The following is a 72,089-nucleotide window of genomic DNA, read 5'->3' as shown; positions in this document are numbered from 1 at the left end:
GTGGATGGTGAAACACACCCTTGTAGAGTAGATAGAATACAGAGAAAAGTAGTGTCCCCAGAGATACTTACAGGTAAGTGGCATTTCTGAATACCTGTCGATACTGTACCGTCCATACATTTTCTTTGCTTCATCCTTTTAAAAAACTGCACTCCCTGATCTGACTCTGCTACTAATACCTGATTCTGCCTTTCTGACTTCATCTTATATCCTTTATACTTTTTTCATACCCATTCCCAAAGCTTCCCTTGCTTTTCTTAAAAAAAAAAAAAGAAAAGAAAAAGAAAAAAAAAAGTCCAGCCGGCGCAGTGGCTCACTCCTGTAATCCCCGCACTTTGGGAGGCCGAGGTGGGCGGATCACGAGTTCAAGAGATGGAGACCATCCTGGCCAACATGGTGAAACCCTGTCTCTACTAAAAATACGAAAATTAGCTGAGCGTGCTGGTGCGCGCCTGTAGTCCCAGCTACTTGGGAAGCTGAGGCAGGAGAATTGCTTGAACCCGGAAGGCGGAGCTTGCAGTGAGCCGAGATTGCGCCACTGCACTCCAGCCTGGCGACAGAGCGACTCTCCATCTCAAAAAAAAAAAATCCAGTATGTACCTGCCTCAGAGTCTGTGCTTGGAATTCCCTTTCAGATACCCACATAGCTTGGTCCCTTCCTGCTTAAATGTCATCAGCGAGCATTACCTAACATATTATATAAAGTAATAACCTCCCCTCTGTATTCCCCATAACTCTTACCCTGCTCCATCTTTCTCCATAGTACATATCATCATCTGGCTTATTCCTTATTTGCTTATTTGTTTAGTCTTTCTACCCCATTAGGATGTTTTTAAGGAACCATATCTGAGTTTTTCACTGCTGTATCTACCCCATTGAAGCAGTGCCTGGCACATAGTGGGCACCCAATAAATATTTATTAAATTAAATGACTAGCAGAATATTAATCTCTTGTATGAAGGCAGTTAGATGACTGTTCTAAAAACCACTTACGTGGCTTACACTGTGCCTCATGCAGAGTGTAATGAGTGATGCTTGATGAAATGATTTGTTGGAGTTTCCTCCTCCCCTACCTTGTACTTCAAACCCTATGTCATGGGGGAAAATATAGGGATTCCCTGGCCTAAATAAACTGTTCAAAAATACCCAAACTGAGTGTTTCAACAAGCAGATAGTAGTATTGGAAGGAATGCAGACTCAGTTTGGGCAAAATCTGTGTATGGAGAGGTTTTTCATGGTGTGTGTGTGTGTGTGCATGCATATGTGAATGTATGAGGTAGAAGGAAGGTATCAAAAAAGAAATGTAAAAATGAAGTCATATGGCCAGAAACATTTTAGGAGTCAAAACTTGTATTGAAAACAATCTACTTTGTACTTGAAAATGAGAAATAGTTGTGTGAGGTAGGCTTTTCCGTCACTCTAAGAGCCTTTGAAAGGCATAAAAATGTTGAGTAAGACATTCCTTAAATGCACTAACCAGCAATTTTAGGAAAAAAAAGAATTGCTCTTGGACGATAGAGAAAAATACATGGCAATAAAAATCTGATTTTATATTAAGAAGTTTCCTGATGTCAGAAACAATGCCAGGAAAAAGAATTGCAGTGATTGGAGCTGAAGTCAGTGGATTAAGGGCTATTAAGAGCTGTCTGGAAGAGGGACTGGAGCCCACCTGTTTTGAAGGAGGCAGTGACATTGGCGGAGTATGGAGATACGAGTTAAGTTTGAATGGTCTTATGTTTTTATGTATATGTGACTTCCACACCTGGGAAATAGAAATATAAGCATTGCAACACTACTTTATCCTTCAATTATCAGCATAATAATAAATATTTTTACTAATGTCTGCACCTGTGTGTTGAATCTCATTCTCTTCTTTTCCTCAAGGTTAATATTCAGTCAATCCTTCTTCCTTTGGGAGTCCAGCTTCTTGAAGGAAGAATGTATGCTTGCTCTCAGCACTTTCTCACCTCCCGCCGCATTTCAACCATTGCTACATGATGGACATCCCCAGCACTTCCTGAAAACTGTTCTCATTGCTGTTTCCAAAGGTGTCAAATCAAGTGGACCTTCTGGCCTAATTTTTTTTGCTTTCTCAAGGAGAGCTAATAATGTTAAAACCCAACCAACCTTCTTAAAAAACATTCGTCCCTAGCTTCTACAATTTCACTCTCTTTTCTTCTCTGCTTTTCCTTGTCAATATTTTTCCACTTCGCCTCTAGATGTGGCTGGTTGTAGCTTTATTATCAGTCTTCTGTTCTTTCAACTTTTTGCTCATTCCTTAGGCTATCTCCTTGTCTCTTCTTGACTTCAGCTGCCATATATGCTAATATATAATCTTTAGATCTTTATCTTCAGCCTAACAACATATGTATACTAGAGCAACTAACACTAAGGGTCCCACAGACAAATTCTGAAACCTTAAGAGGTTAGCATAATAACAATAGCAGATATGATTAAGTAGCCTTTCTCCAACTTTAACTTATACCCCTGGATCATATAACCTCCAAGGGTGCCACAGAAGGGAAAAGAGAGAAGGTGGAAGGCTACTGACCCATAACTGCCTAGGGCTAGCCTAGAGGTGGGGTGGCTACCTGATTTTGCTAATCTCTAGGATGTTCCACCAACACCTCATTAGCTTTTGAGGTTTTTCATTATCTGTGAGATCAGTTCCCTGCATTACCTTCCCTGTCTCAAGTTGAGTAGTTTCCATGTTCCTAGTTGATCCCTGACTGATACAGACACATCTCCAGGAAGGCTTTCCCAACACCACCTGCCTCCAGGTCCAAAGCACCCTATGGACACACCACTATTACATCTATCACACTGCATGTGATTGCTGATCTCCTGTGTTAGGTTTTCAAAGCATTTTATGTGAATTATTTTGTCCTCATAACAATACTGTGACTGCAAGCACAATGCAAAGACTTATTTACAGACGGAGAAATAGATTCAGAGAAATGATTTGATGTCAGGTTCTTTTTCCAAGCCACACAATGATATATATCAAGAATCACATCAAAATACCACCTCATGTCATTTAACTTCACTAGGGATGCCCATATGTTAGGCTGTTACTTATTAAACTGCTGGTCATATTTTCAGAGACTAACCTTATTAGGAGGGGGTATTTTTGTATACAGGTACATCAATAAAGTGAGTTTTATTAATAAACAGTGCTCTCCAGTTTGAAGAAGAAAACATATAGTTTGATTTTTCCTAAAGCTGATATACTTTAGCAGGAATTAGATTCCATATTTCATGGCTTGAAATATTACACATGATACAAAACATTATTAAAACCCCCAAAATTGTGTTTTATGTATTCACATATTAAAATAATGTAGTTAGGATTACAATAAATTTTTCTAGGAGAAAACAACATAGTTTCAGTGGTGGTATGTTTTACCTTAGCTTCAAATTACTTAGATATGTAGCCATAATTTAAAAAAAAAAATCAATAATGGCTGTTAATGTACACAACAGATACTGTATGTTCTATGGACTCCTATTATATCTTGGAAAATGAGAATAACGTGCTTCATAGAATTGAATTATAAGTTATTGTATGTTGAAAACTCTTCAAAACCATAAGTACAGTAGTGCTAAAACATTATATATGCATCTGTATGTGTATAGATAAATAAATAATATATGTAGCAAGAGATCTTGAAAGATAGACTGTGATTGGAAGGGTATACATCAAGATATTTAAGGGGATCATCATGAACAATAGTCTTCACCATAATTTTCTATAAAATAATACTAATAATAAACATGTGCTGCTCTTGTAATTAGAAAAAATTGCCAATATAAAAAATAAAGGATAAAAGAAAATCTAAGTATGATCACTACTATTTTCTATGAGTCACTACAAACAGCCCAGGGCTTCCTGGATGCCCTCTGCCCAGTACTCTCCAGTTGCCCCTCAGTCTAGAACCCCTACAAAGCTCTGCAGGCAGAGAAGCAGCCCTTATCTTCCTCGGCTTATTTTCACTTTCCAGTGTACTATACACATTTTTCTTTTCCTGTCCTTCTGTCTGTTCCCCATTAAAATTTTTTTTTGCTCTTCTTAACTACTTGCCAGAAAATATCTTATCTCTTAGTAAAGGTAATGGGAAATTGCTTTCTTTGAAAGAATTTAGTCCAGGAGCCTCATAATTCCACATATGAAGAGATTTCTTCTTTAACTTGTTACTCTCGTATTCTAAAAGATGGTGAGTGTCTTCTTCTCTTGTAGGAGAAGGCTGAAGTTGGCAGGGCAAACATCTATAAATGTGTCACCAGCAATACTTCAAAGGAAATATCAGCCTATAGTGATTACCCTTCCCCTGCCCATGTTCCCAACTATTTGCACAATTCCAAACTGATGGAGTACCTCAGGATGTACGTCAAACACTTGCATCTTCTGAAGCACATCCAGTTTATGGAAAATGAGGTAGAGGGCACTTAGCACATGTGGAACCGTCTCGGGAGGGTGGAAAGCCAGGCCAGAACAAAGTACAGCAAGGCCTCCGTTCAGTTCGGGGGGGTGACCCCAGCATGACAGGGTTCACCTTACATACATCTCCAGTGAAATCAGCAGGAGCTTCTCTCTTCTCTTCAGGAAAAAAAAATACGGTGGATTGGCTGAAACAAACATCAGACTGGACCCCTTTTGTAGACTTACCCCTAACTATGATCCGAACCACGATTGGGAGCAAACCAGACTAAATAAGGCTCTACTTAAAGAGACCTTGGTAGCCAAATCAATTCTGAAGGAATCCTAGAGGAGAGTGGCTATAACCAACCTTATTCATTAAGGCCAAGAGTTCTTTGGAAGGAGGGCAAGTGGGAGGAGTGGTAATGAGTCTGAGTTTGTCTCATTCCCAGTCAAAGCTGTGCAGTGTGAAGAAGTACTCCAACTTCTCGTGCACAAGGCAATGGGATGTTGTGGTTGAGACTGGAGGGAAGCAGAAATCCTATGTCTTTGATGGGATTATGGTGTGTAGTGGCCTTCGTAGCCATCCCGTATTACCACTCCAGGACTTTCCAAGTATGTCATATAGAATGCTAAGGCACTGCTTTTATGGGGTTCTATCATTGTCGTTATTGATTTTTTTTAAAGTTTTCAACTCTGAAAGTCACCTTATTTTTACAATAAATATTACCTTTTCTGACTGTGAAATCATGCATGCTCTTTGAAAGTCCATTCAATAATACATAATGTTTTAAAATTGAAAATAAAAATTACTAGTATCTCATCAGCACCTGGTCTATTTAAGAGGAAAGTCCTACATTTTACCACAATTGGAAGCTTATTTTGTGTTGGTAATAATTTGGAGTAAATAGGAAAATCAAAGCTACAGAAAATATTTTGAGATTTAGCCTTATTTCATGTGTAGGTATATGCATAGCATGACAAATATAAATACCTATTTGCTGGTGTTACCGTGCATCTTAAAATAGACTGCAATGTTATTGTTCTACAATTTGGAAGCTCAAGCACCCTGAATACTAGGAATGGTGCAGGAATGATTTCCCTGCACAAGCTCTCTCTGTTCATCTCTAGAAATATGATAAGTATTTAGTCTTCTTGAAGAGGGCTGAACCTTAGGCTCCTTCATGGTTCCCAGGAGACTCTGGATTTGTTCATATCCATTGTTTCTTTCCCAGCGTATAAAAAGATGAGAAGGTCATAATTGGCCAAGACAGGTCTATTTTTTGTTTAGTTAATTAATTACAGATTTAAACATTCCTGTATTTATGCATTCAATAATAATTCAAGAAATGCCTATTGAGCACCAACTTACCAGAGGCTCAGCAGAGAGCAAAACAGACCAAACCTCCAACCTCAAGGAGCGTGCATGGTAGTTGATGGAGACAGACACAAATGGGATAAATATGTTGGAGGCAATAATTGTTGAAGGAAGGGGAAGCAGGGAAGGAGGAGGAGTTTTAGCAATAGGGGATTGTCTTACAACATTAAATAAGGTGTCAAGGCAAGCCTCAGTTAGAAAGGGACATTTGAGTAAATACCCAAAGGAGTTGAGGAAGTGATGCAGGTATCTGGGGAAAGTATACTGTTTTGAAGGAACAGCGTGTGCATAGGCCTTGAGGTAGGAGTGTACCTGAGAATTCCAGTGTGGCTGGACCAGAAGAAAGAGTGGGAAAAAGATGATGACAGAAAGTGAAAGAGAGACCAGATCAAGAAGGGCCTTTAAATCTTTTGTTTGGACTCTGACTTTGGACTCTGAGCCTCAGGAGTGGCATGCTCCCGCCACTTTGGCTGCTGTGTTAAGAATAGCTGGGAGAAGATGGTAGTGGTGGAAGCCAGGAGACCAGTGTGGATGTTCTTGCACTAACCCAGGTGAGAGATGATGGGGACATACATTGATATAGAGATGATGGGGACATGTATCGAGGTGGTAGCAATGGAGATATATAGAGATGTGCTTGGATCCCACATGTAGTTTAATGGTAGAGATGACAGGATTTAGTGATGAATTAGAAATGGGATGTGGCAAAAAGAGAGGGGTCCAAGATAATGCCAATGTTGTTGGCCTGCATGAGGGAGAGAGATTGAGGAGGCCACAGCATGACCAGGTTCCAAAGATGCTCCTTGAGAGTGGGACAGAATGGAATAAGATTGAAAACATTCAAAGGAGAGAGCTAAATTTATTTTCTAAGCACTTACTATGTCATAGGAGCATACCAAGGGATCATTATACCATTCCTATGCAATAGGTAAAATAATTTCCACTTTACACATTACAAATTTAACTACTAAGAGATTCATGCCTAGGTTTGTTTGACCTCAAAGTCACACTGACTCCAAGGGCAAAGGGTTCATTTTGGAATAAAAGAGAAACATTTTCTCCTGGGGAAAAGAAGACAGAGGAAAGACAGATGAAAACACACTAACTTCTAGGTGTTGAGGAACTCACCTAAGAACTTTGTTGTTTTCATACAAATGAGAAGAAAGATTATTTTCAGGGAATGAGAGGGATGACATTGGCACGAAGGAGAGGGAAAATAATTGAAGTAGCTGCAGTAAGACAATTGATAGGGAGTCTATCCTATCCAATGGGCAATTGAATGGGCAATTGAATGGGCAATTGAACTTGCCAAACACAGAGTTTAGGAACAATTGGATCCATGCCAGGAGTTCACCATGTGAGAATCAAATAACTGTTTCCAAGGGAAAGCTAAAGTTTTGGAGCAAATTCTGTAAGGAAAAGGGGACACAGCAAAGACTGAACCACCATCAGGAATGACTAGGGCTATGCAGTGTCACAGGAGGAGCAAATGAAGCCCATATGTGCAGACCCCAATATTGTTTAAAAGATGAAATGCTGCAAAATCAATCAGCTTTTCTGGCTTTGCTATATAATGTTTCTCTTTAAGTCAAAGTAAAAAACTTACTTTTTAGGAAAAAAATAAGTTCTTACCTCCTCTTAGTTGCAAATTTTGTGGGTGATGTTGGAGCGTTTGGCCCCAGTAGGAGAACAGAGTGATAGTGCTGGTATGAAGGGTGTACTTGGCCCAGGAAGCAAAGGAAACAGCTATACAAGGATGAAGCTTGGACAGGGAAGACAAGACAGAGGAAAATGAGTCCAGAGCAGTAGTTGTAAATAACATGAGTGATGGATGAGGAAAATATATTACTTAAATAAGAGCTGAGCTCCTTCTTGAAGGCTTTGCAGAATACAGATAAGTAAAAAGGAGTCAGAGGTGAGATATCTGAGTTTCTCAGAAGTCTGGGGGTCTGTTCTGGCTTGGAATTTACAGTCTAGAACAAATCTGTAGGAGGATTCATTCTGCCTGATGATGCTGGGTTGGCAGGGTCCATGATACTGGCATCGTAGACCAGCAAATGATATGCATTAGTAGGATGACCTTTGAGTTCAGTAATAAGCTTTGGAGTATGCCAGCAGTTAAAATAAATGGAATAATGACCAATGCTTTAGTAATTCTGTTCTCTCCCACAGGGATCGAGAGATTCAAAGGCCAATATATTCACAGTTGGGAATACAAGAGGCCAGATAAATTTTGGGAGAAGAAAATCATTGTTACTCGCTTTGGAAATTCCAGAGTTGATTTGGCCGTTGAGCTCAGCCATGTAGCTGCACAGGTTTGGCCCCTAAAATTCTCTGCCCCTCAGTGCAACCTGCCCACTTCTCTGAGCATTGCATGAAATGTGTATAGCATCAACCCCATCACACACACAGTCTTGATTGTTAATTACCTCTTCACACCTGTTTTCTTTGTGAGCCATCATGGTAATCCATTTTAAAAATTTGAAAATGGATTAAAAGTAAATACTTCAAACTTTAATGACTGCCATATTGTTTATATTTACTAAAGCATCTGGAGTCTTCATTAGCTCAGCCAAGGATTTCAAAAATCAACATACCAGAAAACCATTTTTTAAATTTCTTTATTTTCCATTGACATGACATTTGACACCATCTCCCAACTCTGATTCCTCCATACTTAGATTCTAGGGACATGATCAACAAAGTGCTCTAGATACTATAATACTATGATTAGTTGATAGATGGGATTTACATGTCAATTTGTTAATTTCTAATCGCCTTGCATTATTTAGTTTTTCTGGAATTTGGAACCTGAGTGATTGTATATATGAAACACTGCTTTGAAGAAGGTTCAAAGGGCCAGTGGCTGAGATCCAGAGGGAGGCCTGGGCAGATTTCTGGAGCTACAAGCAATGTTAGATGTGTCTGTATGTGTGAGTATATGTGTGACTGTATCTAACTGAGTTTGAGAAGAGAGGAACACTTCAGGCTAAAAAGGCAAGAGAGTTCTTATCCACTTATCCTCTTGAGCCAAATAAGAGATATATGAAGAACTGAGAAAAGCATCTTATGAAAGGAAATACATTGTGAGGCAGTTATTTTTCATATGTTTGTCTTCTCTCCTAGGTGTTTCTCAGCACAAGATGGGGGGCATGGATATGGAGCCGGGTCTTAGATTATGGGATGCCCATGGACACTGCCCTCTTTACTCATTTTAAATCTGTCCTCAACAAATTTCACCCTGCATTCTTAATCAACAGATGGACAGAGAATAAATTAAATACTCGATTTAACCACGAAATCTATGGTTTATAATCCCCACATAGGTATGTTTTGGGATTTTTAAAAAATAATGTGGGGTCTTTTGGGGTCAGCAGCTGAGACTTGAAACATAGAAGTGGTTTAGAGTCCATGTTTACCATCTTGAAAAAAACTTCAACTATCTTAGGAGAATGTTAATCATCGTTCCCTTTATCATGCTTCTTTGAACCATTCTACTTACTTATCTTACAGGAAAATATTGAGTTCCAGGATTATGGTGGCAGCTTCATCTGTCATTTGACACCATCTTCCAACTCTGACTCCTTCCATACTTAGAGTCTAGGGACACGATTAACAAAGTGCTCTAGATACTGTAATATTAATACTATAATTAGCTGATGGATGGGATTTATGTGTCAATTTGTTAATTTCTAGTCTTCTTGAATTATTTAGTTTTTCTGGAATTTGGAACCTAATTGGGGCATGAAAGTGGATGGGCCCACTCATTTAACTCACATACTCGCTACTTATATAATAAGGAACACACAGAAGATACTCAGATAATAGTTATTCATTTACTATACTTGGTGTTTGACCATTTCCTTCATGGTTCTCTGGCTTCTGAAATTCACTCCTTCTTTAGACTCTGAGACCTGCATAAGATGACAGGCAGTAGATGGTGTATTGTGTTATAAAGCATCACCTCCATTTTCCCAAGCCAAAAGAATCAGGAATCTGGCAATATAAGGGAAGCAATAAAAGGGGAGACTTGGGGCAAGGAGAATCCTTTGAAATGCAGCAAATGCTTTCTTTGCCTTGAGTAGAATTCTGGATCCGGACAGCTGTCTGAATCCTTGCTTCACCATTTACTAGCTATGTGATATCACCAAATTTACTTAACTACTTACTTATGCCTAATTTTTATTTTATATAAAATGGAGACAACATTAGCACCAACTCAGAAAATTGTTTTGAGCATTTAACAGGAAAGCACATGTATAGCTTATACTAGCACCTAATGCACAGTAAATGCTCAACAAATTTGTGTTGTTTTATATTATTAATTTTCTGACTATAGTAAAATTATACCTATGGAATTTTAACTTATGGAGGTGACTGACTGACAACATGAAGAAGTCAATGCCATTGAAAGAACTTACCTTTACTTACATTTCCCAAGCAACGTGGGTGTGCCATACCACGCAGGGCCGTAGAGGAGCACCATGTTTGGTCAGGCAGAAGCCAGAGCAAGGCAGAGAAGTAGAAGAATCAATAGTAAGGGTGGAAAAATAGAAAGAAGAAAATTTCAAGAAGGGAATGGCCAAATGTAAAGTGTAGTAAATCAATAAATATTCTCTGAGCACCTTCTGTGTGTTCCTTATTGTATCAGTAGCCAGTATGTGAGTCAAAAGAGTGAACTCATCCACTTCCATGCCCCAAAACTCAAAAAGGGAAGTTTGCTGGAAACAAATGAGGAAATATTGCTCAACTGTTGTATGAAAACAGTTTTTGTCTGCATCTGAAGCATACAATTGTGTATTCTGAACACTGAATCTAAAAAAAAAATACATAATGGAGCTAGAAAAATCTTCTCAGAAAGACAATGAAAATGATGAAGGTAGACTGATGGCCTGCCGCATGAAGACACAGTAGAAATCTGCAGATATGGTGGGGTTGAGGAAAGATGGAATGTGGACTCCACTCGATGCTGACTACAGACTAACAGCAAATATTCACAAGGTTGAAGAGTAAAATTTGGGATAAGTATAAACTTACACATTGTATGATTAATTCAAATATGGTGTCAATAGAATGAAACTTTACTTGCAAATATAGCTAGAGTACTAGGGAAAGAGAAGTAGTAGAAAGTGGAAGAGGTAGGCAGGGACAGACCACATAGGGCTTTGTAGGACTAGAGCATGGTGGGGATTTGGGTTTTTATTTTCAGTGAAATAGAAAACCACTGAAGAACATTTTTGTATATTAAAAGGATCATTCAGGCTGCTAAGTGTAAGAGAAAATGTAAGAAGTCGAGGGTGGAAGCAGGAAGACCACTAATGGTATTGAAATTAGATAGTGCTAGTAAATTTATTAAAATGGCATGTATATTCTCAATATAAAGTAAAAATAAAAATATGGTATGATTTTCCTGTTCCAATGCAAACACCTTGGCAACTATTTTTTTAAACTTTCTAATGAATGAAATTATTTAAAAGAAGTTAGATAGTAATGTATTACCAGTATAAGCTTTTATACGACATTTCAAAATCTTTCCTTTGCATATAGTAAGCATTAATAAATATCATTGGCATTCTGATAAATACAGAAAGTTTCTTCAGTAAGTAATTCAGAAAAAGAATTGAGGAAAAGAAATATTTCTGTAAAAAAAAGTGGCTCTTTCATTAAGCATTGAGTCACTAATGGTAAGCAAATAGTAATTAATAGTAAGCAAAATGACTTACTATTAATTTTCCTGTACTTCAATTTGTATTATTCCAACTCCTGAGCCATCAAATTACTATGAGTGATGATCTACCCAACCACATAATTTGTGGAAGAGTTGTGATGAAACCGAATGTGACAGAGTTCACTGAGAAAACTACCATCTTTGAAGATGACACAGAAGAGGAGATTGATGCCATCATCTTTGCCACAGGCTACACCTTGTCTTTCCCTTTCTTGAAGGATGACTCATCAATCCTGGACAGCCATGTTCCATGTTTAAATATGTGTTCCCTCCTCAGCTGGAGAAGCCAACACTAGCTTTCATTGGCATCCTTCGGACAGTGGGAGCCACCATTTCCACTTCAGAAGTCCAGAGCTGATGGGCTGTATGTGTATTTAAAGGTATGTGCTGACTTTAGGAATATTTAGAAAAGGTTGCCATCAGGTGGTGTGATTTCAGAGACATTGCAAAAGTCCTTTGCCGTAAAACATCTCTGAAGTTAAAACCTTTACAATATCTGAAATTCTGCCACTTGAGATCTGTTACTTCAGTGTTTGATGGCTACTTATTTAATCTTCATGATCCCTGTGTGAATATGAAAAATAAAAAGTACTCTCTTAAGTAATTAATGACAACTTATTGGCAAGTAATTCTTTAGAGCACTACGGGGATGTATGTAGCATAGAAAATGAGAGCAGCAGGAAAAAAAGAGATCTCAACATGAAGTAGAGGTGGGAAATAACAGCGCTCTTATTTCCCAATGTTGCTAGGGTCATTCTGGAATAAGTGAAAATTAAAGGAAGCATTTTTTCCTATCTTTCAAGAGTCCCTTCAAAATATAAAGAAAACAAGCAGGTAAATTTGGCAGAGTCACAGAGCCACTGGAGTAACACTACAGCACAATTCAAAGAGCAAGGGCTTTATAATCAAATAAACCTGGGATTAAAAACTAGTTCTACCATGTACTGGCTGCACGATCTTGACCTGCTACTTGACCTCAATTTCCTCATTTGTAAAAATAGGAAGATTTATATCTACTTTGCAGGATGGTAAGAATTAACGATTAACACCTTGACTTTAGTAGGCATTCAATAAATATTGATCGAATAAATAGAGATTAGCCATTGTTGTAATCCGTTATTATTATTCTTTACTTTACCATTAATTCTAAGCTCAAGAATGAATCAGTGATGACAAATTCAAAACCTACCTTTACAAAATGGTGCCAATCATATTGTAGTAATTCTGTTTATTCGTCTCTTTCTCTTTTAAAAACTTTTCCATATTTCCTGGAACATTCTGTGTTTTTCAAAATGTAGGTTGTCACCAATTTTAGGAATGAAACAGAATTGTAGGAAGGTGACTTCCATCCATTAAGATGGAAAATTAGTAGGAAACTTTGGTGTAAAGAAAACAATCAGAAGACTTTGAATTACCATTAATAGCTACAATCCATATTTGTAAACTAAGTAGTAATAGAAATGAGCAAGTGTAACTCCCTATTTAAAGGAGAACCAGAGTATATATTCTGATAATGGAACTACAAACATGCTTATTTGTGCCTTGTCAGTTGGGTGAGACTCAACCTTTTAGTCCATCCTTCTTCATGGGCTTTGAGGGCTTTGAGGTCTGCTAATCAAGATGTGAACTCATCAGGCATGTGACAAAGACATATGTTTGCATCTGGCAGGCATGTGCACTGTTAAAACAATGAGTGGAGGGCATTCCAGAGCTGTCCCTGGATTCATCTTCCCCACGCCTGTGTTACTTCACTCATGATGTTCTTTACCAAACTGACCTTCGGGGTGTCTATATTTTCCTGAAACTGAATCTTCTCAATAAGAAAGCCATGTTGAAATCCAGAATTTCTTTCCTAGGATTGAACAAACTTCTTTCAGTGAGTGACATGATGGCTGACATAAGAAAGGAGAGAAAAAAGTTGGAAAAGGTATAAGAAACATGTTTTTTGGTAAAAGTAAATTGAAAGGGTTTAGGTGGAGCTGTTTGCCTACCAAATATTCTTTTTATTTTACTCATCATAATGTCTTGATCTATTTATCTAGATGAGATCTCAAATTATCAACTTTTAAATTTCCTCTTAACCAAGCATAGTATCATGTATGGAATGTTTAGGGGTGAAATGGATACAGAATGGTCCCTTATGAAAACTTCAGAAATTTGTTTAAAGTTCATGGAACGGCAGCCACAGCATACAGTTTTAAATTTATGATAGCCTTATAAATGTAAGGCATAGAAAAATGTAATATGAATTGAAAGATTATTTTATTTCCTAGGATCCCTTTAAGGGTTTAAGGAGTTATTTCCTTTAAGGACTTGGGAAGATAAAGCAATGTGAGAAATGAGTTGGTGAATCACCATAGAATCTGATTAAAATTCTGATGTGAGTTCAGAAGCTTGTAGATTGTGCCAAACCTTCTTAATGGAAAGTTATTCTCAACCACTAGGGTTGGGATGTAATTTATTTCTATTCAACAAGTATCTGTTGAGAATCTACAATGTGAATGTCACAGCATGTTTTCTAAGATCAAAGGGCTTACATCCTAAGAACAGTCAGCTATCCAGTAATTTTGATTTAAGAAGGTTAGCCCGAGAGTTGCATTTCAGTAATACATAAAATTAATGTCACACATACTTAAATAACTGTCATGTACAATTCATAGAGCATAGTTCCCACCACCGATTTACCAAGATGAGGTTATTTCCTGAATGAAAACCAAATGCATGGCAAAAATATAGAATTTAGGAAAAGGAAAAAATATGATTAGTAAGACAAAAATCTTCTGAAACACACCTATTACTATCCAAAAACCTTTCCAAGTATTTGAAGGAGAAAAATACACCTACATGAATATTTCATTAGAAACTCCTGAAACCAGGGTAGCAGAAAATAAGGAAACCAGATTTATCTCTTGCTTTTTGAAGCAACCATCAATGACATAGTTGCTATTAAGCCACTGATAGCCATCATCTTTTCCCTGTAGATGATCTCCTCACACAAGGTCTACCCAGTATTTAGAGGAAACTGCTTGGAGGGATGGAAGTTATCATGTGACACAGGCTTCTGATTTTTTCCTTTTTGATCTCAGATTGCTGAAAAATCCTCATGATGCACATAGAGTGTACTATGTAGATTACAAGGATGAAACTGCCTCTGAAATTGGAGCAAAACCCAACCTCTTCCCACTCTTCCTGTAGGATCCAAAGCTGGCTATGGAAGTTTTCTTTGGACCATGCACACCTTACCAGTACTGCCTTCAGGGGCCAGGGAAGTGGGCTGGAGCCCAGGAAGCCATCCTGACCCAGAGAGAGAGAGAGAATTATCAAGCCCCTGAGGACTCGTATCCTTACTCGTGACCAGCCTTCATTCTCTGTTATTTTGGCTTAAAAGTATCAGTGCAGTCCTTCTCATCTTTGTCCTCATTTTCATCATTGTTAAAGGATAATCCTCCTTTGTCCATTATTACAGTATAGACCAACAATGGTACACAATAATTAAGAGCCCAGCATATGCAAGTGTTTTTCTCTCAATCCAGACTAGACTAGTGCAGTGAACTGTCCAATAATTCCAAAATTTCCCATGCATGGATATTTTGGCCAAAATGGAGATTTTGTAAACAGAGATTTCAAGTAAAGTGGTTTGTATAAGAAATTACTTTTGAACTGCACATTTAATTTCTGTAACACGACAAATATTCTGAGTTATTCCAAGTGCTCCTAGGCATCTCTTTATAGTAAACACATTTTTTGTTGGCTTCTTGAAACTGGTGAATTCTTGTTTTTGCATCTGAAGCACAGGCTAAGAAACAGTATCTCTTCAAATAATCTAGAAAATGTTAAGAGTGAAAAATATCACCAGAAACCCTTTCCACGAGGGCCACATTCTATAGAATCATGGATATTGAAGTAACAGGCTATTTCAGGTATGTTTGAGGTTTTTTTAAGGTATGGAGGGTAGCGTAGAGAGAAAAAGAGGAAATAACAGAAGTCAGGAACTATACATAATTTTGTATTATTTTAAAACTATTGAAAATACATTGAATAAGTCACATAGTAGGCATACAAAATTCTATAAACACACTCAGGAGAATAAGAAGCACATGTGGGTGAAAAGAGTAGAAGGTATTTGCAACATTTACAAACACTTTAATAATTAATCAAAGAGATGAAGTATTTTAGTCTCTGATTAAATCACTCCTAGTGAACCTAGTCCTGATATTCTGTATAATCTTGTTTTTTATCTGAAATATATTACTCATTCTTTAATTTACTCAAAAAAATATTTATTGAGCATCCGCTACTTCAGACATTGTGCTGAGTGCTAGGAATAAACAGGCTCACTGGATAGCATCTGGTCTTGTGGATTTAATGCCGTCTGTGTACTGATGATGCCCAATCACAGACCTTCAGCCTTCGACCTGACTTTAAAAGGCTGAAGTCTAAAGCTTACACCTACATTAACCACATGTCTATTCAGCATATTCAAACTTAACTAAGCCAAACTCTGGTGGTTTACTCTAGAGATTGGCTTCCCCATTTCTATAAATGAAAACTTCATCTTTTCAGTCCCAAACCAAAAAGTTTTGAATCTTTTGATTCCTCTCTTTCATACCCCATGCTCAGTCTATCAACAAATCCTGTCACCTTCAAAATAAATCCAGTATCTCATCACTTGTCACCACCTCCACTGCTACCACCTGAGCCCTTGCCACCATCTTCTGTCAGTATTACTGCAGTAGTCTCCTCACTGGACTTCTCAATTCCCCCTTAATCTCTGTAGTCTCTTCTCCTTATAGCAGCCAATTGATATTTTTAAAATGTAAGTGAGATTATGAAATACTTTGCTGCAAACTGCCAGTGGCTTCCACATCACTCAGAGTAGAAGCCAAACCCTAATAATGACCTACAAGTCCTTCCTGATCTGCTTCCCCACTGCTCTTCTGACCTCATCTACCACTACTCTTTTCCATGTTCACTCCTTGAACAAGCCAAACCCACTCCCACTTCATGACCATTGCACTTGCCATGCCCCTTTCCAGGAACATGCTTCCCCCAGAGGGTCCACAATGCACACTCCCTCACCTCCTTCAGATGTTTGCTCAAATGTCATCTTGGGGCCGGGTGTGGTGGCTCACATCTGTAATCCCAGTACTTTGGGAGGCTGAGGCAGGAAGATCACTTGAGGCCAGAAGTTCGAGACCAGCCTGGCCAACAGGTTTGGTTTAGTAGAAACTCCGTCTCTACTTAAAAGAAAAAAAGAAAAAAAAAAGGCATGGTGGCCCATGCCCGTAATCCTAGCTACTCAATAGGCTGAGGCACGAGAATCAAGAATTGCCTGAGCCCTGGATGCAGAGGTTGCAGTGAGCCAAGATAGCGCCATTGCACTCCAATCTGTGAAACAGAGCAAGACTGTCTCAAAAAAAAAAAAAAAAAAAAAGTCACCTTGTCTGTCAGGTCTTTCATGACTGCTCTGCATAAGACAGCATGCCTCAAAACAGTCACTTCCTATCCTCCTTATACTGCATTATTTTGCTTCCTGTCATAACACATAACAACTATTACTCTGTTATTTATTTGTTTTTCTGTCTCCTCTTCAAAGTGGTGAAAAGGACAGGGATCTTCACTGTTTTGTCTGGAACAGTTCCTGCCACAAACTGGTCCTTAAAAAATGTTTGTTGAGGAAATGAACAAGTAGATATTATCCCCATCTTTGAAGAACTCACAATGAGAAATAATAGGCATGTAAACAGATAATTAACAATTTAGCATTGGTGCCTCAGTCTATAACCAAAATATGAACAAAATGCTGTTGGAACTCAGAGGATAAAGCAAAGAACTCAATGAAGGGAAATTAGGAAGAATTTGCATAGAAGAGGAAAGTCGATTTAGATCACAAGAAGATGTTTAGGAGCTTTTTCCAGCAAAAGAGAAGGGCATCAAATATGCAGTGTGCATGCGAGTAGATCAGCCTGAATGCCGGAATGTGGGACTGGGTGAGGAAGATGAACCTGAAGAGGTAGTCTGGGGACATAATTGGGAGACCCTCTGCTCACCACACTGATTCTTATTCCTTTGGTTCATCTGAATCAGAATCACAGCCTCCGACCCCTGACTTCTCTCCTCTGTGCCCTGGTCCTGGTCTCCCTGCATCCAGCCTCTCCTGTCACCCCACACCATCTCCCAAACTTCCACCAGAGTTGACTTTCTAAAAATCCAATCTGGTCACACCATTCCTGTGCTTAAAACCTTAATTTTACTCTTTGTGGTCTGAGGGACTGGACTCAAATTCCCTACCTTGCTTGCACGTGAAGTCTCTTTTTATAGGTCGAAAATGAAGTAAGAATTTCCACTTTTATTTAAGTTTTCTTTACTTTATTAATCCAGAAAGGCAATGTTGGAACTCAAATTTGAATCTGATACATATTTCAATTGCCTCCACCTCGAACCTCTCTCAGTAGATGAGACTTCCAAGGAGACTCGTCTTTATCATGTCTCCTCTTTTCCCACATTGCAACAGACATAATCACATAAGGGTAATTCCAAGCAAAAAGGAGAATTTTGTTTTGTTTTTTTCATAGTTTTGGTCTGACCTCTCACTGGCAAATAATCCTCTCCAACAATGGTTCTTAAATTTAACATGCATCATAATCCCCTAGAGTGCTTTTTAAAATACAGATTGCGGCACTTTACCCCCAAAGATCATGATTAGACAGATCTGGGGTAAGGACAAAGAATTTCCATTTCTACAAGTTCTAAGATGCTGCTACTGTTGCTGCTATCTGAGGACCATAATTTGAGAGCAATCTCATAGGCAATGTAGAGATGGTAGATACCAGACCTTCAGAACCCTGGGACAACCAGGTCAGCACCCTCTTTAGGTGAGGCAAAGACCTAGAGAGAGATTCTTCCTTGGTCACAGCCAGTTCTGCCCGAGCCTGGCCCTGCCCTGGGTAAAAAAACACCTAGTCTAACAGCTTCTATACACACAACACCTAGCTCACACCAGTGGATAATCACAATAAATACTTATGCCCAAATAATCAAGTTCCACTGAACCCAAATATGCTGGAGGAGTTCGGTGTAAATGCAAAGCATTTTCTGAACATGTCTCTTACCATATGCTTATCCTAAATCTTTGATGGTATCTATTTGAAAGAAACAATCATTGCTTGTGTATTATAATTTTTGACATCAGATAATACTCTGTACAAAATCTTTCAGAGGTCAGAAAGTTTTAATATCCTTTTATACTCAGGAAATGAAACAGATATGTTAAGCTGTCTAGCCTACAGCTGCACACTGAATCACTAGGAGTGGAGATTAAAATCCAGGAGCTCTTAAGGGTTACATCTTGTGCCTGAAACAACACAGTTGCCCAGTCACAGTCCCTTCAATTTTCTTGAAAAATTACCAAGAGAAATGAAGAAAATTAAGAGCTTGAAAATAAAGAAATTGTAAGAATGGAATTGTTCTCTGAAACCATGTAAACATAGAAATGTCTAACAATTATTTCAGTTCCAAGTACAATACAAAACACAAAGGCCAATGTCATCTTCTGAAGAATAAGTTACATAATAATGATGGGATTTAAAAATACTAATAGAAACCTGGAGTTAAAATCTCAAACTATCTTAACACAAGTTGAGATGAAGAGAGACTAACTCATGCTATTAATAAATTCTCCAACTTAAAAGGGGGTACTTGAAACACGTCATTCACTTGTGACTACACTGTGGTAATTCTGAGACACCACTGGGAGTCGGGAGTGCTTCTGATTTGGCCCTGATTCCACTTTCTGCAAATTTGGTGTGCTCTGTGTTCCACCACTTGGGCAGTTCTGCATTTTCAGTTATCTTTCTTGGTCACACCTGAAATCGGTCTTAGGGACTCTGCCCTCCTCGGTGACTAAGCAGTTTTTCCTGTGCACAGTCTATCTTCACAGACGTTTGGCAGTCCAATGTCATTTTTAATCTCAAACAATTACAATCTATTTTAGTCTAGGCAGATGGCTCTTTTGTCAGTACAACTCTGCCACAACTTCAGCTTCTTATCTGTTTGGTTCCAGACTACTCCAAGTACCAATAGCCATAGCCACAGCCTTCTCTTTACATGCTTCCTATAGTTACTGCATTTCTTTGGCTTCTCACAACTATGCTTCTCCACCTTGACAAACACACACACACACACACACACACACACATACACATATCCCTACCTCTTGTTTTTCTACTTCTGTCCCTGAATCCTGCCTTGAATCAATTGCATGTTCTTTGGCCTTGTCAGATATTAATGGGAAAGAACACCTTGAGTTATTTTGCTCAGCCAAAAGGATTTCCTGGCATCACTGCCTTGGCTAGACCTTGACACCTTAGTCTACTCCAAGGCTTTAACAATGAGTAGGTTGGCTGTACCCTTAATTTAATTCTGTTCCTAAGGCTAAATTTCAATCAACCATTACCACTCAAAGGTCTTCCCAGCGTCATATTTTGCTTATTCGGTTCAGAAGCCATTGCCTCTTCCAATACTATAAGCCCACAAAGTTTTAGATTCTCTTTATTTCTTTTGTTCTTGCTTGCAAACTGGCCAACTCTCATCTGTGCTTATTTTTTTCTTACAGTATTGAACCAACTAACAGCAAGCAGCATACACTGCTCACATTGTTTTCCAACCTCTTTCTCTAGAGTCTAGAGCAAGGGTCAGCAAACTTTGTGTGCAAAGGTTGAGATAGCAAATATTTTTGCTTTGTGGGTTATATAGTCCTGCAGCAACTACTCAACTCTGCCAATGTAGCACAAAAGCAGCCATAGACCATGGTTTGTTTTTAACAAACATGGCTGGGTTCCAGCACAACCTTATTTATGAGCACTGTAATTTGAATTTCATATAATTTGTTCATGTCATGAAATAGCATTCTTTTGATTTTTTTCAAGCATTAAAAAATTTAAAAATCATTATTTGATGCAGAATTCTTTGAACTCCCTGATGACGATGACACAAGCATAGCTTACAGAATACTTCTGAAAATTTCAACCAATAAAACCAAAACCAATACATACAACTTTGTAAATGCCAGAAAAGAGGTAAGCAAAGAAATCCCTGTTCATTTAGCTAAGGAAAAATATGGATACATTAAAATATGGAAACCATAAAACACAATGACAGAAATAAAGCCCAAACATCACTTATGAAAATAATTGTAAATGAGTAAAGCTCTTGAATTGGTTGAATATGACAAAGTCTATGTAGAAGAAAAAATAAAGTGACACAAATGTTTATACCAGAGATTGGCAAACTATAGCCCACAGACCAAATCCAGCCAGCCTGTTGCTTGATTCTGTAAATCAAGTTTTATCGGAACATGGCCATGCCCATTTGTTCACAGATTTTTTTGTGGCCGTTTTCAACCTATAATAGCAGACTTGAGCAGTTGAGACAAAGACTATGTGGCCCACAGAGCCTGAAATATTTACTTGGCTTTTTACAAAAAAAAGTTTACTGATCCCTAGGTTGGACAATAAAAAATAAACTAAGATATGTAATAGAGGAATTAAATATTTTTAATAAAGTGGACTGAATTGTCAACCTTCATTAAGTGTATAGAAAACTGCTGAGTGTTAAGGGTAAAATGAGCTCAGAGTAGAACAACCTACATTTTTCAATTTTATTGTAAGCTGCACTATAAACTCCTCAAGGTACAGACTTAATTTCCCAAATCATAATTCTTTCTTTACCAAAAATGAAGGTTAAATATCAGTCTTTCTTTCCATCCAAACCAATTTTTCAGTCTCTAATTTTCTTCTTTTCAGAGAGTGGTGTTTGAGTGAAAACAGCAACACAGCTGAGGGCATATGAAAAATTTTAGGAAATTATTTATAGTACACATTTACAACACGCATGAGAACTCTTAACAATTTCATTAAGCCAAAATGCTTTCAATACAGTGTTTTCAAAAATAGGCAAATGTACTGTTTCTCTATATTTATTCTTATGTTGGGTTAAACTTTTTAAACTGCAATCTGAAAACATCCCAGCTTACCTATGTGTAATGTGTACTCATCTCTTTGAATGGCCTGGGGCATTCTATCCCAGTTTGAAAGGAATTCTCCACCTGAGCTGGAGTGGGCTTATTTGCCAGGAGCCAAGCCACTTCTGCTGTAGAAGAAACCCATTCCTTCAACTCTTCTGAATTATCAAAACAAAGAGCCTATGTCTCCATTACATATCTCTTAATTCACTAATTTATTTTGGACCACCTATAAAAGACAATGTATACTACCATGAGTTCTCCAGGCAATTGATGTCATGAAATAGTGTCTTAATGCAGAATATACTATCCCAACACTCCTAGGACAATTTATTTACTTGGAGCAGGCATGGCTGTGCCACATCCCCATTCTCCCTCCTAATCATTTATCACACAGATAATTATTGCATGCCCACAGTATTAGCGTTCTTTGGAGAAAGAGAACCAATAGGAGATACATACATAGATATTATATAATATTGTGGGGACTACCAAGTCTTAAATTTGCAGGTCAGGCTGGCTGGCTGGAGACCCAGAGAAGAATTGATGTTGCAGTCTTGAGTCTGGAGGCAAATGCCTTCCTTCTCAGGTCACTTGGTCTTTTTCCCTTAAGGTCTTCAACGTATTGGATGAGGCCCACTCATTTTATGAAGAGTTATCTGCTTTATTCAAAGTCACTGATTTAAATGTTAATGACATTTAAAAAAAATACCTTCACAGCAACATCAAAATTGGTATTTGACCATAGACACCCCAGCCTAGGCAAATTGACATATAAAATTAACTATGACACCCAACTCTGTTCCAGGCACTAAGGATACAGTGGTAGATAAGGCTGACAGATCCATAGTCTCAAGTAGCACACACAATACAAGTTCATAGAGCAAAACTGAATTAGTATAAAATACACAGAGAAATAATACATGTGCAGACATTAAATGTGGGGAGAGCATAACGATTTGGTGATTGCAGTTAGGCAAACTTGGCCTTGTGGTCAGTCACTGATGGGGGACAGGTGCGCTCTCCCAGGGCTCAGCTCTTACATCTCCTCCAGGAAGTACATCACCGTAGGACTCGACAACATTCCCCGAGGGCCGTCTTTACTGTGTGTGCTGCTCATTTGGGCTAGCAAGGGTTGGCTCTCCCACACAGTGTACACGCAGCCTTAGAAGCATGTAGGGGAAAAATGCTCAGCCGAGGAGCTTTTATATTCTTTCTGCTTCTACTGATGGTCTTAACTTTTCTCCTACTTTAATCTTTTTGCAGGACTCACTGAGAAAATAGACCAAAATATACACCCCTGTGGAAGTGTCATTCAATTTAGTTACCAAGACTTGGCTGACATTTCCCTGGTGACAGGCCCAGCAAATTTCAATTTTGCCCTGAGTTGCATATTGTCTATTTTCTTCACTGGGGTCAGTCTTAAGACTTTGCATCACTACCAGTCCCTTTTACAAAACACGTTGGCCCCATTTGACCCAAAAGTGATCTGTGTAATGATATAATCTCCTCGAGCCCTTCGTGGATATATCATAATATGTTTATGATCTAGAAGGAAATAGGAATCCTATGTTAACCAATAGCTGAACAACTGTTAAGAAATTACTCAAGTATCGAGAGTAACTGGCTACTGGGAGTTTTGAGAGAAAGTATTGGTCGGGATAATTTGATTTTATTGGAACTCTACAAGCTCCGTAGCCGGGAAGAGGTGACTCACCAAGTGGGGTCAGCTGTTTTAAATTCCAGGCACTTTAAGCCGAGACATGCTTTCTGTCTTCTATTGTTTCTCCTATAATCATATATTTTCCCTTCTAATGTTAAATTACTGGGTTTTAAACCTTATTACATATTGATTTTGCCTACTGTCCATCAGTTCCAGTCTCTAGTCTCCAACCCCAACCTGGTAACTTCTCTCTGACCCCTAATGTCTTCCATTGTTTCGATTTCGTTTTTCTTCACTGGGGACCATATCTGACTCACTTAAATACAGTAATTCAGCACAAAGAACCCAAGCTCCTGCTGTTGTCAAATATCTTTCAAGGACAAAACCCCAGTCACTGTACATAAATGAGAAGAAAGAGATATCATTTATAATGAGCTTAAAATAAAATATCTGATTCTGTCTCATACCATATGCTTATCATTACATTAGGCAAACTCTATTTAAGTCATAAAATTGTTTTATGTGCTTAATTCTGTAACATTTCCCTCCTCATATGACCATCATCTTAATGATATTTAATTAGCATGACACTTTGGCACCTTTGTAAATTTGGGCATTGCACATTATTATCCAAGTAATGAAGAAGTCAGGGGAAAAGTCAACAGAGAGAAATTGCCTAGGAGTCCCTAAAGAAATTCTCACATCATGTTACAGGTCAGACTATATTATAAAGGTACATGGCTTGCAACTAGCTGCAGTATTCTGAATACAGAAGTACTTTTAAAAGTTTTAAAAGGATAGATAGGCATTATTGGAATTAAATCTTTAAAAAAAAAACCCTGAAATTATAAGAGCTACCTCTGTCCAAGGACCAGGCTACTGAAAGATCTCACTAGTAGAAAGTTTCAATTTATTTTTTCTCAGCAAGATAAAAAGCACCTATTTAAACTATTAAATTAAGGGGATCAAAATCGAAAGAAAGATTCATTGATGGATCATTTCTAATGCTGAGAACATAGCGTTTTAAGTAATTTCTTCCATAATGAAAATTCTTCAAACATTGGGATTATATCTTCTGCTTTTTTCTTTCTTGCAGTTTTCTTTATATTGTTCATTTGTATCTTTCTTTTTATTGACTGATTTCTATCCTTCATGGTACTTTGTTGCTAGCCCCCCATCAGAAGGCACTCATTAAACAATGAATGAGTGGGTATGAAAACGAGGACAGACGGTGACTTCAAGGAGTGGAGCAGACCTTTCCAGCTAGACTTAAACTAGACACAGATGAGCATAGTGATGTTGTCATCACGTGTTTCCATGTTTGCTAATGAGAGAAGAATGCGCTCTAAAGAAAGTTCTCACATGCATTGGCCCTGGGATTAAAATGAAGGAAGTAATGTTGGTAGTGATCGAAAGCCAGAAGAGTAGCTTAGCTGTTTGTTCAGCTACTGTTGCTGATATATAATACAATTGGATGTTGTGGAAAACATTGCTTATTTCTATAGAATCTTATTGAAAAAAACTGCTGACCTGTGACCAGAGTTCATTTCAGAGTATTATGTGCATTATCTGCCAAGGAATTTCCTCAGGCATCCTTGCAATTGAGCTTCTGTTTCTGGAAAGTAGATGTACTAAGGATTAGAACATTTTATCTGTATTTTCTCCTTTTCCCAGGTACTCAGAGGAACACATAAGCTTTGTAGACCATTAACTTATTTTGTTTTTATAACATAAATTTGGAGTTAAAAAATGGTAATAAGTCATAAAGATTAAGAAAATAAATTAACTTACTTGACTATAGTAATCATTTCACTATGTATATGTATTTCGAAACATCATGTTGTAGGCCTTAAATATATTTTTAAAAAAGAAAACATTGAATAATAAGCCAGACATACCTCACACCCACAAGTTACACTCTCAATCTCCCTTACTTTTTCTTTTTTTTAACCTTCCTACATGCTATTTACTTTAATCATTTTTTTTTTTTTTTTCTGAGATGGAGTCTTGCTCTGTTGCCCAGGCTGGAGTGCAGTGGTGCGGTCTCAGCTCACCACAAACTCTGCCTCCCGGGTTCAAGCGATTCTCCTGCCTCAGCCTCCCGAGTAGCTGGAATTACAGGTGCTCACCACTGCATCCAGCTAATTTTTTTATTTTTTTAGTATAGACAGGGTATCACCATGTTGGCCAGGCTGGTGTTGAACTCCTGACCTCAGGTGATCTGCCCACCTTGGCTTCCCAAAGTGCTGGGATTACAGGCATGAGCCACAGTGCCCAGCCAATCATTGTTTTAACTATCAACAGTCTATCTCCCTCTGCTAGAATATAAGCTGCAAAAGGGCAGACCCCTTTGCTTTCATTACTGATTGTATTCCAGGTGCCTACAATATCCACCATTTACTCATGTAATCAATTTCACATAGTAATTCTGCAATAAACATAAAGAATTTTTAAATTGGGATTTTTATTTTACGTAATATATGAGTTCTACAGACTGTGCTCATAACCAAGGGGTGGCCAACTTTTTCTGTAAGGGACTAGGCAATAAGCATTTCAGGCTTTGCAAGCTGTAAGGTCTCTGTCACAAATATTCAACTCTGCTATTGTAGTGCAAAAGCAGCCACAGATGACATGTAAAAATATGAACATTGCTGTGTTCCAATACAACTTATCTATAGGTGCTGAAATTTGAATTTCATTTAATTTTCAGTGTCATGAAATATTCTTTCCCCCCCATCTATTTAGAATATAAAAACCATTCTTAGCTTGTGGGCTAGATGTGGCTCATGGGCCATAGTTTGACAACTTCTGATATAAACTATCCTTCACAAATCAAATCATCCTGTAAGTGAAAGAGGGAGGCTGTAGGAGGAGTTATTGAGGGTAGGGCATCATGGAATATGCCTCAGTGCCTCTCCACACTGACCAAACAGGAGAACTTGGCAAATCTGATGAGCTTACATTATTTTTCACTCCTTAATGGGGAAATTGAAGAGCTCATAATAGGAATCACAGAAATGTCAACAAGGACTTCCTTGTAACTTGTGATTGCATTATTAATATTATCATCAGTCAAGGATTTCTTGGCAATAATCTTTTTTAAGCCACATGTCCTTCTTGTGAAGTTTAGTTTCGTTGAACTGGAATGACATAATCTACAAACCCATAGAACCCAGCTCAGGCAAGCTCCCACAGGCCACAATATGCCGAGAGCAAATGACCTAGTGAGGGTGCCATAGCCAAGCCTTCCATATCCCTTGGGGTGACCACAAACGGCCTGTGACCTTTCGACACAGGACCTATGTCAACATTAACCCATATATTAAATACAGTAAAGCGGAATGCAATTCTTGCATTTCAAACAAAAATATGGTAGAAGGGTAATATTTTCTTCCTGCACCTCAATGGCAGTTTTAGTCCCAGATCTCTCTTATAAGATCACTGATCTCGTATATGACTAGCTAACAAAGCATAAGTAAAGCCACACCTACATAAAACCAGAGACAATACTCTATTTCAAGCTACAGTAATTAATTAGAACATGCTAGATCCACTTTCTTGTTTCACCTCCTTCCTCCCTTCCCTGCTCAGCAGTAGCATTGAAGGGTGTTACTCACAGAGAAGCTCTTCTCAGGTCCTCAGTTGATCCTGATGGGGAAGAAGTGCACTAAAGCCTCACTGTCATCAATGGGCGACATTTGGAATGGGTCATTTTTCCATCTGTGCTGTGCCAAACTTTAGTAATCTCCATGCTCTCCTAGCCCCATTCACATCCTTACTTCCCTAAGATCAATGAGGTCCCTGCTCTTCTGCAGCATCATCTTAGCAATATATTTACCCCAGATCCAGACCAAACTTTACTCCCCTCTTAAGTGCTGCTGGAGAAAAACTACATCTATGGGATATTGATGCATTTGCAATGCTCCAGTTTCCACCTTCAATGCTGCATGGCAATTCATGCATTCATTCAATAAATACGTACCAGTGCCTACTCCATGCCAGTCCTGCCTACTGGGAATACATCAGCATGCAAAATGGACGACTATGGAGTTTACAGTCTAGTAATAAGAGGCCAACATGGAACTGAATAAAATAATAAAATATAGAATATTTTTAAAGCTGACAATGGTATAGGGACAAATAGAGTAAATTAAGGAGGATCAGAAGTGATAGAGCAGGCAGGATGAGCAGGGAGGCTGCAATTTTAGACAGGGCCCTCATGATGGGACTCACCAGGGATTTTGTATTGTCCCATGTCAGCTCCCTCTCACATTCCTGTCAGTGGCTCCCTCCAGTCTTCTAGCTTTCCTGAAATCCCACAAAGACCTGGGCATGGTGGTTTGTGCCTGTAATCCTAGCACTTTTGGAGGCCAAGGCTGGAGGATCACTTCAGCCCAGGAGTTTGAGATCAACCTTGGCAGCATAGCAAGATGCTATCTTTACAAAAAATAAATGAAAAATTAGTTGTGCATAGGGGTGCACACTGTAGTCCTAGCTACTCAGAAGGCTGAGGTGGGAGGACTGCTTGAGCCCAGAAGTTTGAGGTTACAGTGAGCTATGATCATGCCACTGCTCTCCAGCCTGGGTGACAGAGCCAGACCTTGTCTGTAAAAATAAACAAACAAACAAAAAGTACCCTTTCTGACATCCCATCCACAGCTCCCATCTCCTTCAGAACACCACTTTACCTCCTACATCATTAAGAAAATTGAGGCAATCAAATATGAGCTGACTCAAACTCCTGTATAATCTACCCTTGCATCAAACTTCCCTCCAGTCTGGGAGGAGACCCTTCTCAGGGTCAAGGCCAGCATCCCCATTAGGAGCCTTGGAATCCATCTCCTCCTCCTTCTCTGGGTTCCATCGCAATTATGCCTCCTCCCTAACATCTTCAACCTGACCCACTTTCTTAAGAATTCTCCCTCAGGCTGTGAAGAAAATCAAGCAAGAATCAACCATTCTCTCTTTACCCTGCAAACTTTTTGACTATTATCTTATTTCACCGTTTCCTATTCAAACAAGCTTTTGTATTCCCAGATCCTTGGTCTCACTTTTCTTTCACACTTAACCACAGAAACTTGGCTTCTCTTGCACATTTCTTTGTTTGAGCTACTTGTGTTAGGGGTTAAATGAAAACAAAAAGCTATTTCTATAACTTAGACCCTGGACTGGCTACATAATTCTCAGGATTCAGCGCAAAATAGAAATGCAGGACCTTTTGCCTAAAATTCATTAAGAATTTAAAGACATTAATGGCAGAGTAGTGCCAAGTGCCAGGTCTTGAGAGCAGGGCCATGGGACAGCACACGTCGCACACCCATGGAGCCGATTCTGGTCAGACCTTTCTACTGGACTCCTTGCTACTTCTAACAACACAGACCACCACTCCAATACAATTTTATCCTTTCTGACTCCCAGAAGCAGAACAGTGCATTATTTAGAGCAGGTGTCCCCAGCCTTTTTGGCACCAGGGACCAGTATCGTGGAAGACAATTTTTCCACTGACTAGTGTGGGTTGGGGGATGGTTTCGGGATGATTCAAGAACATCACATTTATTGTGCACTTTATTTCTATTATTATTACATTGTAATATATAATCAAATAATTATACAACTTGCCATAATGTAGAATCAGTGGGAGCCCTGAGCTTGTTTTCTTGCAACTAGATGGTCCCATCTAGGGGTGATGGCAGACAGTGACAGATCATCAGGCATTAGATTCTCATAAGGAGAATGCAACCTAGGTCCCTCACATATGCAGTTCAAAATAGGGTTCATGCTCCTATGAGAATCTAATGCTGCTGCTGATCACATGGGAAGTGAAATTCAGGTGGTAATGTGATCTATGGTGAGCGGCTGTAAATACAGCTGGAGCTTTGCTCCAGCAGACCACTTACCTCCTGTTGTGTGTAACAGGCCATGGGCCAGTATCAGTCCATGGCCCTGGGGTTGGGGATCCCTGATTTAGAGTACAAACTGAAGAGCCATTCCACTTGGGATTAAATACTCACTCTGCCACCTGCTAGCTGTGAGATATTGGCTCTCTCTGGGCCCAAAATTTCATGGTTGTTAAATTTGGATGAAAATTGCATTATTGGAGGATAAAATTAATTAATGAATAAAAAAGCATTAGGAATAGAGCCTAATCACTATCATCATCAACATCCACATCCTCATCATCTTCATCCTCACTTTCCTGGTTCTCTTACCTCTTGGATCATTCATTTTTAGTTGCCTTTACAACCTCCTCCTGCCATTTAAATGTTGACCTACTCCTCTTTTCAGTAGATGTTCTCCGTTTAAGCAATTTTACCCACTCTTGTGGTTTTAACTATCATAACAGCATATGTTTGTGAATCTCAAATCTACATCCTAACTCCAATCATTCCACAGTACACTCAGATCCATATATCCAACTCTCTGCTGTAAGCACACGCCAAACTCACCATGTGTAAAATGGAATGCATTGCCTTCCTTCCTTCCCTAACCACCAAAGCCATGGCCTTACATGATCCCTGCTCTCCCTTTCAGAGCACCTTAATATACCTTGATCATGTTATATTATTGGTTTATAGGTCTGTATTTGTCACTAACAACAAACTTTTTGAAGATAAGGACTGTATCTTATTCAGGCTTCTACCTCAATACCTAACCCAGTATGTGGCTCAAAACCTATTGAACTGAATGCAATGATTTTCTACTTAGCAATTCCTTTCTCCAAAAGAAGTAGGGCCAATCTAAATTTCATTCCACCTGACCGGCATCGAGACATTCTGCCTCAGGCACAACTCCAAGGGACTGGTGGCTACTCTCTATACTTCAGTATTATCCCAAATGGATGTCGTCTCATCCAGAGCTATTTTATCACATGCTCATTGGAATCTGAATCTTACTGTCTAGAAACACTAATGGCCATGCTCTATTCATTGGACAAAACCCCCAGAATATGAATAAGATTCTTAGCATTAAATGCATTTTGGCTTTTTCTGATTAAATATTTTCTTTAAGCCAGAGGCAGTAATATTTGAGATCTCTAGGAGATTTCCTCAACAAAACATAAAAGTTGTAAGTTGGTCTTTATTGATTTGGCCACCCATATGCTAGCAGCCATAGCTTGCCAGTGTAGAGGTGCTTTTCTTTTGAGACCCAAAAAAGCTCACTGTGAATTCATCTTCTGTTGGGCCCCTTGTTTTATAACAATCCATTTGTACAAATATTTGGATTGGCACCAAATAAGGTGTGATACACTATTATTTTGTATTACTTAAAAAAATATATGTATAACTTACTAAGTTCTGTTGACTTATTATATTAAATATGATTATTATGGAGATTAAAATTGCTGTTAAAAATCTGAAGGAAATCCAGACCAACTTACAGTATTGTGGGTTTTTAAAATAAATTTTTGGGGTAGAAGTGTAATTTTGTTGCATTGATGTATTGCATAGTGGCAAAGTCCGGACTCTTAGTGTATCCATCACTGGAGTCATGTACATTGTGTCCATTATGTAATTTCTCATCAAGTATTGTCTATTAATGACTCACTAAAGCAAAAGCTTTCCACAAAAGCTCCTCTAGGAAAGGAAATCTAGTTCATCCATGGTCCTGCACTGTGCTTTCATCTATTATATGGAACACTGAGCACAACATCTTGTGAAAAGCCTTAACAAACTGGAACAGGTCAAGAAAAGATGATCAGGATAGTAATGGGATTTCAAATCACAAGATATGAGGAATCATTAAATAGGGGAATATTTCATGAAGGAAAAGAAAAATTGACAGCGGCTTTCTCAAACGTTTGACAATTGTCTTATAAAGAACATGCACTTATTCTATGTCATCTCAGAAGACAAAACTAGGATTGATCAGTAGACATGGTAGAGAAATACATTTCAGCTCAAAGTCAAGAAGATTGTTCTGGTAATCAGAGCTGCCTGAAAATGAACGGGCTGGCTTGGGAAGTTACAAGATCCCCATTTCTAGAGAGTGTTAAGGAAGGAATGGGTGGCGCTTACTCAGGGATGCGATAAAGGACTTTCAGACATATATGGGAGCTGATTGATGACTCTTACAAAATTCTGGGAGTCTCTAACAAAAACAGATTTTTGAGCCTCCATAAGGGATATCTCATTTTCCCCAGAGTCTGAATTTTCTATTATACCCCAAGAAATTGGTTTCGTCTCATGTATACCAGCCAAAAAGCAGTTGAGACTGATCAATGAATTAGGAAACACAAATGCCATTTATGTGGTGAGTTACCCTGCATGCACATATGTTCATGGGGATGAATTTGTAATAAAACAATATTTATTCATATATATATATGTATGCACATATACGTGGAGAGATACATACATATACATGAGAGTATAAATACATAAATGTGTGTTAAAGTAGATCTTAATAGTATGTAAATAAAAGAGAACTTTGTAGAAAGTATCAAAAGTCCCTGGGATCTAAAGGATTAAGAGACTTCTAGCTCTAACAACCTGGTAGATTGAGCCAACATGGACAACTATTCACCTCTCTCCACTACAAACAAACATGAAAATATGAGCCCACAAAGTGAATTCAAAAAAAAGAACAGGAAATTTCTGGATTCAGAAGTGAAGAAGGAACTTGAAGTCAGAGCAATAACTTCATAATTTCATGTCCAAATGGCCAAGGGAAATACTATGCTTAAAGAGGCCCCGTGGACTCTAGACTAGAATTTGAAACCCCAACTGAACACATGGACAATGTGACATGGGGATTTCAACGTATGATCCCTGCATAGAGCCAAGAGCTTAAGGGAGCTTAAGGGAAGCTTAAAGGGAAGACACCACTGTGAGTAAAATGGAGTATAGAATAACTTTGACCTTTATCACAGGGAAGTATCAAGAAGATTAATTTTATATGGGTTTCTGAATTCGGAAAATAAGCTCCTAAGAGAAACAGAAACTTCAGGCCTACAACATACATGAGTATGAAGACCAAATTTACACTCTCCACATGGCATTTAAAGTTCCAAGGCAAGAAACTGACAGATTCCAAAATAGCTAGAGTATATGGCAATCAATAGCAGATATAAAATTTATTTTATATACATGAAAGTATAAGGAACTCCCAAAGGAAAAAAAAAATCTCCACTGAAGGTGAGATCAAATTTTCAAACCATATAAATGGAAATTATCTAAGATGAGACAGTGTCAAAAGCAGAATAATTAATACCTCAAATATTTGAGATAGTAGAACAATTTCAAATCCCAGACAATGGAACAATCTCAGAACAATAGAACAAGGAAACAAAAAATGAATTTATTTATTTATTTTTATTATTATTATACTTTAAGTTTTAGGGTACATGTGCACAATGTGCAGGTTAGTTACATATGTATACATGTGCCATGCTGGTGTGCTGCACCCATTAACTCGTCACTTAGCATTAGGTATATCTCCTAATGCTATCCCTCCCCCCTCCCTACCCCACAACAGTCCCCAGAGTGTGATGTTCCCCTTCCTGTGTCCATGTGTTCTCATTGTTCAATTCCCATCTATGAGTGAGAACATGTGGTGTCTGGTTTTTTTGTCCTTGTAATAGTTTACTGAGAATGATGATTTCCAATTTCATCCACGTCCCTACAAAGGACATGAACTCATCATTTTTTATGGCTGCATAGTATTCCATGGTGTATATATGCCACATTTTCTTAATCCAGTCTATCACTGTTGGACATTTGGGATGGTTCCAAGTCTTTGCTATTGTGAATAGTGCCGCAATAAACATACTTGTGCATGTGTCTTTATAGCAGCATGATTTATAGTCCTTTGGGTAGATATCCAGTAATGGGATGGCTGGGTCAAATGGTATTTCTAGTTCTAGATCCCTAAGGAATCGCCACACTAATTTCCACAATGGTTGAACTAATTTACAGTCCCACCAACAGTGTAAAAGTGTTCCTATTTCTCTACATCTCTCCAGCACCTGTTGTTTCCTGACTTTTTAATGATTGACATTCTAACTGGTGTGAGATGGTATCTCATTGTGGTTTTGATTTGCATTTCTCTGATGGCCAGTGATGATGAGCATATTTTCATGTGTCTTTTGGGTGCATAAATGTCTTCTTTTGAGAAGTGTCTGTTTATATCCTTTGCCCACCTTTTGATGGGGTTGTTTGTTTTTTTCTTCTAAATTTGTTGGAGTTCATTGTAGATTCTGGATATTAGCCTTTTGTCAGATGAGTAGGTTGTGAAAATTTTCTCCCATTTTGTAGATTGCCTGTTCACTCTGATGGTAGTTTCTTTTGCTGTGCAGAAGCTCTTTAGTTTAATTAGATCCCATTTGTCAATTTTGGCTTTTGTTGCCATTGCTTTTGGTGTTTTTGACATGAAGTCCTTGCCCATGCCTATGTCCTGAATGGTAATGCCTAGGTTTTCTTCTAGGGTTTTTATGGTTTTATGTCTAACATTTAAGTCTTTAATCCATCTTGAATTAATTTTTGTATAAGGTGTAAGGACGGGATCCAGTTTCAGCTTTCTACATATGGCTAGCTGGTTTTCCCAGCACCATTTATTAAATAGGGAACCCTTTCCCGATTGTTTGTTTTTCTCAGGTTTGTCAAAGATCAGATAGTTGTAGATAAGCTGCATTATTTCTGAGGGCTCTGTTCTGTTCCATTGATCTATATCTCTGTTTTGGTACCAGAACCATGCTGTTTTGGTTACTGTAGCCTTGTAGTATAGTTTGAAGTCAGGTAGTGTGATGCCTCCAGCTTTGTTCCTTTGGCTTAGGATTGACTTGGCGATGCGGGCTCTTTTTTGGTTCCATATGAACTTTAAAGTAGTTTTTTCCAATTCTGTGAAGAAAGTCGTTGGTAGCTTGATGGGGATAGCATTGAATCTATAAATTACCTTGTGCAGTATGGCCATTTTCATGATATTGATTCTTCCTACCCGTGAGCATGGAATGTTCTTCCATTTGTTTGTATCCTCTTTTATTTCATTGAGTAGTGGTTTGTAGTTCTCCTTGAAGAGGTCCTTCAAGTCCCTTGTAAGTTGGATTCCTAAGTATTTTATTCTCTTTGAAGCAATTGTGAATGGGAGTTCACTCATGATTTGGCTCTCTGTTTGTCTGTTATTTGTGTATAAGAATGGTTGTGATTTTTGTACATTGATTTTGTATCCTGAGACTTTGCTGAAGTTGCTTATCAGCTTAAGGAGATTTTGGGCTGAGACGATGGGGTTTTCTAGATATACAATCATGTCATCTGCAAACAGGGACAATTTGACTTCCTCTTTTCCTAATTGAATACCCTTTATTTCCTTCTCCTGCCTAATTGCCCTGGCCAGAACTACCAACACTATGTTGAATAGGAGTGGTGAGAGAGGGCATCCCTGTCTTGTGCCAGTTTTCAAAGGGAATGCTTCCAGTATTTGACCATTCAGTATGATATTGGCTGTGGGTTTGTCATAGATAGCTCTTATTATTTTGAGATGCGTCTCATCAATACCTAATTTATTGAGAGTTTTTAGCATGAAGAGCTGTTGAATTTTGTCAAAGGCCTTTTCTGCATCTATTGAGATAATCATGTGGTTTTTGTCTTTGGTTCTGTTTATATGCTGGATTACATTTATTGGTTTGTGTATATTGAACCAGCCTTGCATCCCAGGGATGAAGCCCACTTGATCATGGTGGATAAGCTTTTTGATGTGCTGCTGGATTCTGTTTGCCAGTATTTTATTGAGGGTTTTTGCATCAATGTTCATAAAGGATATCAGCCTAAAATTCTCTTTTTTTGTTGTGCCTTTGCATGGCTTTGGTATCAGGATGATGCTGGCTTCATCAAATGAGTTAGGGAGGATTCCCTCTTTTTCTATTGATTGGAATAGTTTCAGAAGGAATGGTACCAGTTCCTCCTTGTATCTCTGGTAGAATTCGGCTGTGAATCCATCTGGTCCTGGACTCTTTTTGGTTGGTAAGCTATTGATTATTCCCACAATTTCAGATCCTGTTATTGGTCTATTTAGAGATTCAACTTCTTCCTGGTTTAGTCTTGGGAGAGTGTATGTGTTGAGGAATTTATCCATTTCTTCTAGATTTTCTAGTTTATTTGCATAGAGATGTTTGTAGTATTCTCTGATGGTAGTTTGTATTTCTGTGAAAAATATAGAATGCTTCACGAATTTGTGTGTCATCCTTGCACAGGGGCCATGCTAATCTCTGTATCATTCCAATTTTAGTATATGTGCTGTCGAAGTGAGCACATGAATTTAAAATTATTAAAAAGACAGAAGAACAAATATGTCATAAGAAAAACAATATAAAAAAGAAAAAATAGTGTTTCTAGAAAAAAAATCAGAAATTAAACTAGACATAGCTGAAAAAGAAATCAGAGAACTAGAAGATACATTGAAAGAATTATCTATCATGCAATGTGAGAAATAAAGGGATATAAACATTAAAGAAAAACTTGGGAAACACTGGGAATGATGTCCTAAGAAGAATGATTTCTTATGTGTCCAAGAAAGCTGAATATATAATTAATAGAAAGTCCAGAAAGAAACAATTAAAAGAATGGCAAAAAGGCACATTTCAAGACTACTAACATAAATCTTCATATTGAATAGTTTAGAGCATATAAGTTTTAAAATAAATTTCAACTCAAAGGTATTACAGTGAAAGTTTATCATACTTATAGGAGGCAGGAGGCAGACAAATGCCCAGGCAGAAAGGGGTGGGTCCCAGTGAAACCTGACCTTCAAGCCAGAAAGTGACCCAGATAAACCCTCAGACGAGACTGAGAACCCGCCTTACAATTTGGTGCATTTTCCTCTGATTGCTCCCCATCCTTCACCTATTATACATATTCCCACCATTTCCTAATTGGTTTTCTACACTGCCATGCCCACCTTTGAGTGCAGTCTTCACTTCGACCTTTTTTGCATACTCACAAACCAATCAGCATACACTCCCTATTCTGAGCCCATAAAAAGCCCCTGGCTCAGCCATATTGGGAGAACTTTCCTGTCTTCAGGTAGGAGACCACCCACCATGTCTCCTCTATTTGCTGAGAACTTACTTTTCACTTAATAAATTCTACACCACTCACTCTTTCATGCCCACATGCCTAATTCTTCCTGTTTGTGAGACAAAAACCCAGACCTAGCTGAGCTAAGGAGCAAAAATCCTGCATTAATATTAGGAGCAAAGAAAACAATCTTAAATATACTCCAACAGTGGGGAAAAAATCCACCATAAGCAAAGGAACAATAATTATATTGGCATATTGCTTATCGGCATAAAAAAAGAGGAGAAAAATATCTTTAAAGTGTGAGGGAAAAACAGCTCCAAAGTTTAAGATTCTATTCTTAGCTAGACTATAATTCAAGAAGGCAAAATAAAGCTTTAGTTCTGGGGAGTGTTTCTGGGTTTTTTTTTTTGTTTTTTATTTTATTTTTTTACAATGATTGAGAGATTATCATTCACAGAGCCAAAGAAGGAAACAATGGGATGCAAGATGCAACCATGTACAAAGCACTAACAAACAGTTTATGAAATAATTACCTAAAATCTAATGTAAATTATAACTGGTAATTTAAATAGGTGGAAGTAAAATATCCGAAAACAGTAAGCTGGAATAAGTGAAAACTGGAGGAGTAAATAGTAATCAGAAATAAAGTGTTCTGAGGTTCTTACATTATTCACTAGCTGCCATGATTCCTCAGGTATTCATATTAAAATTTAAGAGTAATCAGCAAACAAACAGAAATAAAATATGGGCTTCCAAACCAGTAGAAGGAAAGAGCATAGGTTTCATAAAAAAAAGAGAAAGAAATGCAATAAATCAAATTGCAAGATAAAAAGGGAAAAAATTAACAAAGAAAAGACATGGTAAATAGAAAACACAACCTGATAAGGCAGCAATAAATTAGAATATATCAGTAATTCTAAAAAAAAGTACAAATAGGCCAAATTTTAATTGTAAAAGCACTATGCCTTATTAAACACTTAAGTGTGAAAGAATTCTTGCAGTGGGAGAGTAAGTAAAGTTGATAAGCACACAATAGTGTAGACTGCTAAGTGTACACATGCACATTATGTTAGGTACATTACATATGCGTGCCACCTCCAGGAGAGTGGTCATCTTTGGGGAATGGTGAAGAAGGGAAATTAAGGGTGAGCAGAATATGGAGCCTTAGCTCTTACTTCAAATAGTATTCTGAAACATATATGGCAAAATGGCAATAGATGTTAAATCTGGCTGGTGAGTATAAAAATACCTTGTATTTGTGCTTCCCAGTTATTTTGACTTCACGGCACACATTGGAAATAAAATGTTTATAACACAATGGGTGAACATACAGAGGTGCTGGAAGTTTAATGTGACTGGCCAAGAAGAGCCAGCAGCTCCAGGACACTTCTCGCCAGCACCATGGACTCAGAGATTTATAATATCCAGCACACCCATCACCCATTTCCCACTCCCCAGCATCCTCCTGCACACAGTTGGGACATTCTGCTTTATATTATTTTTTACACTTTTCTGTATGCTTAAGCTACTGAAAAGGCAATTGGACAAGAAGATATATCCATCCAGAGTTCTCAGCAGAACATTCCCAACAAAATAGGTTGGACAAAAGTGGATGATAGATAGTAAGATTTCTTCCTAAGCAGGACAAAGCTAGAGCTGTGTGGGCTGTGCTCCTTTAAGCCTTCACAGCAGAAGTGGTGGAGTTTCAGCTGGACTGAGTCTGCGTGGAAGCAAGTTGCTGTGGTAACGTGTGTGACAGTGCAGAGGGCCACAGATGAAGAAGCCAGAATAGGGCCTGGGTGATGAGTTCTAGTGGTAGGGACCATAATGAAATGCCTGAGCACTGGAGGCAAAGACTTGGAGCTGGCTCTGCTATTTTAATGCATCTTTAACTTGCTTCTAAAAGAGGGCTTATTTCCCATGCATAGAAGTAAAGTGATACATCATGCTAATGGCAGGGAAATTTAAGTAGAAAGCCTACTGACTACTTATTTTTGGAGGCATTAAATACTGGCCCTCTCTTTTTAGACATCATAAGCCATTTCATGTTACTGCTTGCAATTTCTTCTCTATTCTCATTTTGTTCTCTTATCCTTATAACACAGATGAGTGACATGGGTTCTGTATGTAAGGATCTCATCCTCCAAGACAGTGGTCCCCACCCTTTTTGGCACCAGGGACTGGTTTCATGGAAGACAGTTTTTCCACAGACTGGCAGAGGGTGAGGGATGGTTTTGGGATGATTCAAGAGCATTACATTTATTGTGCATTTTATTTCTATTAGTATTACATTGCAACATATAATAAAATAATTATACGACTCACCATAACGTAGAATCAGTGGGAGCCCTGAGCTTGTTTTCCTGCAACTAGATGGTCCCATATGGGGGTGATGGGAGACAGTGACAGATCATCAGGTATAGATTCTCATAAGGAGCATGCAACCTAGATCACTCACATGTCCAGTTCACTATAGGGTTCAAGCTCTTATGAGAATCTAATGCTGCTGCTGATCTGACAGGAGGTGGAGCTCAGAAGGTAAGGTGAGTGATAGGGAGTGGCTGTAAATACTGATGAAGCTTTGCCAGCTTGCACACCGCTCACCTCCTGCTGGCCCAGGGGCATGGGGAACCCTGCTCTATGAGAGGATGTAAATATAAAAGAAATATAAAAATATAGGAAATTATTTACAAAATACAGGGAAATAAAATGTGCCCCAGATACAGATATAGCATAGAAGAGAGCTCTGAGCAAGTGATCTTGGAGAAGACTTTCGTAAGTGGGGGAGGCACAAGTGGTGGTGGTGGTGGTGAAGGTGAACTGGGGCCAGGGAGAAGAAATCAGGATAGCACAGCAGATGTGGCAACAGTTCTCAAATCTGCACTAAGTCACTATTTCTTCGAATGTTTCCTGTGAGATTAAGTGCTTAATTCATAGTTTGTTTTCCTTAATACAAACCTTTAGCCCAGTTCTGCCCTGTGAAGTCAACCGTGATACTGCGTTTAGAAAATATTGACAGCATGCAAATTTCCACAACTGTGTCAGACTTGCTAATACCAAGCAGAGGGGAAAGATAAACAAGGAGTCCTGTTTGTCTATGAATCATCACAAAAAGATAAACTTAATTCAACTGAGAGCAGACAGTGCATTTACTCTTAGCATTTCAGACATATAGAAATACGTTTCTTTGCCAAACGAAGGACTTTAAAATCAAATTTGACTTCTCTTCTAACTTAAAGTTAGTTTTATTGCATTTTATATTTCAGAAACAAGACTTTTTGTAAATGCTTTCAGAAAAAAAAATGTTTATCACTAGTAACTGCATGGTTATCTCTTTCTTTTTCCATACTTACATCCAAAAGAGTAGTGTGAGGCATCAGCATGAGAAAAGCAGGTATGAGAGATGATGTTTGCTTTCAATAGGACGGGGGGCCAGAGAGAAGCCCATGGGTGTAAGATTCCATGCTTTTCTGTGATTTATACTTTAGGTGTAGATATGGCTCAAAGGCATGAAGAAAGAGTTTGCTCCATGGATCTTTTTGGAAGGAGAAAAACAACACTGAGAAGAAAATGTAACATTTTAGATGTACAGGAACTTGTCATTTGAAAATATCTGTGAATTGAATAAACCAGTGATGTCCTTCATCTCCTACAAATTCTGAAGCATAGAACAGAAATATAGTATAAGAAAGCATGTTCTCACTCATAGGTGGGAATCGAACAATGAGAACACATGCACACAGGAAGGGGAACATCACACACCGGGGCCTGTTATGGGGTGGGGGGAAGGGGGAGGGATAGCATTAGGAGATATACCTAATGTTAAATGATGAGTTAATGGGTGCAGCACACCAACATGGCACATGTATACATATGTAACAAACCTGCACGTTGTGCACATGTACCTTAAACCTTAAAGTATAATAAAAATAAATAAAAAATAAAAAAGTGTAATTTAAAAAATAATTTAATTAATAAAAAAAGAAATACAAAAATAAAGAAAGCACAAAGTCAGACACTTGCAGCAATGGAATGCTAAGTTTTACATTACTTGGTTAAATTAGAATGTATGTTCAAAGGGCTTCTCTGTTCATTTGAATTTTTTTGTTTGCTTTTACATTTCTGATTTTATCAGTTAATCACATGTTGAGATTTTTTTCCCATTACAAAATTTTCATTCTGCTGTTGTATGTCATAGAGTGTTGACTGATAAAAGGATATCCTATTATGTGGTGCTGTTACAAAATGCCTCTATATAGAACAAGTGAAGATTAGCGGGAAGGAAGAGAAGGTTATAGTGGTAAGCAGAATTCTAATATGACCCTAGTGACCCCTGCCCTTTATTTCCCTTCTCTGGATGGTGGGTGGGGCTTGTGACTATGATAGGAGCTCATTTCCAAGGGCAATTCAACAAATAATTGTTTAGCACCCAGAATAGGTACCATGTCACAACTTGTATCAAGAGAACAGTTAGGCAGGGCGCAGTGACTCACACCTGTAATTCCAGTTCTTTGGGAGGCCAAGGTGGGCGGATCACTTGAGGTCAGGAGCACCAGACCAGCCTGGCCAACATGGTGATACCCTGTCTCTCCTGAAAATACAAAAATTAGCCGGGTGTGGTGGCATGTGCCTGTAAACCCAGCTACTCAGGAGACTGAGGCAGGAGAATCACTTGAACCCAGGAGGCAGGAGTTGCAGTGAGCCGAGATCTCATCACTGCATTCCAGCCCACGTGGCAGAGTGAGACTCTGTCTCAAAAAAACAAAAACAACAACAAACAAAATACCAGTTAAGTGAATTGAGGAAATTTCTTTGGTGAAAGAGAAGACTAGATAAGATGACAGTTGTCTCAAAGTCATCATACGGAAAACAGAGTAGAAGCACAGAACAAGGACTATTGTATATAAGAGAAGCAGGTGTTAATGTAAGGTAAGAAAGAACTTTCTAATGATCAGAGCTTTTTGAAAATGAATATACTGTCTATGAAACAGCAGCAGCCTCATCATTGTGTGTGGTCAAGACTTGATAAACGAAGTGAGCTGTACTGTAAAGAGGATTCCTAAGTTTGTTAAAAAATTGAACTAGATGACTTTTAAATTTCCCTTTCAACTAAAAGATGTGGGTATAAAATTCTTCCTAGGTTATAAGTGAGAGCCCAAAATCTAGGTATTTAATAACAATCATTTTTACTTGTTTTATGTTTATGTATTTTGTATAGAAAGGTATATAGATTAAAAACACCATCACTCATAGTTCTATCACACAAGTTTAATAATTAGTAACAATCTGATATATTTCTTCTGTAATTTTTATCTTATTTTGTTTTCTCATAAAAGTTATATGCATTAAATGGACATTTTCATTGTCTACAGTATAATTTTTCTTAATATTAAATTATCTAAAAAGATACAAAGGTTTTGACTTCTGACTATTGAATTAATGACATTGTTTATTTCCCAACATATTTGTTATACTTTTCCCAGCCAATGAAAATGATTTCATTTGAATGGTCTTTAAAATATGTCAATTAGCATTAAAATGTATTGCAGACCTATATAAGTAGGTAAATTATAAATACCATCACATTAGACATGGTCCCAGCCCATCCCTAAAAGGCTCACGGCAATTTTTAAAATCCAAATTGTAAGACTCATGGGAAGGGATTATACATTAACTAATCTGATAACCTATAAATATCTTCAAGTTGCTATGGAATGACTTTGTTTTCAAGAAGAGAGAGGGAGCCAATATATCTACTTACATTAAGAAGCTGAAATTAAATTTGGATTTCCTTCTTTCCAAAGGTTGGTCTCTTATCTTTGCCTTATGCTATATATTGTTTTGTGGTGGGAAACGTGGGGGTAGGCATTAACATATTTTATCTAATTATAATTATGTGGTGTAGTATTCTGATTGCCCAACTATGTTCACAAGTAAAAGAAAAGTAGGGAAGTTTAGAAATTAATTCATTCATTCAAATTTTATTCTGTAGACATTTATTAGCTATAAGTCTCAAATCTCTAGGTGCTTATTACTCAATCAAGATAAGACAGGATAATAACTAATAAAATGATATGTGAAATGCAATGACAGAGATGTATGCAAAGCACTGTATGGTCACCAAGATGGTTGGGCTTAATGATGCCTGAGAAGTTTGGGGAAGGTTTTACATAGGAAATAACCAAGAGAAAGGGGAGGTCACTTCTGCAGTGTAAACAGCATTTTCAACAAATGACATTTTCATGAAGAAAGGGCATGAGTTTACAAAGTCACTACAAATGATTCAGCAAGATTGAAGCACTGTTCGCATGTTGAAGGGGGCTAGCCCCTCCACACCTGTGGGCATTTCTCATCAGGCGGGATGAGAGACTGAGAAAAGAAATAAGACACAGAGACAAAGTATAGAGAAAGAAAAGTGGGCCCAGGGGACTGGCGCTCAGCATACAGAGGACCCGCACTGGCACCGGTCTCTGAGTTCCCTCAGTATTTACTGATTATTATTTTCACTATCTCAGCAAGAGGAATGCAGCAGGAGAACAGGGTGACAGTGGGCAGAAGGTCAGCAAGAAAACATGTGACCAAAGGAATCTGTGTCACAAATAAGTTCAAGGGAAGGTACTATGCCTGGATATGCACATAGGCCAGATTTATGCTTCTCTCCACCCAAACATCTCAGTGGAGTAAAGAGTAACAGAGCAGCATTGCTGCCGGCATGTCTTGCCTCCCTCCACAGGGTGGTTTTTCTCCTGTCTCAGAATTGAACAAATGTACAATCAGGTTTTATACTGAGACATTCCATTCCCGGGGCAGTCAGGAGACAGAGGCCTTCCTCTTATCTCAACTGCAAGAGGCCTTCCTCTTTTACTAATCCTCCTCAGCACAGACCCTTCATAGGTGTTGGGCTGGGGGATGATCAGGTCTTTCTCATCCCACGAGACCATATCTCAGGCTATCTCAGGGAGAAGAAACCTTGGACAATACCTAGCTTTCCAGGGCAGAGGTCCCTGCGGCTTTCCACAGTGCATTGTGCCCCTGGTTTATCGAGAATGGAGAATGGTGATGACTTTTACCAAGCATACTGCCTGTAAACATATTGTTAACAAGGCACATCCTGCACAGCCCTAGATCTCTTAAACCTTGATTCCATAAACACATGTTTCTGTGAGCTCAAGTTTGGGGCAAAGTTACAGATTAATAGCATCTCAGGGCAAAACAATTGTTCAAGGTACAGATCAAAATGGAGTTTCTTGTGTCTTCCTTTTCTACATAGACACAGTAACAGTCTGAGCTCTCTTTCTTTTCCCTACATATCCCCCTTTTCTTTTTGACAAAACTGCCATAGTCATCATGGCCCATTCTTGCTGGTTGCTGTCTCTTCAGAGCTGCTGGATACACCTGTAGACTAACAACAGACAGAACAGGCATACAAGGATTAATACAAAATTTACAACAGTGGAACTTTTGATAGTTTTAACCCAAGTGACGGGGTTAAGATTTGTGAGGCCATCAGTAGCTTTTAGGATTGCCTCAGTTCTTGGCACCAAATTTAAATGGGCTTTCGATGCCTCAAAAATTTGTTCTTTTAATTTTGAAATATCTAAAGTAGGATTATTTTCTCTTCCTTGTAGATGGCATCTAACCATGTCCCAGTGATGCTCAGACTCATTATAGGCTTGGGGTGTAATACAAAAATCTGACATATTCCAGTCACACTGTAACTGAAAAAGATATTCCAAGCTCATGAGCCTATCTCCTATCCAAATGACAGTTTGTATAAGGTCATTAATTTGGTTTGCCAATTTTTGATCTGTTTGGGTCTCAGAATTCCACAATTCTGAGTAGCTGTGACAGCAATAAGACCCATATTCACTGCAATGAAAGTAAAAATGAATCTTTTGGATCCAGTTAGAATTCCTTTTAATACTTCTGTTAACATATGGACAGATGGCGAAGCCTCCCACGGTCAGTCCATGGACACAGGGATCCACACACCCTCTCTTGCCCTCACTAGCAGAATATGGTGCTGCCAATTAAAAGTCGAATCAATGCAAGTAAACAATCTACAGTTTTCACAGGTTATAGTTTGGGAATCTGGTTTAATCTATGTTTCCTACAACTAGCATATAAGAGGGTTCTACACAACTTTGCAAAGGAATTGTCAGATTGGAATCTAGGTTGATAGTATAATATGGCTTATGATTTTTTGTTCCTGTAGTTGATTTCCAGACAAAATTCTAATGTGGTGTGAGGCCACAGTAAGCTTCCATAATTCTGGATGTTCAGGACCAGTAACAGGACTAACTAACTTTGGTCAAGGTGATGAAATTCCCTTTTCACCCCATTTCCTTGGATAGGGTGATTCTAACCTTCTAAAAACCTGGTCCAGCCTTTTAGTTAAATCACTATCAAAGGCCTGATTAATGGGCCAGATGGATGGGGCCTGTGAACATGAGTGAGTCTGGCCTGTACAATCATAATATAATTGGCCTCGAGGGGCCCAGTCTATAATAGTTCCAAATTCATTGTTTTGTAATACCACTGCAGTATCAGCCACACATTCTTCCCAAACTAAGACTTCTGGGCCTTTGATTCTTTGGGAATTTCCTTGGAGCAAGGCTTCCCCATAGGCCCAAAGCTCATTTTAATGATCTTTGACAAGTACAGTCTTGTAAACTATTTATCTGTGGCCCGAGTGACATTCCACTTACCATTTGATAAGTAAATCTACTGGTGGCACTGACAGTAGGTACTTCTACTAACCAATTTTGGGTCGTAGGCATTAAACATCCTGGTGCCTTCCCTAGGCAAATAGGAGGATAATGATACCCAATGGAAATGCTTATCGTCATTCCTTCTTCTTCAGGTTGGGAAGGGCAGCGATCATCTGTGGGGCCTGGTACCCATGCAGTATTATTAACATATACTTCAATGATTATCCATCCACATGACTGCCCGAATTAAGGGCAGGAAAGGCACATAGGCCCAGTAACTATAATTAGCTGCAGCTCCTCCTGCAGACATGGGGAGACTTACCACGGTTGATACAATCATCAAAACTGCAAGCAGCATATTCTCTGGAGTTTGTGTTACCCTTGTTTTCTTCAGGCTTTTTTCAGCTAACTGTGTCAGCTTCTTTAATTGGGCCCAGGTCAGCGGCTCCACTTCCTTTGTGGATGGCAACTTCATCTGTTCTTCTGATATCACCATTTTGTTCACCTGGCGAGTCGATGATGCTCGATTGCGGGTTTTCTGTCTCTGTGGAGGTGCTTTTCTTTGCATCTCTGATGGGTTCATTGTAGAACTTTAAATGTCTAGTGGGTATCCAAACAGGAAGCTGAATTTCTCCTGGTGAAACACAGGAAAAGCCTCTCCCCCATGTTATCATCTTTCCTATTTCCCAAGTCTTATTTTTGTTGTCTTTCCACCAAATCAGTTTTCCTTCATGTGGGCTGTTCTTTTTACCACTAAAATGTTGTTCTGCAGAAGTAGTGGTACGATTTCTATAAATGTTTAAAAAATTTGAAGTATAGAGTAGACTAAGTTACATCTGGGAAGGGTTATTCTCCTCACTGTCTTTTTCCTTTTTTTGTTTAACCAATTGAGCTTTGAGTGTTCCACTAGTTCTTTCAATTATGGCCTGTCCTTGAGAATTATAGGGGATTCCTGTTGTATGTGTAATTTTCCACTGATTTAAGAATTTTTGAAATGTTCTACTACAGTATCCTGGCCCATTATCTGTTTTAATTTTTTCTGGAACTCCCATGACAGCAAAACAAGATAATAAATGTCTTTTAACATGGGAAGTACTTTCTCCTGTCTGGCAGGTGGCCCATACAAAATGTGAATCAGCATCAACTGTCACATGGACAAATGACAACTTTCCAATTGAAGGTACATGTGTGACTTCCACTTGCCATAATGCATTAGGACACAGACCTCTGGGATTAACTCCTGCCTCCTGAGTGGGCAGGTGTAGAACTTGATACTGGGTGCAACGTTGTACAATATTTTTTGCCTGTTTCCATGTGATATCAAATTTATTTTTTAATTATGTTGCATTTACATGAGTCAAGGCATGAAGTTCTTGTGCCCCCAGGAATGCAGATGATACTAGCAAGTCAGCTTGTTCATTTGTTTAAGTTAAAGGCCCTGGTAAATTAGTATGTGGTCAAATATGAGTAATATAAAACTGGAAATTTCTTTTTCTTACAGTTTGTTGTAACAAATTAAACAGTTGGCTTAACAGATCATCCACACCATATTTGATTAGGGCTGTCTCAACATCCTTTGTAGCCTGTACTACATATGCAGAATCTGATACAATGTTAATAGGCTGATTAAAATTTTGTAACACTGAAATGACAACAACCAACTCTGCTCTTTGAGCCTAGTGATACTGAGTTTCAATGACTCCTTCTTTTGGCCCGGTGTAAGTTGCTTTTTCTTTGCTGGAACCATCAGTAAATATCATCAGAGCATTTTCTAAAGGTTTATGTCTGGCATTTTTAGGTAAAATCCAAGTAGTCAATTTTTAAAACTGGAAGATTTTTGTTTTTGGATAATGACTGTCAATAATTCTCACAAAATCAGCAAGATCAATCTTCCATGCACCAGAATTGATAAAGGCTTGTCTAACCTGTTCCTTGTTTAAAGGAACAATGATTTTATCTGGGTCACTTCCACACAATTTTATTATTCATAATCTTGTCTGACCAGTTAATGTAGCCATTTGATCTAAGTACAATGTAAAAGCCTTAATAGTACTATGAAGAAGGAATGACCACTCCACAAAATCCATTGGAACAATAATGCCTGTTGGCAAATGTGCAGTAGCAAAAATCAAAAGTTGGAGTGGGGCTAAGTGATCTATTCTATTTACTTGTGCTGACAGTGGACATACTCAGGAGTCTTTCATAGACTGTCCTCAATGCTCACGTTCTTAGCGTACCTTCACCTTGGAGAAAGGCACCCATGTTGGGTGGCAGGTGAAGGGGGCCAGCCCCTCCACACCTGTGGGTATTTCTCATCATGTGGGACAAGAGACTGAGAAAATAAATAAGACACAGAGACAAAGTATAGAGAAAGAAAAGTGGGCCCAGGGGACTGGCGCTCAGCATACGGAGGACCCGCACTGGCACCGGTCTCTGAGTTCCCTCAGTATTTACTGATTATTATTTTCACTATCTCAGCAAGAGGAATGCGGCAGGAGAACAGGGTGACATTGGGCAGAAGGTCAGCAAGAAAACATGTGAGCAAAGGAATCTGTGTCACAATAAGTTCAAGGGAAGGTACTATGCCTGGATGTGCACATAGGCCAGATTTATGCTTCTCTCCACCCAAACATCTCAGTGGAGTAAAGAGTAACAGAGCAGCATTGCTGCCAGCATGTCTCGCCTCCCTCCACAGGGTGGTTTTTCTCCTATCTCAGAATTGAACAAATGTACAGTCGGGTTTCATACCAAGATATTCCATTCCCAGGGCAGGCAGGAGACAGAGGCCTTCCTCTTATCTCAACTGCAAGAGGCCTTCCTCTTTTACTAATCCTCCTCAGCACAGACCCTTCATAGGTGTCAATCTGGGGGATGGTCAGGTCTTTCTCAGCCCATGAGGCCATATCTCAGGCTATCTCAGCAGGGAGAAACCTTGTACAGTAGCCAGCTTTCCATGGCAGAGGTCCCTGAGGCTTTCCGCAGTGCATTGTGCCCCTGGTTTATCGAGAATGGAGAAAGGTGATGACTTTTACCAAGCATACTGCCTGTAAACATATTGTTAACAAGGCACATCCTGCACAGCCCTAGATCTCTTAAACCTTGATTCCATAAACACGTGTTTCTGTGAGCTCAAGGTTGGGGCAAAGTTACAGATTAACAGCATCTCAGGGCAAAACAATTGTTCGGGGTATAGATCAAAATGGAGTCTCTTATGTCTTCCTTTTCTACACAGACACAGTAATAGTCTGATCTCTGTTTCTTTTCTCTACAGCATGTATCTTAAACTCAGCAGTTACAATGTAGTGTCTTTAACTTTATCTGCACCACTCGCTTCTCCCTTTAGATTGAGGCCTTGAGGTCTAGAACCGTGTCATATTCTTCTCTGTGGCCTCAGCAACAAGCACAGTACTTGGTCCACTGTTAGGAGTCAATAAGTGTTTGTTGAAGAAATAAATAAGGAGTAAATGAATGAATATACAATCTATGGCTTAGAGATACAAAGTTTTGGTATTTTTATAATAATTTTGAATATATAGTTTTTAAGAAATTTCTGTTATTTCAGTCAGCTTTTATCAGATCATAATAAGAGAGAAAAAAATAAGAGAAAATAAGAGAGAAAAAAATCAATATGTTGGATTTACTTTGCTTTCATAGGTTTTCTACAGTGTAATTACCGGTCAGTGTGTCTACTTTATCTGGTCTTATTTTCTTCTCAAATTATTGTAAGATGGCTTCTACCCTCCTACTCCACTGAAACTTCTCTCTCTCTCTTTCTCTCTCTCTCCTTCTTTTTAGAGACAGGGTCTCATTCTGTTGCCCAGGCTGGAGTGCAGTGGTACGATCATGGCTCAATGTAGCTTCAAACTCCTAGGCTCAAGCTATCCCACCAGTTCAATCTCCTAAGCAGCTAGGACTACAGATGTGTACCACCATGCCCAGCTAAATTTAAAAATGTTTTTGAGAGATGGGGTCTCTCTATGTTGCTCAGGCTGGTCTTGAACTCCTGGCCTCAAGTGATCCTCTCACCTGGGCCTCCAAAAGTATTGAAATTACAGGCATGAGCCACCACATCCAGCACACTGAAACTTCTCTAGCAAGGATCACAAATGGACACAACCTTGGTACATCTAATGGATGTCCTTATCTCACTGAACTTCTTATGTTTCTCCATATTCCTCTGCATTTATCACTTCTGCCTTCACTCATGTTGTCTCTGCTGCCTGGAATGTCACACGATCCACACACATGCACATGTGCAAGCATACACACACACACACGAATCTCTTCCTGGCCTCTTACCTAGCTGATTCCTAGTCATTCATGCTTAGGTTTTTGTACTGTGTCACTTCTGCAGCAGGCCAGAAATTCCTTCCTTGTGCTGCCTGCTCATAGCACACAGGGTATGATGGTACTATTACGTTTATCACATGGCCTGCAAATTATATGTTTGCATTTCTCTCTCTGACTATACCGAGAAATTTGGTGGGAGGAAGGAATATTTATTTCTGTATACTTTTGTGTCCCTGTACCTATCATAGTCCCTGATTGGTAATCAACATCTGGTGTTCTCATTGTTAATAAGAATAGTGAAAATTTAGGCCAACAGACTGAAGGTCCTTGTGACAAGTAATTTTTGTTTAACTGGGATGGATGACAGTGACAGAGCTCTAAATTTCTACTAACCTGCTGAGACATGATGGCCAAAAAGCGGATTGCTGTGATTGGAGCTGGAATTAGCGGACTGGGTGCCATCAAGTGCTGCTTAGATGAAGATCTGGAGCCCACCTGCTTTGAAAGAAATGATGATATTGGAGGTCTCTGGAAATTTCAAGTAAGTTTAGATTTCATTTGGTTTTAGGCATGTAACTTTAAAAAAAATAGCTAGAACAATTTGATGCTGGTTTCCTCAGAGGAAACATACAGCACATCACAATGTCAATTTCAGATTAAGCCATGAAATTTATCGGATTCTCTTCAGGGCAGCTGAGATTCCATGTGGTCATCAAAAATATTAGAAAGATATAGTGGTTGAGGATTCTTTCAACTGATCAGATTATATTGTGCTCAAAGTTAGAGATGTCACACTATTTTTTCCCCTGACTTAGCATGGGTATAGGGTAAGGTAGGATGATCTATTGCTGGGCTTCTCCCATGTAATCTCATATTATCTTCTGTGGTCACACCTGCTGACTGACTGGCCACTGCATGGTATCTTATCTTGTCAATCAGAGGGCAATGACTTTTTATGTCTCTCAGTTCTTGGCAGCAGGAGATTTATTGCCATGGGGAATTCAAACTTGGTGCCAAACATTGAATAGGCTTAAGTTCCTGGGTGGTCTCATCTTCTTTTGGTGCTTCATTCTGCCATCTTTGGAAGTACCCTTGAAGTCCAGCACTTCTGGTCAGTATTTTCCAGTTCTGATAATCCCAGAGAGCCACTCTGCTCACCAGTCATGGCTGGCTTTCTCATGGGTGTGCATGAATGAGCAGATTTCCTTCTCTTGCTCCTGGCTCTTGTGCCCACCCAGGCCATGTTTCAAGAGCCAGAACACTCTCCATCCAGAATGTGGAGAGTGGGCTTGAGGCAAAGTTATTAGCATTGCTGCCCCACAGGGACTTTCCTCACCTGCCACTGGAGCAAATTAGTGCCCAAGCAGCATTCAGATAGACCCTCCAACCTGCTGTTAGAGTCATTCAAATATTCCTCCACAACCTTTGGATTTTCCTGTGTGTGGCTTTAATTGACCTTCAGTTCTAAATGTCCTATAATACCCATTTTGTTTCTTCTTTAAGAGTGCATTCATTCAACAAATATTTTTTTGGGCCCTACTATGTGTCAGAAACTTTTCTAGGTGCCAGGAAATATATTAGTAAATATGAACACAAAAATCCTTGCCCTTAGAAGGTTTACATTCTAATGGGAAGGGATAATTAAATTAAAAAGTAGCATGGTTAATGCTGGTAAGTATAATAGAGAAAAATAAACCAGGAAATGAGAGTTTGATGAATCTAAATTAAATAAGTGGTCATGAAAAGCCTCAAAATGATCTTTGACAAAGAATTGAAATGTAAGAAAGAAAGCTGAGAAGAGATCTGGGGAAAGGGATTCAGAGGAATCTTCAAGTGCAGAGCTGTGAGGTGGGAGCAAGCCTTGCATGTTAGGGAAAAGTCAGGGAGCCAGTGGGTCTAGACCATAGTGGCCCAGAGGAAGAAGTCTAGGAGGTGGTCAGAAGGGGAATGGGAGCCCAGATCATACCGGCATTTAGAGGCCATGATAAGGACTTTGACTTTCATATAGATTAAAACCATGAGATGGTTTTAAATAAAGGAGCAATGTTCTACTCCTTGTGTTTTAATTACAAAAGACAACCCTGATTGCTCTGTTGAGAATAGAACAAAGAAATGCTAAAGAAATTTATCCAGTTTGAAAGCTACTCAATAATATTTCAATGGGAGATCACAGCAAACTGTATCAGGTTTCTAGATGAATGGAGTTTTAAAAAATATTTTATAATTTCTTATATGTTGACTTTTTTCTATTTCTTTTTGAATTTATATCATGTATTTAAAAAAGGTTTGTGTCTACTATATCTTCTTAGTGGATAGTTCCTTTTATCCATATGAAATATCTTTGTGTTCCTTTTACCTTTAATTATATTGTGTGCTATTAATCACATGTATGCATGAATTTAAAATTAAATTAAAAGTAAAATTAAAATATTACTAAAGTAGATATCTTTTTGTTATAACTTGATAAGCATATTTTTTCCATCACTTAATTTTCAATTTTACTTCATTTTATTTTAGGTTTGCCTGCATAGAATCTGATTTTACTTTATTGTTCAATGTAAAACCTTCTATCTTTCTTATTTTAAAAATTGTGCTGAGGTATAATGCATGCATTAAAATACATAAAGTAAGCTAATCTTATGTGTACAGCTTGATGATTGGTACATATTTATGTATCTACGCAACTACTGCTTAAGTAAGATATAGACTATATCCAGAATCTTTTTTTTTCTTCTTCACAAATGTTTATTGAATCCCTATTTTGTTTATTGAATCCCTATTCATTTTGTACAGAGTAAAATTCAAGGTTTTTTTTTTTAATAAGGTAAATTGTGTATTTATTTAAAGTATTGGATATGATTATACATTACCCTAGAAATTTCTCAGCATCCATGAGTTTGTTCTGCACCTATGCTGCTTAAGCATATTATTGAACACCATTAAAAGTGTGATAGATGGATGTCTAAATGAAATATAGCCAGCCGCTGTGAGGCAGCCTGAACTAGACCCCAAAGTGGCTCACCCACTCTTTTTTTTTTTTCTTTCTTTCCTTTTCTTTTATTATTATTATACTTTAAGTTTTAGGGTACATGTGCACAATGTGCAAGTTAGTTACATATGTATACATGTGCCGTGCTGGTGTGCTGCACCCATTATATCCAGAATCTTAAAATAGTCCCGTGTTTCTCCCTAGTCAATACTTAGCCATTCCCAGAATAACCACTATTTTGATGCCTATCACCATTAATTACTCCTGATTGTCTTTGAAATAATGCATTTATACTATTTTTTGTATTTTTTGACTTTTAATTTATGTAGTTGAGATTTATTCAAATCGTGCATGTAGCAGTAGTTTATTTTTCTATTTACCATTAATGTGTAGTATTCCAGTATATGAAAATACTGCAATTTATTCACTTAGTCTCCTGTTGATAAAATTTTGTGTCTGGTTTCTTTCACCCATCATTTGTGTATGTCAAATGAATTCATTATATGAGAATAGCTTTAATTCATCTAAAAATTTTAATTGTTGCATAGTATTCCATTGTTTGAATATACCACAATGTATTTACTCTTTCTTTTTTGGTAGAAATTTGGGTTGTTTTTACTATTTGGCAATTGTGAAAATTCTTGCACATGCCTTTTGGTGGATACAAATTTATTTCTTTTGGGAACATTCCTAGGAGTAAAATACTGGCTCAAATTTTAAGCATCAGTAGATATTGCCAAGCAGTGTTCTAAAATTAATGTATCAATTTACATTTCCACCAATAACGTATGAGAGTTCCACATCCTTCCAAATGCTTAATATTGTTAGTCTTTTTATTTTGACCATTCTGGTGGATATGGAGTGGTATTGATTGTAGTTTTGCTTTGTATTTCCCTCATGCGTACAGATGCTGAACATCTTGTAATATGCTTATTGGCATAGATAGTCTCATTTGTTAAAAATTTGTTCAAGTCTTCTGTCCATTGTCAATCTAATTTGTCTATCTTTTTTCTTTGGTAAGAATTGTTTTTTATATTTTGTATATGAGTCTTTTGTTGCATACATTTGTTGTGAATATCTCCTAGTATGTGTTATGTGTTTTTTACTGTCATAAAGGTAGTATAACTTTTGACAGGGGCTCAAGATTTTAATGAAGCCCACTTTATCCAGTTTTTTAATGGTTTGTAATTATTTGTGTTATAGATGAGAAACTTTTATTTATGCCAAAGTTCTGAAGATGGTTCCTTGTATTTCCTTCAGAACCGTTATTGCTGTACCTTTAATGTTTAGATTTATGATCCATTTTGAATTACTTCAAAATGGGTGAGATATAAGGATCCCGTTCATTTTTCCCACATACAGATATCCAGTGGATATAGCACCATTTATTGAAAAGACCATTATTTCCCCCATTGAGTTACAATAGTGCCTTTTATGTATTCATTCATTTTTGGAAATTTGGTGGCTGTTCATGTGTGAGTTTGTTTCTTAGTCTGTTTCACTGGTCCATGTTTCTATCCATGCATCATTGCTGTATCTATACATATAGTATATATATATACTATATGTATGTATAGTAAAGTTTGGTATTTTTGTTTTTCTTCATAAGTATTTTCTTTAATTTTCAAGGATCTCTACATTTTAATTTAAGTTTTAGAAATAGCTGTCAATTTCACAAAAATATCTGCTGGAATATTATTTGGGATTGCATTGGCTTTATGGATGTAGATGGAAAGGATTAAATTTGTAATAATGCTGAGTCATCTCATTTATGTAATAGTATATCTCTCTATTTATTTATGACTTTTTCACTTCTCTCAGCAATCATGTAGAAGCCTGGCATATCTTTTGTTAGATGATTCTTAAGTATTTGATGTTTTTTATGCTATTGTAAATAATAGCTGTTACGAAAGTTTCACTTTTCAATTTGTTGCTAATATATCAAACCATTAATTTTTATGTGAGCCTTGTAACCAGCAACATTGCTAAATTTTGTGATGCTTTGAAAGTAGATTATTTTGGATTTGCTACGTACATAATCATGACTTCTACACTTAATAACAGATTTACTTCTCACTTCCCAATATTTATGACTTTTGTTTCTTTTTGCTCCTTATTGCATTAGCTGGGTCCTTAGGAATAATGTTACATAAAAGTGCTAATAGAAGATATTTTTTACTCTTCCCAACCTCACCTAAAAGAAAAACTGCTCAATATTTTACCAGTAAGCATGATGTTAGCTAAGATTTTTGTAGATTAAGAAAATTTCCATCTATAAATAGTTTATGGAGAGTTTTTTAAAGTCACAAATATGTTAACAAATATGTTAACATATTTGTTAAACAAATATGTTAACAAATTTTTAACAAATATGTTTAAAAATGTTAACAAATATGTTAACATTTATAAAATGATTTTTCTGCATCACCTGAAATCAACATCTCAATAATTAGCATTGTTATGTTAGTGCAACACATTTTATAGATTAATATTCACATGATAAAATAAATTTTTGTCTTCAGAAAAACCTACTTGGTCATTTGAAAATATTTTTAGTCATTGCTAGATTACATTCATAATTTTTTCGTGATATTTCTAACTTGCTAAAATATAATTTTCGTCAATGTTTATGAGACCTTGTAGTATAATTTTCCCCTCTTATAATGCCTATGTCAGGTTTGATATCAAGGTCATTCTAACTCAAGATTATGAAATGAGTTGAGAAATGTTTCTGCTTTTTCTATTTTCTTAAATAATTTCTGTATGATTGGCATTATTTTATTTTCTTTAAATGTTTGGAAGAATTCAATAGTGAAGCTATCTGAGCCAGTTTTCTTTGTAAGAAGCTTTTTAATGACAAATTCAACAGATACAAGGATTTCAAATTTTCTTTTCCTTTTCATGTCAGATTGGTAAGTATTGTTTTTCAAGGAATTTGTCCTTTTTTCTAAGTCAACAGTTTGAGGGGTATTATTCGTAATAACCTCTTAAAATATTTTTTATTATGCTTAGATTCTATAGTGTTATTTTATTTTTATTCCTAATATTGACAATTTATGTTTTCTCTTTTTGGGGGTATTTAATCTTGCTAGGGATTTATTAACTTTCTTAATTCTCTAAAATAACAAACAATAGCATGCCATGTACTGTTCATTTAATTTACATTTCAATGATTTCAGCTTATATTTTTATTATTTTCTTTTTCTTCATTTTTATGTTTATTTTATTATCTAGGTTGTGTTTTAAAAAAATTATTTTAGGTTCAGCAGTACATGTGCATGTTTGTTATATAGGTAAATTGCATGTCACAGGGATTTGGTATACAGATTATTTCCTTTACTCATGGCAAGAGGGTGAAGCAGGAGCAAGCCTCCCACATGGTGGGAGCAGAAGCAAGAGGGAGAAGGAAGTTCCACACACTTTTAAACAGCCAGAACTCCTTAGAACTTACTCACTATTGCAAGGACAGCACCAAGGAGATGGTGCTAAACCATTCGTAAGAAATCTACCGTCATGGTCCAGTCACCTCCAACTGGGCGCCACTTCCAATACCCAGGATTACAATTCAACATGAGATTTGTGTGGGAACAAATATACAAACTATAGTAGATTTTTCTCCATCCCTTTACTTTGAGCCTATGGGTGTCATTGCTTATGAGATGGATCCCATGAAGATAGCATACAGTTGGGTCTTGCTTCTTTATCCAATACACATGCCACTCTGTGCCTTTTAATTGGAGCATTTAGTCCACTTACATTCAAGGTTAACATTGATATGTACAGCTTTGATCCTGTTGTCATTGAATTGTTAGATGATTATTATGCAGACTTGATTGTGTGGTTGCTTTATAGTATCAATGGTCTATGTACTTAAGTGTGTTTTGTGGTAACCATTAACAGTCTCTCCTTTCCATGTTTAACACTCCCTAAAGTGGAGTGGTAACAAAATCCCCTGACATTTACTTCTCTGAAAAAGATCTTATTTCTCATTCACTTATGAAGCTTAATTTGTCTAGATATGAAATTTTTGGTTGGAATTTCTTTTCTTTTCTTTAAGAATGCTGAATATAAGGCCAGGCATGGTGGCTCACGCCTGTGATCCCAGTACTTTGGCAAGCTGAGGCAGGTGGATCACCTGAGGTCAGGAGTTTGAGACCAGCCTAGCCAACATGGTAAAACCCCATCTCTACTAAAAATCTAAAAATTAGCTGGGCATGATAGCACACACCTGTAATCCCAGCTATTCAGGAGGCTGAGGCAGGAGAATCACTTGAACTTGGGAGATGGAAATTGCACTCCAGCCTGGGCAACAGAGCAAGACTCTGTCTCAAAAAAAAAAAAAAAAAAAAAAAAGAGAATGCTGTATACAGGCCTCCAATCTCTCCTGGATTGTAGGGTTTCTGCTGAAATGTACACTGTTAGCTTGATAAGGTTTCCTTTGTAGGTGACCTATCCCTTCTCTTTAGCTGCCTTTAACATTTTTTCTCTCATTTCATCCTTTGAGAATCTAATGACTATGTGTCTTTGGGATGGTGGTCTTGTATAGTACCTTACAGGGAATCTCTACATTTCCTAAATTTGAATGTTAGCCTCTAGCAAGGTTGGAGAAATTTTCATGAACGATGTCCTCAAATGTTTTCTAAGTTGCTTATTTTCTCTCCCTCTCTTTCAGGGATTCCAATGAGTCATAGATTTGGTCTGTTTACATAATCCCATATTTCTAGAAGGCTTTGTTCTTTCATTTTTATTCTTTTTTCTTTATTTTTTTCTGACTGTGTTAATTGATCTTCAAGCTCTGAGATTCTTTCCTTAGCTTGGTCTGTTGTGCTGTTAATACTTGCAATTTTATTATGAAATTCTTGAAGTGAGTTTTCAGCTCTATCCAAACAGTTTTGTTCTTTCTTAAAATGACCATTTTGTCTTTCAGCTCCTGTATCATTTTATTGTATTTCTTAGATTTCTTAGATTGGGTTTTGACTTTCTTCTGAATCTCAATGATTTTTGTTCCTTCCACATTTTGAATTCTAGGCCTGTCACTTTTACCTATTTTAGCTTGGTTAAGAACCATTGCTGGGAAACTAATGTGGTCATTTGGAGGAAAGAAGGCACACTACTTTTTGAGTTGCCAGAATTCTTGTGCTGGTCTTTTCTCATCTGTGTGGGTTGATATTGCTTCAATCTTTGAAGCTGCTGTCCTTTGGGTAAGGTTTTTTGCTTTAATCTTCGTTGATGCCTTTGGGAGTTTGATTGTGGGATAAGGTGGGTTCAGTCAACTGGCTTCATTTCTAAAACACTTTAGGGGCCCAAAGCTCAGTTCGGTATTCCAGACTGTGTCCTCTAACTGGGGGACTGGTACCAGCCCCAGCTTTGTTCTCTGGCCCTCTGATGTTAGGATCCTGCTGCACTGGAGGGGCCAAGGTGCTCCTGGTCCACTGGCCACAACACTCCAATGGGGGAGTGTGGGTCAAAGTACCTCTTCAAGGTGGGGTCAGTGGGATCCATGCTCACTTGCATGTGCTAGCAGCTGCAGCAACTCATCAGCTGGGGAGGGTGCTGGCAAGGGAAGGTTTGCCGTCATCTGTGCTAGCACTATTTACTGCCAGCAGCAGTGGCAGCAGTAGAGGTGTGGCACTCATAAAAACAGGATTGCCAGTGCCCATGAGCATATCCATCCTGCAGGGGTGACCTGGTGGGGTGTCAACAAGGAGGGGGATGGGGGTGTGGCCTGGCATCATGGGGTGGGGTGTCAGCAGGGATGGGGTAGTGGGGTACACTTGTGTGTTGGTGGGGGAAGGGTGGCTCTCTGCTAGAGTTCTCCTATAGTTGGATGCAGGCAGCCCAAAAAGGAGCTATGATGAAAGACCTGGGAAGCACCCTAGCTGGGCATTTATGGTTGCACTGCCAGCGGGTGCAGCCAGGCTGGGACCCAGGTGAGGCCAGCAGACAGGGGTACTCAGATCAGACTGTCCTCATCCCACAGGCAAGACCACCCTGCTCTGTCCAGGTCCAAAGTCACCCTAAAGCTAAAGTCTCCTAGAGGAACACGGTGAGCCTTGGGAGATGGGTGCTCCAGCCATGCTCCACTATGCCTAACCCTCTGGGCTCTGCATTTGCTTCAGTCCTGCCCCACCACCTCTGTAAGCAGCTTTTCCTGTCAGCTCAAGTGTCCATGGCGGGTGTGGGGTCTCTTGCTGCTAGGATTACAGAAGTCTACAGTAAGAGCAGGTCACCTGTTCAACTCACCCCTTTCCCAGGAGTTGCTGGGGGTTAGGAATGAGTCCTGGTGCTCAGCTGCCCCATGCAGGCTTCCCAGCTTCCTCCCTCTTCAGGCCAGCATCCGCATCCTCCCTCCGTCCATTCTCATTCCTTCCTTCTGAAGATCTACTCTGAGGGTGCCAGTCCTCCAATGTCCTAGTCTCTTGGAGGGAGATGCATTTCCTGGCTGTGTCTAGTTGACTATCTTAAATTCCACTGATTAATTCTTGCAGCTCCACCAGAGGGGAAGCGTGAATTCGGGGGATCTTTCAATGGGTCCCTGCTGGTACCTTAGCTCTGGGTTTAGGCAACTCCTTCAGGAGTTCTGAGTCTTCTCTGAGACACCTGTGTAGGGCACCAATTTTCATCGACAAAAAACGTCAAAATTTCTATTTACTGATTCACCTTCCTGTCAGCCTCCATGGGTTCAGCTCTCTGGGAGCTCCTATCTAGCTTCTTGATTTGGAGCTTAGCTATTTCATTTACAACTTTTTCTTCTTGTCTAACATATGCATTTAAGCTATACATTTTTCTCTAATCACAGTTTTGTTTCATCCACAAGTTTGATGCATTATCTTTTCATTATTTTTCACTTCAAAACATTTTCTAATGTCCTTGTAATATAGTCTCTGACCCTAAGGTTATTTAGATGTGTTAATTTCTAAACAATTGGAGAGTTTCTGGTTACTTTTCTCTCATTAATTTCTAATTTAATTCCACTGTTATTGAAGAACATACTCTGACTTTATTTTATTTTACTTTTATTTTTTACTTTTGTGAGACAGAGTCTCACTCTGTCACCTAGGCTGGAGTGCAGTGGCACAATCTCAGCTCACTGTAACCTCCGCCTCCTGGGTTCAAGCAACTTTCCTGCCTCAGCCTCCCAAGTAGCTGGGACTATAGGCATGCACCACCATACCCAGCTACTTTTTGTATTTTTAGTAGAGATGGGGTTTCACCATGTTGGCCAGGCTGGTCTCCAACTCATGATCTCAAGTGATCCACCTGCCTTGGCCTCCCAAAGTGCTGGGATTACAGGCATGAGCCACTGCACCTGGCCTCATACACTGACTTTAATCCTTTAAAATTTATTTAGACTTTTTAAGTGGCCCAACACAGGCCTATATTGGAAAATATGTCATATGTACCTCAAAAGAATGTGTAAAGTTGTAGGGTTTATTTGTCCATATATATCAATTAAGTTATTTAATTATGTTCTTCAATATTCTATGCCTTTACCAAATTTTGTTCTATTGTTCTATTAGTTAGTGAGATGAGTTTAATTCTCCAGCTTTGAATATGAGTTTATGAGTTCCTCCTAGAAAAACTTTGTATATTACTTTCTCCTTTTGATTCGGTTAATTTTTACCTTGCATATTTTGAAATTATGTTACTAGGTGCATTTGAATTTAAGATTTTAATATCTTCCTGTAGAATTGACCTTTATATTGTTATTATTTCTTTCTCTTTATCTCTAATATTTCCACGATATCTAATTTGTCTAATGTAGCCACTCCAGTTGCCTTTTGTCTCATGTAAATAAAATAAAGAGGCTTTTGTCTGGTATTTTATTTTTTGTTTTATTTGGAGTGCTTACATATAATAAAGCATGAATATATTGGGTTTTAATTTACTATCTGGTATGCTTTTGATTTGTTTTATATCTTTGTTTCTTTACTCTTCATTTCCTTCTTTCTTTTGGTTTTACTCTTTTTTTTGTACATTAATTATTTAGATATCCATTTTTGAATTATCCTTTTTAATTTTAATGCATATCCTTGACTTATTACTTTCTACCTGAAGAAGGCAAAGATCTTGTAACAGTTTAGCCTCATTTTCTGACCCTTGTGTTATTATGTATTTTACTTGAATATTTTATAAACCCCACAGGATATTACTATTACTAATGTTTTAGTCAATATTTTTATGTTTATCCACAGATTTATGATTCCTAGTGTTTTCATTTCTTCCTGTATTTGCATAGTTCCATCTTTGTTCATTCCCATTTAGCCTGAGGAACTTCCTTGCATGTTTCTCATAGTGTGGGATTGCTGGCAACAAATTCTCTCAGCTTTTGTTTGTCTGAATGCAGGTTTATTTCACTTTCATTTTTGATGGATATTTTCACTGGGTATTGAAGTTTATTTCAGCATTTTAAAGAAAACATTCCAGTTTTTCTGACTTCTATCATTTCTATTGAGCAATCAAACGTAAGCCTATTGTTGATTCAGAGTACCTTCTTTCTCTAGTAGATATGGACAGAAGAGATAAAATATTCATGGAAAAGTAAAAGGCAATGTTATTTATTATTCCCGATTACTTTTCTTCTCTAAAATATTTTATTTAGATTCCCTTGTTATTGTAAAGTTTATTTTATTAAGAGAAGCTTTCTCCTGTAGAAAAATACTTCAGAGAAAATGCCTAGTATCTACAAATCTGTGACCATCAATACTTCTAAGGAGATGATGTGCTTCAGTGACTTCCCTGTCTCTGATCATTTTCCCAACTACATGCACAACTCCAAACTCAAGGAATACTTCAGAATGTATGCCACACACTTTGGCCTCCTGAATTACATTCATTTTAAGGTAAAATCTAAATGAATCATTGCATAGTAAATGTGTGTGTGTGTGTTCATATGCACACACACGTGCATGTATGTGTGCAGACACACTCAGTTGTACACACGTGAGCTTTATTTGGCATCTTCTGATATGATCAGAGGAAGAAATCATCAGTGAGCTTCCACCCTAGAAAATCACCACTTATAAAGAAGTAATGTTTTGAATATTTCACTTGAATATAAGGTTGAAGAATTTTGCCCAACAGAACCTATTCTAATAAGACTTTGGTGTGGCATTGTAAGAGTCCTTTCTGTCAGCCTTAAATTCAACTGTTGAAGGACTTACAATAGTGGCAGTAGTAATTGAGCCATATTATGTTGTGTGTAAGTAGAATAAGAATGAAGGTCATATAAACAACACAAGAAAGACATTTTTTCAGATCCATGTAGTTCCCATAATCTACCACCATGACCCCCAGCTCACACTTAAAAATCTATCTCTATGGTCATGGTGGGATATTAATTCCTGTCTGAAACTCAAAAGCCAAGTGCAGGCAAACTGGACAAGTTTGTTCTAAAATATGAAAAATATAAGGAATATTAGTCTCTTTCATGTGGAAGTCATCCTGGAAGGATATTTTTCTTGCAGCTTCAGTCACTCCTCTGTTTTTTCACCATTAAGAATTAACTATTTCTATTTCTATGGAAAATTGGATTTTTAAATAAAATACCCACAATATCTTGAAAATGCACACACGGCAAAGGCAGTCGCTATGGGAGTGGGAACTAAAGAGAGAGCAAATGCCTCTGATGAAGATAGAAGAGTCTCAGATAAGTTATATTACTCAGACTCATGGCGTTTTGGGGAGGAGGGATTAAACCTGAGGACTGCGATAGTGTATCATCTATGTTTTGCCCTTGTTCTCAGACTGAAGTGCAAAGTGTGAGGAAGCACCCAGATTTTTCTATCAATGGACAATGGGATGTTGTTGTGGAGACTGAAGAGAAACAAGAGACTTTGGTCTTTGATGGGGTCTTAGTCTGCAGTGGACACCACACAGATCCTTACTTACCACTTCATTCCTTCCCAGGTATGTCACTAAGAATCTGTTTGGTAGAAAAGTACTTTCCAGATAACCCACAGAGCAAAATGATTGAGCATGAACTTTATTACTAGTCTCTGGTCACATTGAATAACAAACAACTAAATGCCCAATATTTCTGTTAACAGGACAACACTAAACAACAAAAGTAGGCAAACACATAACATCTGTTTTTTACTTTCTATAGTTTTAAATAGATTCTAATTAATGATAACAATTACCCCTGGCCCACTTTCAACTGGTTTTAGTTTTGTGTCCATTCATCTGATCTCACTTCCTTTCAGATACTAAAAATAAGGGACAAATGGCAAGCAAATCAAGCAAAAAGCTGGCAAATCCACAAACTTAGACATTTTAGAGTATGAGACAAAATTTTAAATAACATTCATTTATCACTGATTTGCATTGGTTGATAAAAACACACTAGCAGCTTACTGCTTCCTTTGAATTCTGTTTGGTAAAATGGCGCCCATCTCAAATGAGATTATTACTTGAAACAAAACAAAACAAACAAAAAAATCTGCCCTATCCCCTCTAACTAAAGCCTCTCCCTTTACTTCTGATCCTTTTCCCCTCCCTTTACATCAATTGCTATCAGAAGTCAATCAAGAAATATTCGATATCTCAGTGCCTTTCCATGATGCCTAACAAGCCATCATAAGAAATTCTTTGGAGGTTGAGGCAAACTGAAAATAGAAGAGTTCTAGATGAAAATCAAAGGACTTAAACTTGAATTTTGATTGTCCAACTGACTAGCTGAGTCATGTATGACAAATACCTGACCTTTCTGTGTCTGCACACCAACACAAACATTTGTAAAATAAAAATACCTGATTTTCTAAATGTTAAAATGCAAAATATTCTGGAAATTATTATATAATTATAACAAAATATATAGATTATATTAATAACTGTAATATATGTATCAGCTTCTTTTTGACTTGCTTCCTGGCTGAGAGACACACCCTACAGAGACACTTGTGGGACATATATATTTTAATAGGTTTAAGGGGACAGAGATGCAAACATGCCTAGAGTGAGACAATGTCTGAGAATGCCAGACACAGATTAGGGCTGTTCTGAAGCTCTCAGCAGAGCCAGGGACAACATGAGGGCATTAGGCACTTGGAAGTCAGAGGAGATGTCAAGTTGATGAAAAAAGGCCCTATACTTCCTCACTGAATAATGAAACAAAACAACAACCAGTTTCCAGCTTCATCATTTTGCCTGAGACTGCAGAGGACAATGTAATCATGGGAATAAATTATATCATAGTGAAATTGTTGTGAAACTTTCAATTTGGAATAGGTCCAAGACAGATAGATATACTATTTACTAAATACTTTATATGGTCACTAGTCTATATTTAGCATCTATGGGTACTAAGTCTGAGTTTACTCCCTGCTTTCCTGAGCTCTGTGAAATATAAAATTACATTTTTAGGACATAGGGTGATGTTCCATATAGCTAACCCAGACTCAAAGTCTTGCTCTTCCAGATGAACCAGAATATAACTTTATATGTGTTGAGTTAGCAATGTGAAAAATACTCCTAATAATAAGAAATGTTCTTCCACCACAGGCATTGAGAAGTTTGAAGGCTGTTATTTCCATAGTTGGGAATACAAAAGTCCCAAGGACTTTTCAGGGAAAAGAATCATAGTGATCGGCATTGGAAATTCTGGAGTGGATATTGTGGTAGAGCTCAGTCGTGTAGCAAAACAGGTTTGTTTGTTTTGAACAACTTCACTAATGGAAACACAACTTTCACTAATGGAAGTCTCTGCATTTATAGGTGCCATCTAGAATGTAGGTTTAGTCTGTGAAGGACCAGAAAAGAAAGTGAAATCTATGGACCCTGGCCTCAAGGTGTTTAAATTCATGTGGAGCAGAGGATAAATGCAAAATAAATCCTTCATATTCACAGTGGAGAAATACATGTAAACAAATTACAATTAATTAAGCCAATTCAGTAAAATATTAGCATAGATTAAAGAAAATGTTAGATAATTAATCTGACTTTTTTTACTACCACAACAGTGCCTTAGTCCTGAAGTAGACTTCAAATAGTGGTAAAGATGAGAAATTGCAAATCTATCTGGGATCAGCAGATTTTGGTGATAGAATTAAAGAACAGAAAACAGAGGAGAATTAATGATAATGATAAATATATAATTCTCTTGAGCTAAAGTATTATACTCTATCTACAATGATGAGGGAAGATAAAATACTAAATTTTGCTTCAGACATAGTTTATTTTATGCAAAACCAAGTTATCTAAGACTTCCATTCATGCTTGATTATTCAATATTCTTTCTTCTCTTAAAAAATTAATAATACTCAGAGTTTATTAAAAAAATGAGATACTTTCACATTCAGGATCTCTGGCCACATTTAATAAAGCCTTAATTAATAAAGCACCCTACCTATGAGGATGTTCAGATATCCTGATTATCGTTACTTATTTGTCTTTATTTGTCATCATATATCATTAGTTTTTAGAAGAAATTACTAAGTGAATTACTAAAGTTTAGTTTATTTTTAAAAAATTAATAAGCATTTAAAAAGGTAAATGTTTGGTCACTAGCACCCATCTAATCTATCTTGTACTTTACAGATTTGACCAATAGGAACTGAGATTCAACGTCCTCAAGACTGCAAAAGTACCTATAATCAAACAACTTAATATATTTCCTAATTGTATCAGCATGCAGACAAGTTTACAAATATATTACAGAAAGATTTGAAGAGCGATTCTGGTTATGTTCAGTTAAGCAGGACACTAATCCTGAACAATCTGATGTATTAAAGTTTTTAATGTTTATATCTTTGTTTTGATGCATACAATATAGTGGAAGTCTGTAGTAGTTAATATGATGATAATTCGCTTCTAAATTTAAATCCTTATTTATATATGAAGCATAGCTATGTCAATGTCCAGGAAAGCATTTTTAAATAGTAAATCAGAAACTTGTAAACTAGTGAATACAATTTTCTATTTTTCATTCAGAAATTTGTTGTCATAGATGCAGCCTTTATCTGGAAATCAGTGGACAGCTCTGGTCAAGCACAGCATGGCGACCACTGTGTAGTATTTTACCACCTAATCCTTAGTAGCCAACACTGTTAAATCTTCATAATGGGTAGCATATGAATAAAAATAATATCGTGTAAAATGTTCTCTCTCTCCTTCACTGGTTTGCTCTCTCTCTGCCTCCCTCAGGTATTCCTTAGTACTAGACGTGGATCATGGATTTTACACCGTGTTTGGGATAATGGGTATCCCATGGATAGTTCATTTTTCACTCAGTTCAGTAGCTTTCTCCAGAAAATATTAACTACAACACAAATAAATAACCAGCTAGAGAAAATAATGAACTCAAGATTTAATCATACACACTATGGCCTGCAGCCTCAGCACAGGTGATCACCAAGGGGTCTTACTTTATGCAATTATGTTTATGTGTAAAACGGAAGTTACCTTAAAGACAGTTCAGCTTCTGGCAATTAACATTTATTTTGGTCAATTAATTTCATACACTCGCTAATATAAATCACTTATGACGTATATAATATATATTATTGCACCTAAATGGGTCAGACAAGTGTCTGGAGAACAGCTTCAGGAACCTCCAAGGTGAGAATGGGAGAGTGGCAGATTTTGGAAAGAACTTGGTGTGGACTTTGGTAAATGTCAAAGTCAGCCTTTCGTGAAGAATGCCTGGCCCTAGCACTGTACATTTTAAGAAAAATATGAAGGAGTATGCTGAGTCTTTCCTGAGGCCAGGAAAGGACTAAAAATGAGGGGACAGAAAGGCCTTCTCTGTGTACATCAGCAAGAGAATGCATTACTGGTTTCTATATCTTGGACCGAAAGAAGTAGTCCTCTTCACCTTTTACCACCTGTAGAACAGCCACCACGAGGAGCATTCTGATAACCAGACATCAACCCCAATGAGCTATCAAAAATTTACCATCCCATGTAAATGAATCGGTATCCAGAGAAATGATTCAGAAAATCAGAGCACATGCCTAGCTAGGGAAATGGAAGAGGAAAAAGAAGTCAACTTGCGTTGGAATAGGAAGAGATCTTAAGAGGGATTCAAGTGCCAGAAGAAATATTATTCAGAGCTTAAGAATATCATTTGGCAACTAAAGACAAGAGTAGATAAATTGAAGGAAAAATGGTTACTGGATAGATTAAGAGAAATTGGAATAGGTGGAGAAGACTTGGTCCTTAAATAAATAATAGAATAATTTTTTTCAGATTGGAAAGAGACCACTGAATTCCAGGATGGATTAGGGACACACACACACACAAATATACCCGTTCACATAAATGTACCGTCATGTAGGATTCCTCCGTTTCCCCTACTTTTTTCTCTTTCCTGAACAAGAAATATCAGTCAGCGGCATGTTTTCCGTTGCAGGCCTAAACCCACGCCTGGGCCTTGAACATTTTCAGGCACTGATAAAGGTATTTAGGTTATTGCCCCAAACACCAAAGGATACTAGCCCTGGACCTAAGCCAGATTCCTTAAGCTCTCAGATAAATATCATAACCTGACCCTCTCATTGTGGATATACCTAAGCAGAACATTCCTTGTCTTACTGTCCATTACCAGGATACGCAGTGGCCTCCTCTGTACATAAGTTCCCTTAGTAAATGCTTTGCACTGATCACTCTGGCATTTAGTGCTTCTTTCTTCAGAATCCTAGCCAGTTTCATCTCAGAACAATTTGAAACCCTCCCTTGCAGAAACTCCCCAGCCACCGCTAAAAAATATAAAAGATAGATGATATAGATAGATGATAGATAGATAGACAGATAGGTAGGTAGACAGATAGATAGATAGATAGAGATATTCCATCTGGGATTGTGTAATGTAAGTGATAAAAAAAGACTTTAAACAAAGGGGGTATAGCATAAGGAAAATTCTAATAAATGTGTTACACTGCCTCAACAAACTCAAGGAGTGAAGATGAAAGAAAAGAGAACAATGAGTGACTTGACTAGAACTACAATTTAGAAAATTAATCTACCTGGTGGAATAAAAAACCAAGAGTCAGAGATTCCTTTTAATTTTGAGTTTTTGTTTTTGTAAGAATACTTTGAATATTACAGAAATCCATACTTTTTAGAATCATCTGTTACATTTTTTTCTGATCATATCATTTTCCCATTGATTTAGCTTGTACTTTTTAAATACAGAGAAATCTTAACTTTCAACACTCATATATTTCCATCTCTTCTGTCATAACTTCTGAGTTTTTAAACTAGATGAAGAAGGTCTACCCAGCCCCAAGATTGTAAAAATAGTCTCCAAGATTTACTGGCAAGATTCTCACTTTTTAAAAATTTTGATACTTATGTCTTTAATCAATCAAGAATTTATTTTCAACCTGGTAACTATAAGGGTCTAATTTTATTTATATATGTCTAGTAACTCTCACATTACCCTCAGATTAAGTCGAAAACAGTGGCCTTGCATTTTTACTCTCTACTCCTTCCCTTAAACTTTCTTTAATCAAACTTAGCTCCACACGTTTCTATATATGATTGGCTTGCCTAGATTTATATCTCTGTTCACTTCTTTCCCTCTACCTCATTTTCAGTCTAGGTCTTACCTACCTATAAGAGATCCTCCCACTGGTTGTTACTGAGTAGCTCCTCCTTTCTTAAAACAGAAGACTGTCTGAACAAGGCAGTAATGTGACACCGTTTTCTCTAATAAGAGTAAGTGAAAGTCCACTGCATGGTGTTTCTGAGAAGGCAAATGTTTTCAACATAAATCCTTGCCTTTCCTCTTTCTCATTGTCCCTCTTTGGAACGTTGTTTCAATGCTTGGAGGTAGAGTTCTTTAAGACAACAATTTGCCATTTAGCAAATATTTGAATGGGTACTTATATCAGGTAACTTTATAGCTAATTCTGTACAGATGTATTTATTATATATCAAACTTGAGTACTGATTTTGCCTACAAATGATAAGAATTTGGTAGAAAATAAGGTGGAGAGAAGGCTAATAATAATCTATGACATCTTTTCAAACTGGGATCCATAGTCATATATCATTTTTCCCTCAATTCTAAGTAGTTTAAAATATTTTAGCACTAAAACAAATAAGCATTATGGCACAGAATCAAAATACACACAAGTTTTCAAGACAAAATATAAGACTAGAAAAAATGTAGAGCTGAGGTAGCCACTAAAGCACTTAGGTGTAAAATTACCCACTTCTGCCATTAGAGGCAAAAAGTAGGATAGGTACAGAGTCAGAGGAAAAATAGAAGTTGTTGGCTTCAATCCCTTCTCATATGCATTATTTTCTTTTTGTGTATTTGCTTACTCAGGACTTTTATTTTTACATACAGGGCTTTAAGTCAACATCCAACTGTCAGTGATGACCTGCCAAATCACATAATTTCTGGAAAAGTCCAAGTGAAGCCCAATGTGAAGGAGTTCACAGAAACAGATGCCATTTTTGAAGACGGCACTGTAGAGGAGAATATTGATGTTGTCATCTTTGCTACAGGATACAGTTTTTCTTTTCCTTTCCTTGATGATCTGATCAAGGTTACTAATAATGAAGTATCTCTGTATAAGCTTATGTTCCCTCCTGACCTGGAGAAGCCAACCTTGGCTGTCATCGGTCTTATCCAACCACTGGGCATCATCTTACCTATTGCAGAGCTCCAATCTCATTGGGCTACACGAGTGTTCAAAGGTATGTGAATAAATGCTGGGTAAAGGCCTAATATTTCACCTAAAGTTAATCCTCTGTTTCTTTTCAACACTAGTTCTCTCTTTTCAGGAAAATGCACCCCTCTTATTCCTAGGAATCCTGACAAACTCTGAATTTTCTCTCCTAGGGCTGATCAAATTACCCTCAGTGAAGAACATGATGGCAGATATTGCCCAGAGGAAAAGGGCTATGGAAAAATGGTAAATAAATAATTAGTAGCAACTAGTTGGAGACCTTCATAGGGATCACAAAATTTTATATCTTAAATTCTAAATACAGGCTTCATCGCATTGAATTATGCAGGCATTTTTCTCCATTTCCTACACCATATTGTTATGCAACACCAAAACAAGTATGAATCTTAGTTCCCTAACTCAGTTTTGCAACAAATAGTCATATATTTATTCTCTTTAAGTCATATTAAATTTGAATTTAAGCCCTCTATATCAATTTCAGTCATTACGAATATTTCTCCCAGGATCTCATTATGAATATTTCTTCCCAGGAACTCAAGAAGCTTATGTGATTTCCCAAAATGTGAGAACAGTTTCTGATTTTCACCACATCCTGTTCCTTACTGACATCCTTATTGCCTAAGTTTAAAGTATACCCTTCATGTCTGGAGGCTTTTGGCTTCCCTATCACAAGTAGAGTGCAGGAATCCTTACTGAGGATGGGGGCTCCAGCTAAGATGGGCTCAGAGTTCAGCCTCCCTAGGAACCCACACAGCTATTCTCTCTGACATCTTGCCCTGGATTCCTAGACTTTTTCAAACCACTTTTCAATTTTCTGCTGAGTGAAATCTCTCCCTCTCCTCTCTTGTTAACTTAAAATATATTTATATTACTCTCTTCCATGAGCCCAGAATTTAAGAAATAACAAACTAGAAGGGGAGGTGTCTTGCGAATAAGGTACTTCTTTGGTCATGTAACAAAAAATGTCTCTGAGACAAGGGAACACAAAAGGCTTGGCCACTTTTGCAGATAGCAGAAGAAAGGAATATAGACAGAAAAGATACAAATTCATATCTTAATAAATAACCTTGCCACATTATTTCAGCATTCTAAAGACTTTATGTGTGTGTGTGTCCATACAAAGATATGAAATTCATTCCCATTAACTGCCCCCACACACAGACACTTTACAGTTTTACAAATTTTGCAACACAGAGAAAACCATGTGTTGAAAAGGCCTTCAAGTGTTGTACTCATCAATATTTGGAAGAAGAAGTGAATTCATTAAAAATGTATTTTGTGCCTACTCTATTAGTCATATTGCTAAGCATTTCCAGTAGGATTATGTACAATGTAAATGGAGAGCAATTTAAATGGCAACACTGTTGCTTCTTCTTATGTAACAGTACCTGAAAAAGTGTGAGGGCTACAAACTCCATGTTATGGGAAAGGTCCTACAACATGAACAAAAGTTCAATACATGCAGTAGAGGTACCAGCTCCCACACATCTCTAAGATGACACTTTGTACGTTCCCGCAACAGAAAGACATGCTACCCTTGCCTTATGTTGTACAGCAGGTGTGCACAGGGCTGCTGCTATCTCATAAAATAAGTTTTTGCACATTAGAAAAAGGGCAGCCCTTCCTCAAGACACTTTACTTCCAAATGCTGGAAGTCAATTTGTCATAATAAACATCAAATCTACAATATCTACAACGCAAATGGGGCCTCTAAGGTTATGCAGCCCCATTGCATCATGCAATGAATGCTCAGAGTTGAAGAATCTGGGGCAAGGGAGAGCTACCCAAGAAGCTGCCATTCTCAGCAGTGCTGCAGAGTCTGCTGCAGAGTCTGCGAAGGAGACTATGTTCACCACATTCTTATCCCCATTGTAGTCATCAAGCTCCTGGAGCCAGATTATCAATGACTGCTGATCATCTATCCCCTGGTTGACTACAAAGACACATGGGGGGTAAAAGTTAAAAATTTTCCATTCTGCCTACATAGTATACACAGAAGTATTTTACTGGATGACAACTCTTCATTTTAAAAAATGGACATCTTAAAGGATAGGGATCACTTCAAACATCCTCAGTTCAGTCACCATGAAGGGACAGTGAGCATGGAAACTTGGATTGTGAGTCTGCCCTGCCATTCAATGATTGAGTGATGCTGGGTTTGTCAATTCAGCTTTCTAGTTCTCAGTTTCTTCACCTCTAAAGTGAGTAGAAGGAGTTTAAACTTTGTGTGATTCTTGGATGATATAAATCTCTGTCTGTGGACTGTGAGTCTTCTACATTCTTCCCTTTTGTTTCAGATATGTAAAGACACCCCGCCACACAATCCAAGTGGATCACATTGAGTACATGGATGAGATTGCCACGCTAGCAGGGGTGAAACCCAACCTGCTCTTCCTCTTTCTCTCAGATCCAAAGCTGGCCATGGAGGTTTTCTTTGGCCCCTGCACCCCATACCAGTACCGCCTCCATGGGCCTGGGAAATGGGATGGGGCCCGGAGAGCTATCCTGACCCAGAGAGAGAGGATCATCAAGCCCCTGAGGACTCGCATTACTAGTGAGGACAGCCACCCATCCTCACAGCTCTCTTGGATAAAGATGGCCCCAGTGGGTCTGGCATTTCTGGCTGCTGGCTTGGCATACTTTCGATATACTCATTATGGTAAATGGAAATAAATGAAGGAACACTGTGGGGGAAAAGCATGGAATAGTTTCTACTCATCCTGATCATTATATCTTTTAAAGTCAATAGCATATGTCCAATATTATTTAGTACTACTATAACTGCTATAAGGAAATGTTTAGACTTTACAAGTAGATTTATTATTTTTAAAATGGGTATAATTATATATATTCATAATTTTATGAATGCACAAGAAAATCTTATTTTAAAAAAGTCCTGTTTAAGCCTTAAAAATGATACTGCAACACAGTATATTTAAATTGTTTTCATTAAGCTGAATTCTTCTTGTAGAAATTTACCCATGGTGAAACCCTGTCTCTACTAAAAATACAAAAAATTATCTGGGTGTGGTGCTGGACACCTGTAATTCCAGCTACTTGGGAGGCTGAGGCAGGAGAATGGCTTGAACCTTGGAGGCAGAGGTTGCAGTGAGCTGAGGTAGCACCAGTGCACTCCAGCCTGGGCGACACAGTGAGACCCTGTTATCAATAATAATAATAATAATAATAATAATAAAATAAATAAAAATAAATTTACACATAAAGTTTTGCTTTTTCAATGA

The 72,089-nt window shown here is 37.9% G+C and overlaps 1 protein-coding gene, 1 non-coding gene and 1 pseudogene across 2 annotated transcripts; 1 reads left to right on the top strand and 2 right to left on the bottom strand.

Moving 5' to 3' along the window:
• Nucleotides 1-35,346: 35,346 nt before the first annotated feature.
• On the bottom strand, nucleotides 35,347-35,450 carry LOC112130904 (U6 spliceosomal RNA). The gene has a single exon (XR_002913072.2). It is a non-coding gene; the product is annotated as a U6 spliceosomal RNA (small nuclear RNA).
• Nucleotides 35,451-44,410: 8,960 nt separating this feature from the next.
• On the bottom strand, nucleotides 44,411-45,511 carry LOC129057808 (endogenous retrovirus group K member 5 Env polyprotein-like; annotated as a pseudogene).
• A 4,113-nt stretch (nucleotides 45,512-49,624) lies between these two features.
• On the top strand, nucleotides 49,625-71,520 carry LOC103890796 (flavin-containing monooxygenase 5-like). The gene is given in 8 exon segments (XM_024243900.2): nucleotides 49,625-49,759; nucleotides 60,862-61,050; nucleotides 61,954-62,116; nucleotides 63,710-63,852; nucleotides 65,351-65,550; nucleotides 68,502-68,854; nucleotides 69,000-69,072; nucleotides 71,145-71,520. Coding segments are annotated over 8 exon segments (1,632 nt in total).
• Nucleotides 71,521-72,089: the final 569 nt, after the last annotated feature.

This window comes from Pongo abelii, chromosome 1 (genome assembly GCF_028885655.2).
Source record: "Pongo abelii isolate AG06213 chromosome 1, NHGRI_mPonAbe1-v2.0_pri, whole genome shotgun sequence".
NCBI lineage: Eukaryota > Metazoa > Chordata > Mammalia > Primates > Hominidae > Pongo > Pongo abelii.
The sequence above is the reverse complement of the archived record's forward strand: the minus strand, read 5'-3'. Positions and strand labels throughout refer to the sequence as shown.